Raw genomic sequence first — 72,089 nt, 5'->3', positions numbered from 1 at the left:
TTTAAGGACATTAAAGCCCATATGTATCGATATGATTTCTTGGATAAATTTTACACAGGTGAAGATCTCCACTGCTTGGCTGTTAAGTCAGGTTTCAGTATCTGACTTTATAACAGGATCAAATAATAAAGCGAACGACAATGATTCGTTTAGAGGGCAACTAAAGACGCAGAATCTAAACAAAGAATGCGCTTGTACCCATCTTATGCTTATTATTATTATATCACTCTGCCCCACCATGACAATTGCTTGTGACAACTTTAGTTACGAAGATCCTTGTAGCGGATATGTTAATTGTTGTGATTCGTTTTTATCGTGTCCTTGTTTCTACTATTTATAACGTTTATGTAAATAAGAAGCTTTCCCTGATTAAGTAACACAAGTGATTCAGTTGACAAAATCTTGTGCAATTGAACTATGTGTCAATCATGTTTTCTTCTCCGTTAAGTATTGTGGGTTAATATATGGGACGGAATGTCTTAAATTAACAACGAAATTTCACAGAAAAATATGCCCAAAAACAGAGGACGTCATCAAACTGCTCATGTTCAGTGCGGTAAGACACGTGAGTTTGTGTGCTCTGGGAGTTTATATATTGCAAAAAAGAGAGACGCAATACAGCCTCTTTACTGCCTCTAATGAGGGTAGTGGGAAGAACTACAGTAGTCTTGAAGATACACTAAAACACTGTTGCGTGGAACTGCAAAGAAAATTACTGTGCTATAGCGGCAGTCATGTCTAAACTATGGACACCTGTTCAAAGCTATAAAAGAGGAAAGCAGAATAACGAATAATTTACGTTGTTACGTTTGAGAAACACAAGGATATTACGAAACAAATGAGCATCCGACCTCAAAAAATTGAATGTTAATATTATTCAGAACTAGCAAGACTCCTTTGTTTCAAGTTTTAAACTCCCTCAGTTTCACAGACTGGCCGACATAGTGCAGTGGTTAGGTACTGGATTCGTATTAGAGAGGACGACGGTTGAAATCATGGTCAAGCCATCCAGATTTAGATTTTCGGTGATTTCCCTCAATAATTTCAGATTAATACCGAGTCGGTTCCTTTGAGAAGCCACTACCAGCTCCCTTCCCTTTCTTTCCGCAATCCGAGAATGTGTTCCTTCGCTAGTTATATAGTCGCCGAGTAACATCAAAACTTCCTTTCTTTTTCGGTTTTGGATACAACACAATTAATGGGCAAAGAGTTTTTTTTATTTATAGGCTTTCAGAATGTGCCATTCATCCATCCAAATATAGGAAATGTCATAGTACAATTATTCTGGATAACACATGGTCATGGAGGTACACATTATCACAAACTAACCTTTCGAATTAATTAATGTCAAAAAGGAAATTATCAGTCGTAAGGCTATGATTGCAGCTATGCCAAGACAGGTAGACAATATTTTTGGTTCGCAAGACTGAAATTGCAGAGCGTTCAACTAGTCAACACCATATATTCAGCTCTGAGGACAAATGGATCAAACTCAAAAGCATCGTACTATATGCTTTAGAAAAGCAGGGAAAATGCACCAAGCAAGGTGGCGACGTGTGGGAAAGACCCACCGTGGTTCAATGGACTTCTTAGAAAGTTGTTACAAAAGCAAAGAGAGCATCAGATTAGATTCCACGTGGAAACTGGTGTGCCCAGTGACTCTACTAATATCAAATAATAAAGGGTGCAGCACTCAGAAGCAAATAAAGTTTAGTGCAGATCCAGATTTTAGTCACTGTGTGGCAATTTTCAGCGCAATAAATGTAAGTTAAAACATTAAAACCACTTATATATACACGAAGTCCAACTGGACTAGTCCGCAGCTCGTGGTCTAGTGGCTAGCCATGCCTCTGCTGGATCACGGGGTCCCGGGTTGGCGATTTTCTCTGCCCGGGAACTGGGTGTTTGTGTTGTTCTCATCATCATCGCCATCATCATTCATGTGGACTGTGGAAAAAAATTGGACTGTGTAAAATATGGGACTTTGTAGGGGCGCTGATGACTGCACAGCTGAGCGCCCATAAGCCAAACATCATTACCCTCATCATCACCAACTGAACTATTCATGTCAAAATATGAGTTCCCACTCATAGAGTATAAGAGTGAATTGGTAAATAAATTCAATGCATTGTGGACAAATTAGAGGGAAGCTCTCATCAACATCCGACAAGGTGATGATAAGTGTGTTTTGGGGCTACCAAGGTATGATGTTAACCCGTTGGGAAACAGTAACAGTATTCTACGGAAACCAAGCGAGGTGGTGCCGTGGTTAACACGCTGCACTGGCAATCGTGAGGACGACGATTCAAACCCGCGTCCGGCCAAACAGATTCAGATTTTCCGTTATTTCCCTAAATTACACCACTCAAATGCCGGGACGATTCCTTTGGAAGGGCACGACTGATTTCCTTCCTCATCCTTGACACCGTCCAAGCAAGTGCTACATCTCTGATGTCCTCGATGTCGACGGGACGTGAAACTCCATCTTCCTGCCTTAGTATTCTACCTAAATCTGACACGGACACACAGTGGCTTCTTCCTCTTAAACGGGCCCTAGACTGTCAATAATATTGTACAACATTTGATATGGTGAAATGCTATTGACCGTCTGTAGAGGAGATTGAAGGCTGCGCATTATATTGTGGTGTATCGACGGATTTGCTGTAATTAGATTTTATTGAGCAAAATGCCCAGTCTCGTACGCTAAACAGTTTATTTAGCACGTTTTCTGTGTTACGAAGTAGAGGTAGGTTCGAAGTCAGCGGAATGCACGTTTATTTGAGAACTGTCGAAGTTCAAAGGGGTTTTCTAGCTTTGTGGCACATTAAATTAAATGGGTATAGTAGTTGCCAAAAAAAGCAGAGCAATTTGATGACGTGTTGTCGAAATATAGGGAAATGTACCAGGAAGCTGATAACCTTCAGTTAGTAAAGAAATTAAATTCAATGCAGACAAATTACAGGAATGAACTGAAAATAATTACGAGTACATCGAAAAGCAGAGCTGGTGGTATGCGCTACTGTAGCCGGTGGTTTCACGCTTTGAAGAATTGAACTTTCTGCAAGGGCAAGACATTTTTAGCGCAGTTGAAATAAAATATGTGTACTCACTGTTTTTAAAACGAAGTGTAAATAAATAAATATTACGCAGATGTAATCACAATTAGATGTGTAACATTTCACAAAAATGTCCATCCTCGGAAGGTTCACATAATCACTACCTCGCTAATCCTCTACCTACCTAGTAAATTTTCATGCGTCAATTTTCCTCTCTTCTTATACCACTCCTTCATCCATGTACGCTTATTGTTTTCCGTGCGTGACGCAAAGCCAGCGCAAGAACCATATAACAGCTGACGTCAATATCCATTATGTTTGTACGTCCGAGATTTGGATTTAATTTTGTGCAGTATCGATTCGCTGTCTGTAAAAAAGTTTCAACATTTGGCAGAATAGTATCGCCCAATGTTGTTGATGATCAAGAGGTCACCTTAGCCTGGCGGATATCTCCAGAATGAGGACGTGGTGATTTTTGAGGTGTAATGTTTCCTGATGAGACAAAATGCAGACATCTCCAAACAAGATCTCGGCGACGTCTATAATGGATTAGAAAAATGTGTCATATTAAAGAGTGAAAATTTGAGGACTAATGCCGTCAACAAATTTAATGTACACAACTTGATTTTGGAGGTGAGAAATAAAACTTTAAGACTATCCCTCATTTTAAAAGTATCAATAAATTTTTCACACTGTGATAGGCTAATTCTGGCTATCTGTGTGTCGTGTTTCGCGCCGTTGATAAGGTCTCACTGCACTTTTAGGTAAGAGCATTTGAGCGCATCGTGTTTCACTAGGTAGCGTGCTGACCCTGCGAAATGTCGTATGTGGGCTTGTTTGATCTGCATTAACTTGAATTACTGAGAAGTAGATCACTCCGAAATGCTTAACCCTACCAATACCAAGGCGTTTTCCATAGCCCATATTAAGAAGGGGAAGGTGGTGGCTGTGGTGGTACTTTATGCCTCTACTTAGAAAATTTAAGAAACAGCAAAATTCGTTAACTGTTGTTGAATTATATAACAACATACTTATTAAAAAGGTACTGATCTGTATGTAGTGTCCTGAACGGGAGGATACTTTCTTAGCAGTATCTACGCACTTTCAGTAACGTGTACTACCGATGTTACGAGGATAAAAAAAATTAAATTCAGAATTCGTTCATTGTAGTTGACTTACAGTTTGAAGACACTTTTTCAAGAGATTTCGTTCTGTAAGTGAGGTCTTCAATCTGGAAATATTGGATACACGTTTATTCGGGAAAGTGACTTCTACTGCCAAGTCTTAATTTTTTGGGTTAAGTTTAACTGAAAAATTTGAAACATACGTGGAAGTTGGTAGAAGAATTCATGAAAACGACATTTTCTTCATAATTTTAAAAAGTAAATTAACTGACTAGATTACAATATTTGCAAAAGCTGGGCATAAAGTAACTCATTCCCCTCCGTATTGTGAAGGTTAATGAAAATATGACGCAGTTTTTATAACAAGATCGCACTAGTATTGAATTTCAAGGACGAACATATCCAAAATTATTACATTGATGAATTTCATGAGAGGGATCTACTTAGTAAGAAATTAAATGCATGGTCAAGGTAAATCTCCATTTTATTACACATTATTGTGTGTACATGCACTAATAGGAAACTGCACAACACTTCATTACAAGCACTTAAACAACATTCAACGTATACGTGAATTCGATCTCAAAAGAAAGTACGTTAATGGCCTGGGAAGCCTATCTGATAAGGATGTGTTCAACAATGATAACCCTCTTCTTAACAGGTTAATTGAACGAAGTTATATCGAATGAATACAGTGATTGCATGATCGAAAAAAGAAAGGCAACTACATGTGCATTATTCCTGTGAGTTTAGTCATGGCGAGCCTGCGTGAAGTTAGTAGAGTCTAGCAAAGTCCTAACTTTATTGCTACATAATGCCCCAATGCTGCCGTTTGACTTTAATGTAATTTTGAGCAGACGAGATGACTAGAAACGTCTATGTGAAGGTCACCAGAATTCCGACTGCAACCAACCCAGCAGCAGATATTGAACTCGCTTCTCTCCACCTCTGACAATAAGTCCACAACCGTCCCCGCTACCTGTATGTCAAATCTAAGGTGTAATTTGCAGTAGTCTGGCTAAAAAGTAAAGTCCAGTCGCTACAAGCCAGAAAACATCTGGCCAAGAAGTGAAGTCAAACCGCGTGTTGTCTTAAGAGAAGTTAAATCTGAAGTGAAAACTGCGCTCCCTTCGTTTACTGTGAAAGTGATTTTGGGCTAAAAATCATTGTCCGTCAAAGACATTGTTTCCTAGCTTTCGCCAATAGTATTATAGTTTTACTCCCACCACGGAGTGTAAAAAATATAACTTGAATCTAGCTGCTCTGTGCTGTCAATTCTGGACCTCTGTCATAAAAGCATATATTTTTTTAATCATTCAATGACCGACCATTCCATATGAAAAAATACTTTAACGGCACTGTTTTTTCACCTTTCAAGACGCTTCTTTCTGCTGCGAAAGGCGAACCCGTCCCACTGTCACGGCATCCGCCAGTAGGCTCTTCACCTGGTGGTAAATAACGCTGCTTAGGACGTCTTCGGAATGTTTCATTTGCCTTCATAACAGCAGAAAAAGTAGCCATCTAAGAAAATGGGCCTTCTCATTCCCGTGTTCTGTGAATTCCGCCGGACATTCAGCAGAGTTTATAAACAGGCCGTGTTTTCGTTGGAGAGCCACACTTTAAAAGTAGTCGCTGCTCTGCTGGGAAGATTCGCTACGGTCTTGTCTCAGTGAGGGGCGAGACTGCTAGTATTGTCCCTCAGGTGGCGAAAGCTGACCTTCTTTGCACCGTGACACCACATCTGAATTCATTTTTCGTGCCTCTCCATTGTGTCCTAAAACTGCACGTGCTCCCCACGGCATCTGCACGTCAGGGATCGGCCGTCCCGTTATCGATTTTATGTACACTAACCACTCATCAAAATCTGTGCTTCACAAGCTAAATCCAACAACCTCCACATAAACTGATATCGTTAACTGGAGAAGAACAAGGGATGTGACCTTAGAATTACTGAAACTACTCTAGTATTAAATCGGATATAGATTAGATCGATCTGAACACGATTTGTGGAAGTATTGGGTTGGTGCGTAAGTCCGAAGGGTTTTTCCATAGGCTTAATAAACATAACAGATACGTGTGAACGTATGCTTTCCCGGCGTATGCAGCTGGTGAAGAGTTCTCGGGCTTTCAGCCGAGTGGCTGGATACACACAACAAAGACATTATTCATCAATAATATATTCCCCTTCACTATTTACAACAATCTGCCAACGCTGGACTAACTTTTCGATTCCGCGCCTGTAGAATTCACGTGGCTTTAATGCGAAAAAAAGAACTCGTCGAGCCGTGTTCGGAGCTCATTTTCATCCGGAAACGAAGTTCGTTGAAGACTGTTTGACACAGAGCGGAAAAGGTGAAAATTTGTCCAAGATCAGACGAATGGCTTACCAACCGCACTCCTGTAGAAAGTTGTTATCAGTCTTGCAGAATGCGGGCGGGCGTTATCTGGAGTGGCATCACTTCACGCATTCTTCTTGGTCGTTGTTCCTGGGTTGCGTCTGCAAGACGTCTCAGTTGGTGCCAATAAATGTCAGCAGTGACGGTCACATCTCTGGGAAGCAATTCGTAGTACACTACAGCGTCGCTGTTCCACCAGATGCATAACATTGTCTTGTGTGTATGCGCCCAGGTCTTTGTTCGGGGAGCTGCTGCTTTGGTTAGGCTAAACCACTCCCTTTTTTCCTTATGCTCGGTGTTACTTATGGTCGGTGTTGCTCACGAGCCAATTGATGATGAGCAGACAGAGATGCACATTTAGCAACCCGCTGATTTTTGTGATTTTGGCTGAGAGATTGGTTGGTTGATTCAGAGGAAGGGACCAAACAGCGAGGTCATCGGTCCCAACATTATGTAAGGATGGGGAAGGAAGTCGGCCGTGTCCTTTCAAGGGAACCATCCCGGCATTTGCGTGAAGATATTTAGGGAAATCACGGAAAACCTAAATCAGGATGGCCGGAAGCGGGATTGAACCATCATCCTGCCGAATGTGAGTGCAGTGTGCTAACCACTGCGCCATCTCACTCGGTTGGCTTAGAGCATGCGGTATCCATACATCCGATTTTTGATCCTCCACCACTGCATTCAAATGTCTCACGATTATGGAATGATGACAGTTTTTCACATTTGCCAGCTCTCGAGTATACTGTAGGGGTTCATAGAGGATTAACGCGTTTAAACTATCTTCATCAAACCATGTGCGTCTTGCTCTACATGGAGAGTCACGAACTTCAAAACGATCCTCCTTTAAACGCGAAAACAATTTTCTTGCCGTGCTCTCTCCAGTGTCGTTATCTTCATACGTGGCCCAAATGTTTCTCTCTGCCTCCACTGCTGCCACCCCTCTACTGAACTCAAACAGAAGAATATGTTGGGAATGTTCCGATTTCACCACTTGGTGCGTCCACAGCTCCACCCACTATATGCAAATAACAAATCGAAAATGTTGTTGTTGTTGTTGTTGTCGTCTTCAGTCCACAGACTGGTTTGATGCAGCTCTCCATGCTACTCTATCCTGTGCAAGCCTCTTCATCTCCGAATAAGTACTGCAGCCCACATCGTTGTGAATCTTATTAGTGTATTCATCTCTTGGTCTCCTTCTACGATTTTTACCCTCGAGGCTTCCCTCCTATACTAAACTGGTGATCCTTTGATCCCTCAGAAGGTGTCCTATCAACCGATCCCTTCTTCTATTCAAGTCGTGCCACAAATTCCTCTTTTCCCCAGTTCTACTCAGTACCTCATCAGTAGTTACGTGATCTACCAATCTAATCTTCAGCATTTTTCTGTAGTGCCACATATCGCAAGTTTCTAGCCTCTTCTTGTCTAAACTTTTACCGTCCATGATTCCCTTCCATACATGGCTTCAGTCCATACAAATACTTTCAGAAAAGACTTCCTGAAGCTGAAGTCTATATCCGATGTCATCAAGTTTCTCTTCTTCAGAAACGCTTTCCCTGCCATTTCCATTGCCATTGCCAGTCTCTACTTCGATCACCGTCAGTTATGTTGCTCCCCAAGTAGTAAAACTCATGCACTACTTTAAAAGTCTCATTTCGTAATCTAATTCCCTCATCATCACCTGCTTTAATTTGACTACATTTTATTATCTTCGTTTTTCGTTTTTTGAGGTTCATCTTATATCCTCCCTTCAAAGATTGTCTGTTCCGTTCAACAGCTCTTCCAGGTCCTTTGCTGTCTCTGACAGAATCAGAATGTCATCGGCAAACTTCAAAGTTCTTGTTTTTTCTCCGTGAATTTTAATTTCTATTCCAAATTTTTCTTTTTTTCCTTAAATTGAATATGTCGGAGAGAGGGTACAACTCCTTTCATACCCACTGCTTCCCTTTCGTGCCCCTCGGCTCCAACAGCCATCTGTACCAATTGTAAGTAGCCTATCGGTCTCTGTATTTGACTCAGCGCCACCTTCAGACTTTGAAAGAGAGTATTCCAGTCAACGATCTCAAAAGCTTTCTCTAAGGCTACAAATGCTAGAAACAGAGGTTTGTCTTTCCTTAATGTATCTTCTAAGATAAGTCGTAGGGTCAGTATTGCCTCACGTGTTCCAACATTTCTACGGAATCGAAACTGATCTTCCCCGAGGTCGGCTTCTACCAGTTTTTCAATTCGTCTGCAAAGAATTCGTGTTAGTATTTTGCACCTTGACTTATTAAACTGATAGTTCGGTAATTTTCACATCTGTAAATGCCTGCTTTCTTTGGGATTGGAATTATTATATTCTTATTGAAATCTGAGGTGATTTCGCCATTCTCATACATCTTGATCACCAGATGGTAGAGTTATGTCAGGGCTGGTTCTTCCAAGGCTATCAGTAGTTCTAATGGAATGTTATCTACTCCCGCGGCCTTGTTTCGACTTTGATCTTTCAGTGCTCTATCAAACTATTCACGCTGTATCATATCTACCATTTCTTCTTCATGCACGTCCTCTTCCGTTTCCGTAACATTTCCTTTAAGTATACCGCACTTGTATAGGCCCTCTAAGCACTCCTTCCACGTTTCTGCCTTCCCTTCTTCAAAGATGGGAAAACGAAAATATATAAACTCAAATAATAACAGTGAACTACAAATAAAAAAAATGACAATCGATAAATAAAACTAAAGCAACCGCAATACCAACATGAAAAACAAAACTTACCGAACTTACGCAGCAGCCTAATTTTCACATCTGTAAATGCCTGCTTTCTTTGGGATTGGAATTATTATATTCTTATTGAAATCTGAGGTGATTTCGCCATTCTCATACATCTTGATCACCAGATGGTAGAGTTATGTCAGGGCTGGTTCTTCCAAGGCTATCAGTAGTTCTAATGGAATGTTATCTACTCCCGCGGCCTTGTTTCGACTTTGATCTTTCAGTGCTCTATCAAACTATTCACGCTGTATCATATCTACCATTTCTTCTTCATGCACGTCCTCTTCCGTTTCCGTAACATTTCCTTTAAGTATACCGCCCTTGTATAGGCCCTCTAAGCACTCCTTCCACGTTTCTGCCTTCCCTTCTTCAAAGATGGGAAAACGAAAATATATAAACTCAAATAATAACAGTGAACTACAAATAAAAAAAATGACAATCGATAAATAAAACTAAAGCAACCGCAATACCAACATGAAAAACAAAACTTACCGAACTTACGCAGCAGCCTAATTGTAATTGTATTTGTTTGTCGGAGAGAGGAAAAATAAAGAAAGGCATACCAGGAGAGAAATGACGATTCTCAGCCCATGGCGGAATTCGCCGGTGCTGCCGCTGCCCGGAATAGCTCAGTAGTGGAATTGTTAGAAGGCCGCAGCTCGGGCGGCATCTCGCTGAGCCACTCAGGTGCCGTCGGCAGCAGCAGTAGGCCTCCTGCCCGAATCTCTGAATCAATTAAAGAAAATTGTGACGCATAATTCGGCGCGCAGCGATTTTAATTGAATGGGCGCGCTGCGTGCGCGGTGGCAGTCGCGGTGATTACCGGGGACTGGGCCGGCTGTAATTTGAGCGACCGCGGCGAGACAATGGGGGCCGCGGGTAATTCCAGGAGCGGCGGCGGCGGTGGCTCGCCGGCCTGTGCGCCCGAGTCATTACGCGCCGACTCTGGCTGCCGGCTGCACTGCGCGCGCCGCCTGCGCTAGGTGCACCGGCACGTACTTCGGATGGCCGTTATCCCTGAAACATTAGCTTTACGGCTACACCGTTATTTAACCTGACTTGTCGAAGCCCTTCAAAATAACCAGTTTCTGAAATAACTGATTTTCGGCGCTTCATTGCTGCTACTTCCAGTAACAAACGTAGACTTTGAACGACTGTGGAAATCCCAATGAAGATGAAGGAGTGAATCACAATCGATTAGAGGCTGAGGCAGCGGCAGAAATCGTTCTCGTTGTGTCCAGCGAAGATTGCGAAAGTGAAGGAGATGGACGCGGCGGTAACGAGACCGAAAAGTCACTAGTTGATGACTTCTCTGTGTGCTCGATTTTGGGTGGTATGAATCTTCCGCCATGAAGCAAACACAGAATTAAGGCTTCAGTTACTGTACCAAGTTCATAGCACGTCAATATAATTATAGGTATCTCAAGGAAATCCACCTTTTCTTCCAAGGAGCATAGTGGATTTTTTGTCCATTTATGACGTCGCAAATTCGTTGTGCTTCCTTCCGTTTTCAGTCTTGTAGAGCAAATGTAGCATTGTTCTTCTTTGCTACCCCACTTTGTAAAATGCTTCCACGAACCAGGAATGATACCATTCTGCAATACCACTGATGTCCGGAGACGACAGAGAGGAACAATCATTTACAACAGGTGGGGTCAAGTCTTGCACACTGCAAGTGCATTCGTCTTTCAGGCTGTGTCACTAGGGTTGCCAAGATACTGGCTTTAGCCGGACATGTACCGCTTTTTACAGCAGTGTCCGGTAAGATAGAAACGGCTTTTGTTGGGGTTTTTAGCGATAAAGTAGAGAACGTAAGACCCGTTCCAAGCAAATGAAGTAAGCACGAGTAATCATTATGAGGAGGAAAAGGGAGATATACAGGGTGTAGCAGAACTAATCATTAGATTAGGTCCGTTTGTATTTATAAAACTAATAAAAATATACAATGAATTTTGTTTGTTAATCAACGGAAAAACCAAAAAGTTGTTTTTTCATACTTTTTCATAGGTGTTCAATACGTACCACTTGAGATGCATGGCTTACGTCAATTCGGTCTTCAAATTGTCCCCACACTGCAGCGAGCATGTCTTGAATTACAGCTTACACAGCTACTGTTATGCGATGTCTCAATTCATTTATTGTTGTTGGTAAGGGAGGGACGTCAACATAGTCTTTTATAAACCCCCACAAGACAGATCCGGTGACCTTTTAGGCCCGAAATGTAAGGTTGAACAATTTGGTTCAATGCGACCGATCAATCGTGCAGTGCCGGCCGCGGTGGCCGAGCGGTTCTAGGCACTTCAGTCCGGAACCGCGCGACTGCTACGGTCACAGGTTGAATCCTGCCTCGGGCATGGGTGTGTGTGATGTCCTTAGGGTAGTTAGGTTTAAGTAGTTCTAAGTTCTAGGGGACTGATGATCTCAGATATTAAGTCCCATAGTGCTTGCAGCCATTTGAACCATCTGAATCGTTCAGTACTCCTATGATTTAAAACCTTCCGCGCTTCCAGATACCCCAAGTGTGGCGGTGCCCCATCCTGTTGGTAAATCAGGTCTTTCGAATCAGTCTCCAATTGTGGGAAGAGAAAGTTCTCAGGCATAGCGAGATCTGTGCTTCCTATAACGTTTTCTGCAAAAGAAAAATGGGCCATACACGTTTTCCTGCCAAGCTGCACAAAAGACATTACATTTTGGAGAGTCCCTCTCATATTGTACGTCTTCATGTTGTTGGTCCGTACCCCATATTCTCACATTAGGACGCTTCATCTTTCCGTTTAAATGAAATGTTGCGTCGTAACTAAACACTAAACATGGAAGAAAATTGTCGCCCTTCATCTTGCCAAGAACGAAATTACAGAACACCACACGCTTTAGTTTGTCACCTTCACGAAGAGCTTGCAGTAGCTGAATTTTGCATGGTTTCATGTGTAAACGTCGACGCAACACACGCCAGATGGACATCGGGGGCGTGTTGAGCTGTCGAGCTGCAGGGCGAACCAATTTCTGCAGACTCCTGAAAGTACGGCAGATGCGTTCGACGTCGGTGTCAGACACTCGGCGACGGCCCGGCGATCTGCCTTTACACAAACAAGCATTTTCTCGGAACTGTTCATGCCATCGTCTAATGCTCTATCCTGTAGGAGGATCCAGATCATACCTAGTACGAAAATCACCCTGAACAATTATCACTGACTCGCACTGCGCAAAGCGAAGAACACAAAACGCTTTCTGTTGTCCCGAAACCATTTTTATTAGAACGGAAGTGGGCACTCGCTGTTGCTACCTAGCGCGAACTATGTAAAACGTGAGAGTTTTCTCTGTCCCTCTTACGTTGTTCAAGCACATATCTCAAGAATTAACACAATACTTATGATTTTCTTTAAAATCAGATGATTCTTTTTGATACACCCTAACTATAAGGATATACAGATATACCAAGCAATGCTGTTCTTATGCTTGTGCCCCATATTTTTCTTCGCAGGCCGATCGACCCTAATAGAATGCGGCGACCAGCTGTTACCAAGACTACCCCTTCCTCCCCCCCCCCCCCCCCCCTCCGCCACCGACACATTCACGCGTCTTTCCTACCAGTGTTGAGCCACGCAAGGGCATAGTAAATTTTATTTGGAATTACTGAAATCGGCAGAATATTACTTTGAAATTCCAGACAGTAATGCCATCGTCCAGTGAGCATTCTGTTTCATAAACGCCCAGTTGACAAAGGTACGCAATAAATTGCAAAACGACGCAGTCGCAAAGATGTTGTTGTTGTGTTATTCAAAATTATCCTGTCAAGAGTTCCACATAGTGATTTCTCAGAAAAATGATGTCCTTGATAAAGTAGGTCCCAATGAGTAATGTTAATACATAACTACATATTACAGTTATCTGTTTATAAGTCTTGCTGAAACGAAAGTTTCGAGATATCTTTTTTCACTTTTTGCCCCGGATGAACGTATAATTATTTACTTTGCTTACCGAAGAACTTTATTTTATTTGGCATAATATAGTCTTAGGATGAAGACAGTAGTGAAGAACACTGAACACTTTGTTGCTAACATAATTGGTAAATTATAATAATATTTACTGCTAGTTTTTTAGTTTAAGTACGTTAATGGTTGGTTAAGAATCATGAAAGAAGGTTGTATACGTGGAAGAACCCTGGAGATACTAAAAGGTATCAGATAGATTATATAATGGTAAGACAGAGATTTAGGAACCAGGTTTTAAGTTGTAAGACATTTCCAGGGGCAGATGTGGACTCTGACCACAATCTATTGGTTATGACCTGTAGATTAAAACTGAAGAAACTGCAAAAATGTGGGAAATTAAGGAGATGGGACCTGGATAAACTGAAAGAACCAGAGGTTGTACAGAGTTTCAGAGAGAGCATAAGGGAACAATTGACAGGAATAGGGGAAAGAAATACAGTAGAAGAAGAATGGGTAGCTCTGAGGGATGTAGTAGTGAAGGCAGCAGAGGATAAAGTAGGTACAAAGGCGAGGGCTGCTAGAAATCCTTGGGTAACAGAAGAAATATTGAATTTAATTGATGAAAGGAGAAAATATAAAAATGCAGTAAATGAAGCAGGCAAAAAGGAATACAAACGTCTCAAAAATGAGATCGACAGGAAGTGCAAAATGGCTAAACAGGGATGGCTACAGGACAAATGTAAGGATGTAGAAGCTTATCTCACTAGGGGTAAAATAGATACTGCCTACAGGAAAATTAAAGAGACCTTTGGAGAGAAGAGAACCACGTGTATGAATATCAAGAGCTCAGATGGCAGCCCAGTTCTAAGCAAAGAAGGGAAGGCAGAAAGGTGGAAGGAGTATATAGAAGGTTTATACAAGGGCGATGTACTTGAGGACAATATTATGGAAATAGAAGAGGATGTAGATGAAGATGAAATGGGAGATACGATACTGCGTGAAGAGTTTGACAGAGCACTGAAAGACCTGAGTCGAAACAAGGCCCCCGGAGTAGACAACATTCCATTAGAACTACTGACGGCCTTGGGAGAGCCAGTCATGACAAAACTCTACCAGCTGGTGAGCAAGATGTATGAGACAGGCGAAATACCCTCAGACTTCAAGAAGAATATAATAATTCCAATCCCAAAGAAAGCAGGTGCTGACAGATGTGAAAATTACCGTACTATCAGTTTAATAAGCCACGGCTGCAAAATACTAACGCGAATTCTTTACAGACGAATGGAAAAACTGGTAGATGCAGACCTCCGGGAGGATCAGTTTGGATTCCGTCGAAATGTTGGAACACGTGAGGCAATACTGACCTTACGACTTATCTTAGAAGAAAGATTAAGAAAAGGCAAACCTACGTTTCTAGCATTTGTAGACTTAGAGAAAGCTTTTGACAATGTTGACTGGAATACTCTCTTTCAAATTCTAAAGGTGGCAGGGGTAAAATACAGGGAGCGAAAGGCTATTTATAATTTGTACAGAAACCAGATGGCAGTAATAAGAGTCGAGGGGCATGAAAGGGAAGCAGTGGTTGGGAAAGGAGTGAGACAGGGTTGTAGCCTCTCCCCGATGTTATTCAATCTGTATATTGAGCAAGCAGTAAAGGAAACAAAAGAAAAATTCGGAGTAGGTATTAAAATTCATGGAGAAGATGTAAAAACTTTGAGGTTCGCCGATGACATTGTAATTCTGTCAGAGACAGCAAAGGACCTGGAAGAGCAGTTGAACAGAATGGACAGTGTCTTGAAAGAAGGATATAAGATGAACATTAACAAAAGCAAAACGAGGATAATGGAATGTAGTCAAATTAAATCGGGTGATGCTGAGGGAATTAGATTAGGAAATGAGACACTTAAAGTAGTAAAGGAGTTTTGCTATTTAGGAAGTAAAATAACTGATGATGGTCGAAGTAGAGAGGATATAAAATGTAGACTGGCAATGGCAAGGAAAGCGTTTCTGAAGAAGAGAAATTTGTTAACATCGAATATAGATTTATGTATCAGGAAGTCGTTTCTGAAAGTATTTGTTTGGAGTGTAGCCATGTATGGAAGTGAAACATGGACGATAACTAGTTTGGACAAGAAGAGAATAGAAGCTTTCGAAATGTGGTGCTACAGAAGAATACTGAAGATAAGGTGGATAGATCACGTAACTAATGAGGAGGTATTGAATAGGATTGGGGAGAAGAGAAGTTTGTGGCACAACTTGACTAGAAGAAGGGATCGGTTGGTAGGACATGTTTTGAGGCATCAAGGGATCACAAATTTAGCAACGGAGGGCAGCGTGGAGGGTAGGAATCGTAGAGGGAGACCGAGAGATGAGTACACTAAGCAGATTCAGAAGGATGTAGGTTGCAGTAGGTACTGGGAGATGAAGCAGCTTGCACAGGATAGAGTAGCATGGAGAGCTGCATCAAACCAGTCTCAGGACTGAAGACAACAACAACACAATGGTTGGTCACGCAAAAAACTGTAATTGATTACTAATAAACGACTGAAACTACCCAACTAACTTTTAATCTACTAATAAACGACTGAAACTACCCAACTAACTTCTATTCAAAATTTGTGGTCCGGGTTTTACGGTAAAAAGTCCAGCTGAATACATGGTTACCCGACACGTTACACAGCTACAGATACATTATTGTCTCCAAAACGCTGTACCTATGTGTATAGCTTGCGTTTGTTGCTAGTTCCTAACTATAGGCGTTGTTATTACCATATCGCTAGTCGGTATTTCCCAGTCTCAGTAAAATCCAGTATTTCAAACCAATGGAAGTTTTACGAATAAGCATTACCCATTAAAAACCAAATATTTTAACACTGCTACTGTGGAAAATTGATGTGCCACATTTTTAACTCGGTTACTAGTAAAGAATGGGAAAAACCTCTGATGTTGGAGACCAAACAAATACTGAAAAATACCGATTATTCAGAACTAAAATGGCTGTATCGCTTTTAGCCTGTAGGTTTTTCCCACCGCTAGCGCTTACTCTGAAACCAGCTCCGCTCTCTGGCCGCACTGTTTTAGCGAGTTACGTTAGCCCAATTGTAACAAGCAAGTATTCTGACTGGAATCGATAACACTTCACTATGAAGTACCAGTCCACTACTTATCAAACTTTGTGCAGATGCCATCGTACATCGGGTATTAAATGACTAAATTTTCATGTCATTCGGAACAAAAACTCCCTGACTTCAAAATTAAATAACATAAAAATAAACATCGATCCATAAGTTTAGTTGCCAAACTGTGGGATTTAGATCGTAATTGACTATATCATTGCGAATAAAAAATTGTCATCACAAGTAAAAGACGTAAAAGTATATCGGGAAAGCGATATCTCATTGGATCACTATTTGCCGATACCAGAAATAATCTCTTGACAAGATGGAAGGAAATGAAAATCCATGAAAAAGCGAATAAAGAAGTACTTATTACAAGAAGAGGATGTAAAAACTTTGTATCAAAAAAGGTTATCTGCTTACCTACAACAATAAGAGATTAACCAAGGCATAAATGAGGAATTGGATAACATTATAGGGGCTGTAAAGACTGTAGTTAAGGAAACGTTACGTAGAAAATGGAAGTACCGGAAGTAACAAGGATTTAACATATGGAATGAAGAACTAGCAAATTCAGTAAGAGACTGGAAATTAGTTCATCTACAAGCATTCCACAAACAAAAGGACAAGGCAAGAGAGACATTTAAAGAAAAAAAATGAAGCAAAAAGTATTTTAAGGACAGTTCACCAACGAACTTGGGACAAATATATAAACACCATTGAAGATGATGTACATGGAAGGCAAATGATGGCCTAGAAAGTGCTTAAGCATCTAGATACTGAAGAAAGAGATGCAGCAAATGAAAATACAATTAAGGAAGAACGATGAATACTACATTATATAAATTTGAAATCTAACAACTCCCTGGAAAAGGAAGAAAACGATGAGCCTATGTGTGTAAATATAGATCCCATTACCTTAGAGGAGTTAGATACAGTATTAAAACAAATAACGAACAGGAAAGCCATGGGAAAAATGGAATAAGTGCGTAAGTATGGAGATATGGGGTTAAATACTAAATCAGAGATTTCTGAATTTAATTAATAGATTCTATGAAATTACAAAACCGCCAAAGTTGCACATAAATTTGTTTCTGTTTAAACGGCAATCAGTTTTGGACTTAAGTCCATTATAAAGCCATCCACATTAGTCTTTTGATAATGTGTGTACGTCGGCCACTTTGCCTGTGTGAGTGGATAAGTGCACGCTACTATTTGTATATAACAGTCCAGTCCTGGTGCAGCTGCAGATTTTATAATAAGACTTATGTGTATGGCTTGATAATGGACTAAAGTCCAAAATGTAATTAAAAATAAAGTTCTGTGTAACTTTGACGGTTTTGTAACTTCGTTGATTCATAGTAAGTTGCTGTTTATTGCCATCCAGAATGCTGTAAGTGAGTAATCAATAAATTTTGGAATGGATTTCATATTACAAGATCCTGATCACATTCCCAAGTTATGCCCTTATTTTAAAAAGGGTGCTAGATGCAGGAGTGAAAAATATAGGGGAAGAACTGCCTTCAATACAGAATATGAAACATATGCCAGAATATTAAGTAAACGACTTAGAGCTATCGCAGACGTTTTATTAACTTTCAAGTTAAGCAAGTAATAGAAACAGAAGGAAATATAGCCTTGCTTTTACTGGTTATTAAACAGCATTCGAGATATCCAAGTCACCTAATTAATTTATTAAAATCTATATAGGAAGACACAACCATCAGCGTACATGTCGGAAATGGAAGGAATAGTAAGAAGACACAGATAAATCAAGATGTAAGGAAGCTTTGTAGCTAGTCTCCTATTTTATTTACAACTAACTGACAAATTCGTCACTGCCTGCTATCTATTAGAAACGAAACAAGAAATAAACTGGAGTGTAATATGGTAAAACTTTGATTTTAATGTGTTTACGAAAACACCTTTGAAATAATGAGACAGTTATACAAAGAAACGTGCATAATATACAGATGTATAAGTACAGGATCCAAATTAAGAAACATACCATGCAAAATACAAATTCTCTGTAATGTTTATTTAGCTGAGAGATTGATTACATACAGTATTTCTAAATAAATGTCCAAGCAGCTGGGCGCAGCAGCCTCGCGAGTGTACAACGCGATTCTGTAAATGTCTTTATGAAGTGGCAACACTTCTTCAGAGCTGTACAGAGTGCTATTGTTTTCGCTACAGCCGTTTGCACTTTTGACCTGAAAGCTGCCAGAGTGTGCCTTAAGTTGATTTGACTGTAGCAGTGTCTTAGTAGCAAAGAATAAATGCATTAAGATTTTATGCACGATTCGGTGTTTTTTCACGAATCTCAGTGCTCATGACGTCATATCTTTTGAATTACGTGCCGCACAGTGATATATTTTTTGTAGGTACATTCAGCGGCTTGTGTGAATACTGCAAGCAAAATATTTTGCGAATAGAGTTAGTAGCAAGGATGTAATAAGTTTAAACGTCATACATGACGCACCAGTTTTCCACTCATCTCATTGTGTTTGACATATCTACTGAACTGTGACAGGTAGATGATTCTTACCCTAACAGCGATTGTTGCCTGACAGTAAGGGATATGAGTACCAAGTCTGGTTAAAACTGGTCCAGTGATTTAGGAGGAAATGTAGAACTAACTCACACATACATACATTTCATAATGTGCTTGGCTTTCTATACACTATTTGATTGGAAAATTGATGCTTAAAATTAACGGAGGGATTATTATTGCACCAAATTTCACGCTTAAGATGATGCTGTTTGCTGACGATCTGATTATTACAAGTAAAACTGAAGACGAGATGCAAAGAGCAATAAATGTGTTACAGAAGGTATGTGATAATTGTAATTTAGAAATTAAATTGCCTGATCCATGAAATACAGAAGAAAAATAACAAGAAGAAGAAAAGACGAATACAAAGAGCGATAGAAGAGTACAACAAAGATGTGAAAGATGTAAGAATTTTACGTAGATAACGAAAGAGTGGTTACAAAAGCTCATAAAAGATGGTATTGTACGTTGTACAGGTTATATCAGCATGTATAAATTAACTCGTTCTCAGCAAGTAGTCTTTTCAATCACATTGAAATATTTTCAAGATATTTTCAGTTTGCAATAGAGAAGTTCCGCAAAGGAACAATGAAATTTGCCCTCACATCTTGTAGGGTCTCAACGGAAGTTCTGTTGCCCGACAGATCAAAGTTCAATCTCATGCAGATTGATGGAACACTTCCGGTAGACAGTTTCTTTCAATGTTCCACATCAAACGCAGTCACAGGTATTCATATCGGATGAATATGGGGGCCAATCCATACCTGCGCCAGTAAACTTGGGATAATGCAAAGCGTTCACGAAGTATTAATCAACAAAGCGAAAACCTGTTCGGTGTGATGTGCTTGGGACCCATCTAGCGTGAAGCACTTTGTATGTGGTTCATCCTCCAACACTTGCTGTGTGCTGACAGGTAGTTCCAAAATTGCAAAGTGACATTCACTAGTTATAGAATTTGTATTTTAAAAAATGCACATAATGCGTCTGCTGCGTAGCGCAACTGAAAGATTAAGTTTGAGGCAATGCAGTGGTTTCGAGTCACAAAAATTCTCTGAATCGCAAAGTAACCAGTTGTTTTTTTTATTCGCGAATCCATTTAGGTGAAGGAGTACTTCTCCTGAAAATGAGATGCAGCTGATGTTAAATATTTCATTATAAATCATTGCGAAAATCAGGTTTGCAAAGTCAACCCATTGTCGCACAGTGATTCCTGTTATGACCTGGTGACTGGAAACATGTGTGAGCTGTTTCTCAGTACTGTATGCGTGCTGGTGGTAAGCTTCAGACCAGTCTCTCCTGCTTCCATCAGACAGATTTTCTGTGGTGCTGCTGAATAGGTCCAGAAACTATAGGGACATTTTCAGGAGTAGCTACAGTTAGACTAGGGCCAAAATTGCCCACAAAATCATTAACTACTCTGTATATCCATTGGAATTTTGTGAAGGCTACAGAAAAGTAGTCAGATGAGGTCTCTTTAGAACATTAAATCTTGGTTTAAAACTTTGCCTTTTTTACGTAATTCTGTGTTCTAACCTGCTATATTCCAGTACCGACAAACATTGTTCGATGGAATACGTGGCTTTAAGCTTTTCCTTCGGTACGCTAACCTCCTTCTTCATTTCAGTGATGGAAGTGATCGCCCCGGGCTTCGAAGTACTGTTAATATACAATGTGTATTGCGGTTACCGCCCCATCTATTTGCTAATTCGAAACTTCTGTATAAGCTTCTGATAACGTTCAAAATAAGATAATACACTCCTGTAAATTGAAATAAGAACACCGTGAATTCATTGTCCCAGGAAGGGGAAACTTTATTGACACATTCCTGGGGTCAGATACATCACATGATCACACTGACAGAACCACAGGCACATAGACACAGGCAACAGAGCATGCACAATGTCGGCACTAGTACAGTGTATATCCACCTTTCGCAGCAATGCAGGCTGCTATTCTCCCATGGAGACGATCGAAGAGATGCTGGATGTAGTCCTGTGGAACGGCTTGCCATACCATTTCCACCTGGCGCCTCAGTTGGACCAGCGTTGGTGCTGGACGTGCAGACCGCGTAAGACGACGCTTCATCCAGTCCCAAACATGCTCAATGGGGGACAGATCCGGAGATCTTGCTGGCCAGGGTAGTTGACTTACACCTTCTAGAGCACGTTGGGTGGCACGGGATACATGCGGACGTGCATTGTCCTGTTGGAACAGCAAGTTCCCTTGCCGGTCTAGGAATGGTAGAACGATGGGTTCGATGACGGTTTGGATGTACCGTGCACTATTCAGTGTCCCCTCGACGATCACCAGAGGTATACGGCCAGTGTAGGAGATCGCTCCCCACACCATGATGCCGGGTGTTGGCCCTATGTGCCTCGGTCGTATGCAGTCCTGATTGTGGCGCTCACCTGCACGGCGCCAAACACGCATACGACCATCATTGGCACCAAGGCAGAAGCGACTCTCATCGCTGAAGACGACACGTCTCCATTCGTCCCTCCATTCACGCCTGTCGCGACACCACTAGAGGCGGGCTGCACGATGTTGGGGCGTGAGCGGAAGACGGCCTAACGGTGTGCGGGACCGTAGCCCAGCTTCATGGAGATGGTTGCGAATGGTCCTCGCCGATACCCCAGGAGCAACAGTGTCCCTAATTTGCTGGGAAGTGGCGGTGCGGTCCCCTACGGCACTGCGTAGGATCCTACGGTCTTGGCGTGCATCCGTGCGTCGGTGCGGTCCGGTCCCAGGTCGACGGGCACGTGCACCTTCCGCCGACCACTGGCGACAACATCGATGTACTGTGGAGACCTCACGCCCCACGTGTTGAGCAATTCGGCGGTACGTCCACCCGGCCTCCCGCATGCCTACTATACGCCCCCGCTCAAAGTCCGTCAACTGCACATACGGTTCACGTCCACGCTGTCGCGGCATGCTACCAGTGTTAAAGACTGCGATGGAGCTCCGTATGCCACGGCAAACTGGCTGACACTGACGGCGGCGGTGCACAAATGCTGCGCAGCTAGCGCCATTCGACGGCCAACACCGCGGTTCCTGGTGTGTCCGCTGTGCCGTGCGTGTGATCATTGCTTGTACATCCCTCTCGCAGTGTCCGGAGCAAGTATGGTGGGTCTGACACACCGGTGTCAATGTGTTCTTTTTTCCATTTCCAGGAGTGTATTTGTCACTTTCCACTACAGATCTATGTCTCTATAATATTTAATTTCAAGATTAGGCATTCCTTTGATGGACTCCTGTATTTTCATCATGAACATTAGTATGATGTTTGACCACCAAGGTTATGGCATTGAAGCAACCGGCTTCCACACGTCGCCGTGATGTATATGTCTCCATGTTTGATACACGTACTGCTCACATGCACGAAGATTGCTGGCTAGAGTAAGGTATGAGAGAATACGTCTTCCCATCACAGCCCAGACATGCTCTATGAACGACATATCAGAGCACTGGTCAGTCCAGTATAGGATCCTCAAATCGGTTTTGATGTGAGGTCTAGCATTAACTTCTTCTTCTTTTTCTATTAGCGTTTAGGCTGTCTAGAATTTACAGGCCCCGCTGTACTCAAGTTTTGGCAAATTTATTGTATTTGAATGTGAAGGCGCATGCCTTTCGTACGTCACAGTCATTAGTTACCGAAAGGGGAGGGGAGGGGGAGCAGGACATTGTACGCACCACCTACCCGTGAATCGTATAAGCTTTGTTCTGTGTGTCAGCGTATTTTAAACGTTTGACTAATACAGTTTCTGAGGAGGAAAGTGGAGCCGAGTCCAGCATTTTCCTAAACGAATATAGGTAACCGCCTAAAAATTCACTCACGCTGGCCACTGCTCCAGCCATGTCTGTTAATCTGTAGCGTGGATTCCATCTTCATCCGGCTCATGCTGTCTCGCAAGCTAGCACAACGCGCGTTACGCTACACAATCAGGTGAGGTCTTGCATTATCCTCCGTTAATATGCTATTTGGTATCCTGGCCATGAAGAGACTCACAACAGACATTATACAAGCAGGATCTCATGAAAGGACTCCCAACGGGTGTTATCCTATACGTGCAGGTGAGGTTTACCATTATCCTGCCAGAATATGCCGTTTGGTATCCTGATCATGAAATGCTTATCACAGGTTTCATCCAATACGAGCATAAGAGGTCTTGCGTTATTCTACGAGAATATCCCTTCTCCTATGCTGTATGCTTGGAGGGTTGCCGTGAGTAACATGGCAATGGGTCCCCTGAAACGTGTCAGATCCTACCGATATTGCGAGTAGTTAAGACTATTTGCCTGTCACTGATCTACAGCTCCCCGTGTACAAATACAGGAGGTGTGCACATCGAGTTCCGAGCCTTTTTCGGACGTGCGGGGAGCCAAACCGCAATCTTCATCTGGCAGTGAAGAAGCAAGGTAGCGACTACCAATGACAGCGCCCTCTCCATTTCTTGCGGACAAACTAAGTAGTCAACATCAGAGATTGGCGTGGCTTCGTCCATGAGGTCGACACTTGCAGCTGCGAGAGCGTGCTCGTAGGGGCGTAAAAGTCGCCGGGTCCCGGGAGACGACCACAGGAAGAGTGGTTTACCAGTTTACAGCTGGGACAGTCCCTGTTCAATCGAAAGAACATAACACGGCGAGCAAGTTCCAGAACTTTGACTGTCGTTGTGAGCTCGTGCCGCGAAGCTGAGTTTAGCCCTTCGACTACCAACGGGACTTAAGTGTCCCACAATAGGTTATCTTGTTATTGCAATCATCGGTGCCCCACTAACATACTAACTGTTAGCAGAATTCTTATAATTACAGATTGCACCTCTAGGTTGTGATGTCCTCTAGCTTCATTACTAACCCTCGCCGCCGTACTGTCACAACGAATTAGTTCGTACCAGCAGATAGGCAACTCAGTTACCAGTGGCTGCCTTCACGCCTTCCCGCACACATCGTGTAAACGACTTGCACCCGCGAAGTGACCCTTGTCACGTCACAAACGAAACCACTATTGAGTACGCGTAGCGTGAGTTACAAACTTGGAGAGACGCTCTATCCACTGATGTGTGTCTGCTTTCAATATGTCTTGTAGTTCATGTGCTGTCGTCTTCTGAAATTCTGGAGGTATTTATGAATAATCCTGTATGTGTTACCCCACCCTCTGAACACCTTGGAAAAAGAAACGGTGGAAATTACTCTTCTCATATTGCTACTTCTGAATGAGACGTTAATTAAAATAACCATACATTAACATTTGTGAAATAAAATTGGGAGTCAAATGGTTCAAATACAGTGCAGTCTGTTCAGCGCCTTTTACTTAGTAGTTAAATACTTATAGACAGACTTGAAGCATTAACTATTTTTCATTTTAAATAGTTTGCGCCCATTTTTTGTTATAATGGGTTGGATTTAATGTTTTGCTATAGAGCTCAGATTGGTCATTTATCAATTTGTGTCCAGAGAATAGATTGCGATACAGCTGATCTGATACTGCTTAGTGAGTGCGTTTGATATTAAGTTTAAGTGAAGTAATTTCTTGTAGCTTGTTTTAATTTACGCTCTGCACTGCTTAATTTTATTGGATTGCGCTCCGCTCATTACCCCTGACCTTACAAGTTTCAAACTAGTTGTAAGTTATTTAAGAATCACTTGTTGTGAACTGCCTTCAGATAAAAGCATTGTTGTAATTTGTTCTTTTAACATGGGGCATTTAAATTATTCAAGCATCTGTTGTTGCTCAGCTGCTAGAGCGTTAACAACAGACACTGTTATTTCAGCTTGGTTGTTTTATTCACGGGGAATGAAATTACTTAATAGTGCCTTGATTGATCGTTCTAAGATGTCTCTGGCTATAGGTAATGTAATGTGTAATATCTGAGAATTTTAAAGAGGCTTTCTGAGCTTGTTAAAGTGTGTTTGTTAACTGTATTTCTGTTTTTGTATTAGAAATACCAGTCACTACGCTGTTTGGCCAAATCCTGTAGAATGGTGCTCTCAGTACTGTGAACTGGTGCCAGATTTGAGTCCCGCATACAGCACCACTATTGTAAGTTTATTTGAGGATCTGCTCCTACTACTCACTACTACTCACCAAGTCCCAGTTAATCGCTACACCCTCCCCCCCCCCCCCCCTCAGTGTGGCAACACCTTCAGTGTTAGAAACGCTCCTTTGTTGGGCACTTCGTAAATGTCTCTCCACAGAGACGCCCATCCCTTGATCACAACAAGCTGAGAGAACAGGCAACAGTCTCGAAAGTAGAGCTTACTGCCTCCATGCAGAAGCCGGGGGCGGGGGGGGGGGGGGGGGCTTATGAATGGGTTGCTGTTCCGTGCATGGATCCCTACCTACTCAGACGATAGGCAACACTTTCAGCATTCCTCAGATTTCACTCGCAGCCAGCAGCCACTAGTTTCAAGAGGTTTGCTTGTCCCGCAGGTGAATTGGGCTCACTGGATGCATGTCAGTGCGCAGAAACATTTTTAAAATGATAAGATAATTTTCATTCATTGTTCCATGTCACTTGCATATTTTTAATTAGGTTACATGTTTCGATCAATTTCGATAATCTTCAGATCTAAGTAGTTGTGTCAGCAACCTGTCTTATGTACTCAGAACCACATATCAATAAAGGAGTGCGGATGTCAATGATGGTGTTGTCGAGCTAGGAACACTGGAGATGCTCTCTGGCGTGCTGTTTTATTCATTTCCGTGTCAGTGTTGCCACCTCCTCCCTTGCACAGACCGCAAGGGGACACTAGAAAGGAGCGATGGAAAGTATAAACAGCTTTGGGATCACGTTCAGACTTCGTCGAATGGTTTTGAACGATCCCAAGTGATTCAAATTTGTATACCAGAGCAAAAATTGTGGACCAAAAGGGCGAGACGACCTTCAACGGGATGCAGCCTCGCGATGCCCTTACGGATGGGGTGAGTCGTCCGAGGGGCGTCATCAGAGTGAAATGTTGTCAATAATGCGGCACATCGCACCACAAACCGTCTTTTTCATCCACGAAATATGTGACAATGAGCGCCCAAAGCAAAGGGGTGTTTTCATTCACGCCCTTTATGAGTCGAACAGAGCTAGTGTCGATAATGAGCAGCTGTGTGTACTAAACATTTTCCTTGGTCGCTCATAAGAAAACGGCGTGATTATAGCACTGGGAATCACGGTTCTGACCTCAGTTGCAGACGCGTGAAGAGATGGAATAAGATGTGAGTAAGGGGAGGTGTGACAAGTTTCCTATGGGATGACACGGCCATGCTGGCGCTGGACGGAATGGCAGTGAAATACGGTGCCAATGTGACATCATTAATCCACCTTAAAGATGGTTCAAATGTCTCTAGGCACTATGGGACTTAACATCTGAGGTCATCAGTCCCCTAGACTTAGAACTACTTAAACCTAACTAACCTAAGGACATCACACACTTCCATGTCTGAGGCAGGATTCCAACCTGCCACCGCAGCAGCAACGTGGTTCCGGACTGAAGCGCCTAGAACCGCTCGGCCACAGCGACCAGCAACCCACTCTACGCCTCGGAAATAACGCCGAGCCTGAGGATTATATCGGAGGGCGCTACATATTAACACCTTACAGAGGTAGTTTGTAGGCACCTTTGAGCCAAATTTCAAATTACGCGTCGCAGTGGCAAAATAATTAGAGTGATTCAAAAAAGCTACCCTTTAACCTTTATGCATAGTTTATTAACACGTAACTTAACAGTTGTGTAGTTATTCCCTACGGAGGTATCGTACAGAATTAACGACTAGTTTACTGAGGTATGTAAATATGCACACACTGGCATCCTGACTTGTCCTCTGAAATAGGCTGATGAAGAGGTGTTTGTGGTCCGATATTGTCTGCAGCAGTGCAGGTTGTTTTTTGGTCATTCCTCATTTATCTTAGTAAGCTTCACAAAACCGTTGCTTGTCCTAGAGTGTCTAACAATGGCAGACATACAAGCAAAGTTGCAAAATACTAAATGAACGAAGCGTATCCTTAAACTGCTATCGGTTACCTGTTATTCTGCTGCATGTTCGTTGCATAAATTCGAGGTTCACAAACTAAATGAAATGATCTCTTTAACAAAAAGATGTACTGTATTTTTGTGCTGAAAAGCTAAAGACACTGTCACTAAGTCTGTACTAAACCACAATTACCCTTTCCTGTGCACTGTTCTTCATGCCATTGTTAAAGTTTATGAATTCTTTTTTACTATTCAGTTGAGCTACACACTCTCACTAACAGTCAGCATATATATAAAGAACTAGCGACCTTTAGATTGGACAATGCTAGAAAACATAGTCTACTAATAGTCAAGTGCTCACATGGTAATCAATGACTACATTTGCTCCCCAAAATACAGAAAAATTCCTTATTTTTCAGCAGTAAGGCACTACTAAGCAAAGGCTGTTTAATAAGGATTTGTAGAAAGAAAGACATTCTTCTACACTACTGGCCATTAAAATTGCTACACCAAGAAGAAATGGAGATGATAAACGGGTATTCATTGGAAAAATCTATTATACTAGAACTGACATGTGATTACATTTTCGCGCAATTTGGATCCATAGATCCTGAGAAATCAGTAAATAGAACAATCACCTCTACCCGTAATAACGGCCTTGATACGCCTGGGCATTGAGTCAAACAGAGCTTGGATGGCGTGTACAGGTACAGCTGCCCATGCAGCTTCAACACCATACCACAGTTCATCAAGAATAGTGACTGGCATATTGTGACGAGCCAGTTGCTGGGCCGCCATTGACCAGACGTTTTCAGTTAGTGAGAGATCTGGAGAATGTGCTGGTCAGGGCAGCAGTTGAACATTTTCTGTATCCAGAAAGGCCCGGAGAGGACCTACTACATGTGGCCGTGCATTATCCTGCTGAAATGTAGGGTTTCGCGGGGTATAGCCACAGGTCGTACCACATCTGAAATGTAACGTCCACTGTTCAAAAAGCCGTCAATGCGAACAAGAGATGGCCGAGACGTGTAACCAAAGGCAACCCATATCATCACGCCGGGTGATACGCCAGTATGGCGATGACGAATACACGGTTCCAATGTGCGTTCACCGCGATGCCGCCAAACACGGATGCAACCATCATGATGCTGTAAACAGAACCTGGATTCATCCGAAAAAATGACGTTTTGCCATTCGTGCACCCAGGTTCGTCGTTGAGTGCACCACCTAGGCGCTCCTGTCTCTGATGCAAAGGTCAAAGGTAACCGCAGCAATGGTGTCCGAGCTGATAGTTCATGCTGTTGCAAACGTCGTCGTCGAACTGTTCGTGCAGATGGTTGTTTTCATGCAAACGTCCCCAATTGTTGACTCAGGGATAGAGACGTGGCTGCACGATCCGTTACAGCCATGCGGATAAGATGCCTGTCATACGAGGCCGTCGGGATCCAGCACGGCGTTCCGTATTACCCTCCTGAACCCTCCGATTCCATATTCTGCTAACAGTCATTGGATCTCGATTAACGCGAGCAGTAATGTCGCGATACGATAAACCGCAATCGCGATAGGCTACAATCCGACCTTAATCAAAGTCGGAAACGCGATGGTACGCATTTCTCCTCCATACACGAGGCACCACAACAACGTTTCACCGGGCAACGACGGTCTACTGCTGTTTGTGTATGAGAAATCCTTTGGAAACTTTCGTCGTGTTAGAACGTTGTAGGTGTCGCCACCGGCGCCAACCTTGTGTGAACGCTCTGAAAAGCTAATCATTTGCGTACCACAGCATCTTCTTCCTGTCGTTTGAATTTCGCGTCTGTAGCACGTCATCTTCGTGGTGTTGCAATTTTAATGGCCAGTCGTGTATTTGTCTAACTGAACCTTTAGAAAGTCATGGGGTGTATGTCATCTTTTCCTCTTTACACCATCCTCTAACACACTGCTCTGCTACAATATACATGTCTGAAGACTTCAACAAGCCTTCAAAGCAAATTGGAGACACTTCCTTCACCTATGACGCAGATTGCAAAAGTATTAACCTACTGACTCAGTACGAAAAGTTCACTGCGCAATAGAATGAAAGGGTGATTTCTTTGAAACACCGTCATTTATCCCCATTGGGACGCAGAGGAATGTAATGTGTTTGGTAGTGGACTACAAACTTCCTCAGTAATGGTGAAAATGCATGGCGACATGCCGACGTCACCCTCGAACAACGCTATGCGACGCTTCAAACTGCAATGTGTCGCTACATGCGACCAAAAGGACAGAGCTCAGCAGTTGGGGTGATGTGTAAGGTGGGTTCACGAGGCCAGATTGACACAAAATACCACCACAGTTCCTGTAAGGCTGGTCCAGGCGGAGGTTCAAGTCTTCCTTCGGGCATGGGTGTCTGTGTTTGCTCTTGGATAATTTAGGTTATGTTGTGTGTAAGCTTAGGGACTGATGACCTTAGCAGTTAAGTCCCATAAGATTTCACACACATCTGAACATTTGAACATCACCACAGTTCCACCTAACGTCAGGGTGGACGTGTCACACGGTGGGAAGCTCCGCACCCTATCTCCTCTCTTCCCTTCAGATGTTGGCGCCTGTATGATGGAGACCACAGCCGCGATACACAACGTTAAAATACTCGATTTTCTTATGTGCGGTCGTAGAAAACATTTCAGACACGCTGCCACTTTGAATCGGCACGGCAAGGCATCAGAAAGTTTCACGTAAAACTTAAGTCTAATTTCAAACACTTACCCGACTCATACCATTATAGTTGGCGGTGAACTTAATTTACCCTCGACATGTAAGCGAAAATACGTGTTTAAACTCGGAGGTACGCACAAAACATCATGCGATTTTGATGCTAAACGCGTTCCCGGAATTATTTCGAGCAGTTACTTCGTAAGCCCACTCGAATAGCAAATGGTTGCCAAAACACAATTGACCTCTTAGTAACAAAAATCGCCCTGAACTAATAAGGAGCATGCATCAAAACAGATACAGGGATTAGTGAATACAGGTTTGTCATAGCGACGCTGAATACCGTAAATCGCAAATCCACCAAAAATAAACGGAAAATGTATCTATTTAAAAAAGCAGATAATTATTCGCTTACCGCCTTCCCGAGAGACAATCTCCACTCCTTCGAAATTAACAATGTAAATGTAAACCACATAGTGCTTGAATTCAAAGAAATAGTATCTACAACAACTGGAAGCTTTATGCTAAACAAATTAACAAACGACGGAGATTATCCTCCATGGTACACAATAAGGGTCAGACACTTGCAGAAACAACGAAAAAAGCATGCCCTATTTAAAAGAACGCAAAATCCTCAAGTTTGGCGATCTTTTATAGAAGCTCGAAATTTAGCGCAGACTTCAATGCGAGACGCCTGTAACAATTTCCACAACAAAACCTTATCTCGAAACGTGGCAGAAAATCCAAAGAGATTCTGTTCGTATGTAACGTATGTTAGCGGCAAGACACAATCAATGCCTTATCTGCGCGATATCAACAGAAATACTATCGATGACGGTGCTCCTTATGCAGAGTTACTACAAACAGATTTTCGAAATTCCTGCACTAAAGAAGACGGAGTAACTATTCCAGAATTCGGATCAAGAACAGCAGGCAACATGAGTAACTTGGTAGTAGAATACTCGGAGTATTGAAGTAACTTAAATCACTGAAGAAAAACAAGTCTTCCGGGCCAGACTGTATACTCGTCAGGTTCCTTTCAGAGTATGCTGATGCATTATCTCCATACTTAACAATCATATATAACCGTTCGCTTCTCGACCAAAGATCCGTACCCAAAGACTGAAAAGCTACACAGGCCACACCAATTTCAATAAAGGCAGTAGGAGTAATCAAAAAAATTACAGACCCATGTGATTGACGTCTACATGCAGCAGGATTTTAGAACATTTGTTGTGTTCTAACATTATAAATTACCTCGAAGAAAACGGTCTATTGTCATGCTGATTTAGAAAACGCTGTTCTCATGAAACTCAACTAGCTCTTTACTCACACGAAGTGTTGAGTGCTCTGGATTTCAAATTGGTTCCATATTTCTAGATTTCCAGAGCCTTTCCACACCGTACCCCACGAGCCGCTTGTAATCAGATTGCGTGCTTATGGAGTATTGTCTTTGTTATGCGACTGGATTCGTGATGGAAAATCATCGAGTAAGACAGAAGCGATTTCTGGTGTTCCCCAGGATAGTGCTATAGGCACTTTGTTGTTCCACATCTACAGGGTGTTACAAAAAGGTACGGCCAAACTGTCAGGAAACATGCCTCACACACAAAGAAAGAAAATTTGTTATGTGGACATGTGTCCGGAAACGCTTACTTTCCATGTTAGAGCTCATTTTATTACTTCTATTCAAATCACATTAATCGTGGAATGGAAACACACAGCAACAGAACGTACCAGCGTGACTTCAAATACTTTGTTACAGGAAATGTTCAAAATGTCCTCCGTTAGCGAGGATACATGCATCCAACCTCCGTCGCATGGAGTCCCTGATGCGCTGATGTAGCCCTGGAGAATGGCGTATTGTATCACAGCCGTTCACAATACGAGCATGAAAAGTCTCTACATTTGGTACCGGGGTTGCGTAGACAAGAGCTTTCAAATGCCCCCATAAATGAAAGTCAAGAGGGTTGAGGTCAGGAGAGCGTGGAGGGCATGGAATTGGTCCGCCTCTACCAATCCATCGGTCACCGAATCTGTTGTTGAGGAGCGTACGAACACTTCGACTGAAATGTGCAGGAGCTCCATCGTGCATGAACCACATGTTGCGTCGTACTTGTAAAGGCACATGTTCTAGCAGCACAGGTAGAGTATCCCGTATAAAATCATGATAGCGTGCTCCATTGAGCGTAGGTGGAAGAACATGGGGACCAATCAAGACATCACCAACAATGCCTGCCCAAACGTTCACAGAAAATCTGTGTTGATGACGTGATTGCACAACTGCGTGCGGATTCTCATCAGCCCATACATGTTGACTCCGAAAATTTACAATTTGATCACGTTGGAATGAAGCCTCATCCGTAAAGAGAACATTGGCACTGAAATGAGGATTGACACATTGTTGGATGAACCATTCGCAGAAGTGTACCCGTGGAGGCCAATCAGCTGCTGATAGTGCATGCACACGCTGTACATGGTACGGAAACATCTGGTTCTCCCGTAGCACTCTCCAGACAGTGACATGGTCAACGTTACCTTGTACAGCAGCAACTTCTCTGACGCTGACATTAGGGTTATCGTCAACAGCACGAAGAATTGCCTCGTACATTGCAGGCGTCCTCGTCGGTCTAGGTCTCCACCAGTCCCGAGTCACAGACTGGAATGTTCCGTGCTCCCTAAGACGCCGATCAATTGCTTCGAAGGTCTTCCTGTCGGGACACCTTCGTTCTGGAAATCTGCCTCGATACAAACATACCGCGCCACGGCTGTTGCCTCGGCTAATCCATACATCAAATCGGCATCTGCCAACCTCGCATTTGTAAACATTGCACTGACTGCAAAACCACGTTCGTGATGAACACTAACCTGTTGATGCTACTTACTGATGGGCTTGATGCTAGTACTGTAAAGCAATGAGTCGCATGTCAACACAAGTACCGAAGTCAACATTACCTTCCTTCAATTGGGCTAACTGGCGGTGAATCGAGGAAGTACAGTACATAGTGACGAAACTACAATGAGCTCTAACATGGAAATTAAGCGTTTCTGGACACATGTCCACATAACATCTTTCCTTTATTTGTGTGTGAGGAATGTTTCCTGAAACTTTGGCCTTACCTTTTAGTAACACCCTGTATATAAGCGATTTAGGATACAATCTGAGCAGCTGTCATAGGTTGTTTGCAGGTAATGCTGTCATTATCGCCTAGTAAAGTCAGCAGAAGACAAAAAAAATTGCAAAACGATTTAGATAAGATAGCTGAATGGTACGAAAATTGGCCATTGACACTAATTAATGAAATGTGTGAGATCATCCACTTGAGTCAATCTCTTAAACTTCGGTTACAAGATAAATCAATCAAATCTAAAGGCTGTAGGTGAAACCAAATAAATAGGAATTACAATTTCGAACAACTTAAATTGGAGAGAACACACAGAAAATGTTGTGGGCAAAGCGAACCAAAGACTGCTTTTTATTGGCATAACACGTCATCTGCATCAGATATACTAGAGACTCCCTAAACTAAGCTTGTCCGTTCTGTTTTGGAGTACTGCTGTGCAAAGTGGAATCCTTAGCAAAGTGGGTTAACGGAGTTCACCGAGAAAGTTCAAAGAAGGGCAGCATGTTTTCAGTTATTCAGAAATAGGGAGAGAGTGTCACGGACATCGTATAGGATTTGGGGTGAACATCGTCAAAACAAAGGCGTTTCTCGTAGCGGCACGATCTCCTCACAAAATTTCAATCACAAACCTTCTTCTTCGAAGGCGAAAATATTTTCTGACGCCGAAAATAATGAAATCAGAGCTTGTACGCAAAGATATAGGTGTCTTTTTTTCCACGCACTGTTAGAGGGTGGACTAACAGAGAATTATTGTGAAGGTTGTTCGATGAATCCCCTGGCAGGCACTTAAGAGTGATTTGCAGAGTAGTTACGCAGATGCAGAGGTAGAGAGCACCACAGTTCACGTTGAATAGCTTTGTCTTTGAATCGTTAATTTTTAATTTAACAATACATTATGGTTAAAAAGTATACTCATTTCACTCCCTAACCAAGGAAAACATAATTAGTATAATACTGCTTACTTTGTAGGTCCATGGCATGCTTCTTTTCATAGTTCTTTACCAGACGTCGTTTCAGAGTTCTGTATCAGGTGCCATATTATTAGGAAGCTCTCAAACAATTCAATCCACCAGACCTTAAATGCTGCGTAGCCATTTGTCAGATTTCTTCAGACGACTGACCCCTGTTTGAATTTCTTACATACTTTCAAGGCATTTCCTATGAAAGTAACGTCTGTATAAGTGGAGAATAAAATTCTTCACATTGTCACTAGAGAACTGTGGGCCGGCCGGTGTGGTCGAGCGGTTCTAGGCGCTTCAGTCTGGAACCGCGCGACCGCTACGGTCGCAGGTTCGAATCCTGCCTCGGGGATGTATGTATGTTATGTGCTTAGGTTAGTTAGGTTTAAGTAGTTTTAAGTTCTAGGGGACTGATGACCTTAGATGTTAAGTCCCATTGTGCTCAGAGCCATTTGAACCAAAACTGTGGCATTTATCCCGAGGATCTAGATAAGATGCTACTTTCCGTGACTGGCAAAATACGTCCACCGCGTGGAATCTGCGAATAGCAACATACAATAATACAATGTAGCCACTATGCTCAACATGACTAACATTCCTTCCTTACTTTATTTATACACTCGTAAGCACTTGAGAACATCTGTGTGCAGTTAAAGTCGTCTGTTTTAGCCTTTACCTTGTATTTGTTCGTTTAAAAAAAGGAGGAACAATAAACAAAGCCATATGGGCAGCTGCTTTCCCCTCTCGCTACAGATAGCATGTGCCCTATATGATAGTGTTGGCATCTATCACCACCTGTCAAAAATGGCGGCTTCATGCTTCTGGCCCTGATAGGCATCACTCCCGATACACTCTACAAGGTTTATCGATTTGGCTGTGATCTAAACACCTTTCCAGAACTAAATGTGAAAATAATATAGTTCCTCAAGGAAGACCGCTTACAGATGCTGAATACTTTGTTGCCTTTTAAGACTGTAATAAATATAAAGTCATTTATTACACTGTACTATTTCTGACTCAGCGCAAAAAAATTGGATAGCAATTAAATTAAGGTTATATTATTCATATTGTATACTGTTTGTCAATTAGGTAGACTGATAAGGTAAGGAATGAGAAGATTCTCCACGGAATCGGCAAGGAAACGAATATATGAAATACACTGACAAGAAGAAGGGACACGGCTATAGGTCTAAGATATCTGTTAAGACATCAGGGAATAACTTTCTAGGTGCCAGAGGGATCTGTAGAGTGTAAAAAATGGAATGGAAGACAGAAGAGATTGTGTAAGGTGGCAGAGTGAATGAATGTAAATTTAACACCTTACATGAGAGATTTTATATTCCGTAACAAGCAGATGAGTATGTCACCTGATATGCTTCAGCATAATGAGCAGATTTGCCTGTTAAACTGTACATATGTAATGCAAAGGGATTACACTCGATTTGATAGTATTAACGCACCTGCATGTCGTTGAGCAAAAGGTCAAAAAGCAGCAGGACAAAACATTTTGTTTTGGGGCAGACCAAGTTGTGCTCTCATGGCCCGAGTACAATGGAATGCTTTTAAAAAGGGGTTGGTGACCCATGGTGCGAGGGACAGCGAACGCGGCAGGCGATACTTCGAGGGTAGCAGGTAGTGGGCGAGCGCTGCTTGCTATGGAGAAATTCTATAGTAAACTGCATTGGGGAATTTCGGATGGATACAAACAGACCAGCGACGCAGTTAATCATATGAAATGCCTGTGGTGCGCTCGTGATGTACGCGTGTAACGTTTAGATGTCAAGAGCGGGCACAAAATGTCAAATTAGCTAGAATAAACTGGAAAGGAGCAGAAAGGGGCGACATTTTAGCACAGTTTGAAGGTAGGCCCTTTGTGATTGGCAGGAATGCTCCCATTGGTCTGAAAAAGCCGTGACAACACGAAAGGACACAGGTGGGAGACAGTTTGCTACAAAAGGCACAAACCAGAAAACGTCGGCGACTCTCCTCTGAACCAGCAGGAAATGTAGAACAGGGTGCATCGTGCTGTGTACGACGCCAAAAGAGGAATTTTGTGTGAACACTGCATTCACTTCGGCTGACATTCAGCTATAAATTAGCTGAAGAACCGTCGAGTTCCAATAGCAGAGAAACGAAATCGCCACGTAGTTAATTGTTCTTGCAAGAACTGAGAGGGAACTCAGTATACATGCTGCTCCATCTATGCAAGTGTATATCTCCGTATTTCCAGACTAGGGATGAGTGCATGTATTCTTGCCTAACAAGAAACATATTACAGTCTCTGCTGATAAAATCAGTAAAGATTTTGATTAGCTTTTTTATAAGATTTTCAGAGGGCGAGAGCAGCCCAGCAACCGGCAGCTCATCGCAGCTAACGTAAATGCCGCTAGCAGAGACGTAAACTTGTTGTTGTTTCACCACCTTGAATCCACTGTGAACTCGAGCAACCTTGAGTAATCTTTTACTCATCTTGTCACAAGAACTAACCATCCTCTGTAGACTTCATTGACATGCTAAATAGAACCGAACTTACAGCCGGATTCGGATGATTTGTGGTAACATTGGCCAACTTCAACTTGTAGACAACCTTTTATTTATATTTCATATTGTTGTGTTCATTGTAATTTCGGCTAAACAGGATGTAGTGCGTTATCTTGACAACTGCCCTTCCATTGTCATGTCACAAGCTATGTAATTTCGTGTACTTCTTTGTCAATAATTCTGAAATTAAACAAATTATGTACAGCTAAACACCAATGTGCTCTGTCTTAGAATTAGGCTCCGTTCCTAACTCCAGTCACTGATTCTGGAGACGCTAATGCACTCAGAGAATGTTTTTGCTGATGTCTGACGAATGTGAAAAGGAATAGAATGTCAGAATCGAATACATCCAGAAAATAATTGAGGTTGCTAATGCTACTCTGAGATGAAAAGGTTGATACATGTGAGGAATTCGTGGTGGACCACATCGGACCAGTCAGAAAGCTGATGCCAAAAAGAAAAGTCAAGGTCAACAAAACGCAGATCAGTGCCAGTTCGAGTTTATCAAGGAAGATACAGCTGTTGAGTTAAAACGTGCTGAGCTACTGTAAATGTTTATTAATTTATTTGAATTTTAATGGTCTGCTAGTATTCTAAAAAGTAATGAAGGTGAATAAATATGTTTTAATGTCTGATATACAAAGAAAGAAGTTGAATGTTTCATAATAACGTTATGTCTAGAGGTTTTCTTATTTGAGTAGTTTGGTTTTTCCCTGCTTCTCTGTAATATACAGGGTGATTCAAAAAGAATAACACAACTTTGAAAACCGAAAACTCTGCTCTTTCTTTCACCGACTGAGGGAAGCTCTGAAGTTTCATTTGGTTGCTCATTTGGTCTCTAGGAGCACTGTTGGCCACGTAACATTAATGGAGAAATGAGGGCAACTCAACAAAAGGTTTGTGTTATCAAGTACGGCAAACGTGAATCGACAACAATTGTTCAGCGTGCATTTCGCACCGAGCACGGTGTTCAACCGACCTGATAGATGGTGTATCAAACGTTAGTGTGTTTGTGCGAAGGGGAATGTTCCGGCCCCTCACGAGTGAAGGCCGCATTCAGGAAGGCCGTATTCAGGAAGTGTTTGCTTGCAGTCGCTGAAAATCGATCCGCAGAGCTATCAGAGGGCTGAAAATTTCACAACCGATCATTTGGAGTGTCCGTATCATCTACGATTAGTTAAAGCCCTGTCCGACGCTGATAAAGTGAGGGGGATAGAGTTGTGTGAATTGTCCTAGAGCAAAAGGAAATGTATGACAGGTTCATATTATGTTTACCGATGAAGCAACATTTTACACGACAGGGGAATCAATCGGCACAATGTCCGTGTATGGGGCACTGACAATCCGTGGGGAAGCAATTCAGCGTGAACGTGATTTACCTATGGTGAAAGTTTTGTGAGCTGGCCATTTCAGTCAATAAAATTTGTTTTTCTATTTCCATCGAAGATTCAACTGTTACTGGGAAAACCTATTTGGAAATGTTGCAGAACTGGTTGTTCCCTCAAGTCGAGGAAGAAGCACGTCAATTCGTATTCCAGCAGGATAGGGCACCACCCCGCTGCTATTTACGTGCCGGTGCCTATTTGAACGAAAAGTACCCACAGCAATGGATCAGCCGCCAGCCAGCTCGTCACAGAGCACTTCATTACTGGCCTCCAAGAAGCCCTGGCCTCAGCCTCTGTGATTTTTTTCCACAAGGATACGTTAAAAATAAGGTGTTTCGACCACCTCTACCAGCTAACACTGGGGAACTACAGGAAGTAATAACTGCAGCTTTCCAAACCGTTACGCCGGAGATGCTACAGAGAGTATGGGTCGAGTTCGAGTGCTAGGGTGATGTCGCTTGAGTGCCTGGATGGGGTCACATTGAACTTTTATGGACTTTTTTCCTTCTGAAAAAAGGTTTGTTAAGTACTCTTCATATTGATTACTTATCCAATGTTCTGTCATGTTACTTTGAATAAATACACATTTGCAAATCTGTGGTATTCTTTTTGAAGCACCCCGTATTTCTGGTGATGACTTCTAGTTCCAACGAGATGTTGCTTTTGTTCTTATGAACATGAGAGCTGAATTAGCTGAAGAAGTGAAAAGGAATTTATGTGTACTCGAAATATGCATGAGTTGCCATTCTAAAAAGACTGCAACTCATATTGAGTTTGCAGATACACTTAGAAATATAGAAGAAGTAGTAGTAGTAGGAGTGTAAAAACTTACAAACACCCTTAGGTAAGGATTATTTCAAGAAACTAATGGGAAATCACTGTTAGTCGATTTTTACTTTGAGAGCCTCAGTTGTGGAGTGACTGAATAGAGCCCTTAAGCGTAACGATGTTTAAACGTTTCTTTGCACAAGGTTCATTCGAATAGACTGCCATGGTATAAGATCTACGAAGTCAGTACAAGCAAAGAAGACATAGAATAATTATTATGGGACTTGCTAATGTTAAAGATAATTAGGTTAGAGGCAGTCATCATCAGCTGTACAGTACCAGACACGTCAAAGTGACATGTAGTGACTGTCCAATCGTAAAGTTGAGATTATCAGTAGAAGATAATAAACGTTCTGAACTGCAATATGAAGTTTATTTTGCGCATCATGGACTCATTACAATGTTCGTTTGACTTTGGAAAGTAGCTGCAAGTAACTAGTGGAAAATTTATCAGCCATACAAGTACATAATGTCGATATAATATTAATAGCTTCAAACGTCTGAAATTCCAATAATTTGCTAATGACTCCGAAAACTACTGCTTGTAAGAACATAAGACTGGTGTTATTTATGCATCCTGTACATAAATGTGTAATCAAAAACGGCAGAATGGAATATTAACAGTAACCAATACCCGAAAAGCGAAATAGGAATAGTCCTCTGAATTACAGACCTGTATCACTAACCACTATTTGCAGTAAGGTTTTGGAACGTAAACTGTGTTCGAACATTATTAATTACTTAGAAGAAAACGGTTTATTGACACATAGTCAGAACGGATTCAGAAAACATGGTTCTTGTCAAACACAACTAGCTGTTTATATTCATGAAGTAATGAGTACTATCGACAGGGTATGTCAAATTGATTCCATATTTTTAGATTTCCAGCAGGCTTTCGACACCGTTCCTCACAGGCGTCTTCTAACCAAACTTCGTGCCTATGGAATATCGAATCAGTTGTGTGACTGGATTCGTGATTTCCTGTCATAAAGGTATCAGTTCGTAATAACAGACGGAAAGTCATCGAGTAAAACAGCAGTAATATCCGGCGTTCCCCAGGGATGTGTTGTAGGCCCTCTATTGTTCTTGAACTATATTAACGACATAGGAGACAATCTGAGAAGCCCTATTAGATTGTTTGCAGATGATGCTATCACTTACCTTCATGTAAAATCATCAAATGACCAAAACGAATTGCAAAATGATTTAGATAAGATATCTGTATGGTTCGAAAAGTGGCAATTGATCCTGAATAAAGAAAACTGTGAATTTATTCACATGAATACGAAACGAAGTCCGCTAAATATAGATTACGCGATAAGTCACACAAATCTTCAGACAGTAAATTCAACTAAATACCTAAAGATTACTATTATAATTAATCTAAACTGGAACCATCACATAGATAATGTTGTGGGTAGATCAAACTAAAGACTGCGATTCATTGGCAGAACACGAAAGAGACTGCTTACACCACACTTGTCCGCCATATTCTGGAGTATTGCTGTGCGGTGTGGGATCCGCATCACGTTGAACTGATGGGTGACATCTAAAAAGTTCAAAGAAGTACGGCTCGTTTTGTACTACCGCGAAATAGGGGAGATAGTGCCATAGACATGCTACATGAATTGGAGTGGCAATCATTAAAACAAAGGCGTTTTCCGTTGCGACGAGATGTTCTCATGAAATTTCAATCATCATTTTTTTTCCTCCGATTGCGAAAACACTCTGTTGGCACCAACCTACGTAGGTAGAGATGACCATCATGTTAAAGTAAGAGAAATCAGGACTCGCACAGAAAAATTTAACTGCTCGTTTTTCCCGTGCGGCGTTTGAGAGTGGAAAGGTAGAGAGACAGCTTGAACACTCTACCAGGCTCTTTATTGTGAATAGCAGAGTAATCACGTAGATGTAGATGTAGGAAATGGTAACTTGTTGTTACACTTTCAGTGACATACTTTGTGAGTATTACCTCGTGTCACCTCATTCCAGCTGCTAGTGCTACTGACTTCATAGACATATGAGATAACCAGTGCGGAGATAGCTAACCCCTTGTCTCTCCCATTCATCCACCCCACTGTTGCACTCAAGTCTGGAGGTGTCTACGTAATATCTTTCTCTGTCTTGTGTGCGTGTGTGTGTGTGTGTGTGTGTGCGTGTGTGTGTGTGTGTGTCTGTGTGTGTGTGTCCTTACGTATTTTTAGATAAAATAACGCCATTCAAATACTTTTGGACATAGAACAAAGTTAAGTATGCCTGGATACATTTTTAACATGCTAATTTATGCAATTCAGGTGAAGTTGATTTTTGATATGGAAAACCTGTGGTATTGTGAATATTTGGACATATTTTGATAAGTAATTCAGGTCATTTGGATAATTTTGAACATGGCGCAATACTGCTGTTTGGCTATTTCATTTTACTCACTGAGCTTCATTTTAACGCCCGGTAAAATAATGGGCTATGATTGATTGTTTCATTGGATTTTTTCTTAAGTTCCACACGAACTCCATCTATCATTGTTTTAAATTTCTACCATTGCGATTTTGGTTTGTGAGAGCTGTCATTATTTCCCTTCCCCTGACTCTGTACAACCAGAAAATATTTGCAAAACTGCCTTGTGACTCGGGTCTCTACATCCAAACACAGGGCACAGGGATGCGCTGGAACCGCCATAGCAGTACTACTTTCGACCTTTCTTCCAGCTCCATGTTGACTATCTCAACAAGCCTTAGCATACTAGCATGCCTTAGCATACTAGCAAGTGTCTCACTAAGCAGCTCCCAACTTACCTCGAAATAGTTATAGGTTCTTCCCCTCCAACCTTTAATTACCTCGCAACACCCATTAACACAAACCCAGTCAAAGAAACTTGATCTTCAGTTCTAGGCTAAGGCTTGACATCAGTAGATTTGTGTCCTGGATGCCAATTTCTTTCTCCGTCATGAGTACAAGTGGAACACGTTACCAGACCACATCTTTTCGAAAACACTCTTCCTCTAACAATCCTCTTCACCTACTGTTTCTATACAGTCCATTAAGTGAAGTTTCTCATTTTTTGTTAGTACTGTTGTCTTGTAAGTGCGTATAAAAAACTGACAACAACATTTCACTTGAAATCTTAAATATGGAACCGCTTGTTTTCCCAGCCTAAAAACAACATAATCAGTGATCTGTTTTGTCTCCTTTTTTAAGGGCCGCAATAACCAATGTTTTCTTAAAATACTTGTATTATTGACAGGGTACTTGAAAATGGCCTAACGTCGAAATTACGCAATGGTGCATACATGAACTGAAGTTCAACCGTTGGAAGCGATATGGAGTCGTAACTGTTCATGGTAACTGTGAATCTCACTTCAAAGAAAAACATCTTGAGAAAAAGTCAATTCATGTTTTAGTTATGACACAGCGTTCAGATCAATGAATAAATTGAGTAAAATATATTATTTGCTGGAGCAGATGTTCTTTATGTGTGCCTATTGTCGAGAGGAATCATCTCCGTCCAGCCAATCAGATATAGGTGTTCTGTGATTTCCCTACATCTCTCCAGGCTTGGATGTTTCCTTTGAAGAGAACATGTCCGATTTCTTTCCCTATACTCTCATAAGCCGACGTCGTGCCCCATCTCTAATGATCGCCCTTTAGACGGGACGTTAAACACTAATCTTCGTTCCTTGAGAGTAATCTAGGATCTCTGCATGTCATTTACTTGTTTGGTTGAGTAAATAACTATTGGATGAAAAGAAGTTGGATAGGGAATCAGATGTGATTCTTACTAGAGGAAAGTAATGTAGGAGTACGCTGCTTTATTTCGTTCAGTTTCAACGGCTAGTGATAAATAAATGTGATGCATATTGACCCTATGTTAATGAAATGAATTACATCTGCATACTTTGTGAGAGTTGACCTGTGTATTAATAATTAAAGAGACTTTCCAAACGCAGCCATAAATGGTTTATATGGCAGGAGTCTTGAAGCAGAATAAGTTTCTAAGGAAGACCACGAAACGTACATTCTCCCTCCATACACGAATATATCTAGAACATTTTTGCTCAGCTTTACGTCATGTGTTTCATTATAGAACCGATAAACTACGAAATAGCCTCGCTATAATGTAATTAAGTAAGTGAAGTGGTACTTCGAGAAAGTGGGTAATAAAAGAACAAATATTTCAGGATGAAGTCTGTGTACACTAAATGGTGCGTTACTTGTTTTATCTGACTGTAATAAAGCATATACTGCAGGATGATTATATATGAGTTCACGGAAGTGTATAATAAACCTCGATGTTGATAAATAGACTCCCTGACTACAAAAATAGTTTTTATAGTGCTCAAAAGGCGGTGAACGAGTAGCAATTGCAGCTAGAATTATGGGCGACTTACCTGCTGAAATGGCGTGAGGATATTATTCATCATGGTTAATTATTAAGAACAGAATCTGCGATAAAAGTAAATGTGATGAATCGTAAGCTGATTTTTTACAGAGAGTCGAAATAAACTTGCTAATGTCAGCAGCATCCCTCACACAATTATTCCTTTTGTAAGGAGTAATGTTGTTAGTTCGTGTAGGTGATCAGAAAATTAACATTAATAATATTCTTTGTACATGACTTATTACTTACTATAGAAAGTGAGGAGGACCATCCAATCGAATGGACAAGCTAATTAGCATAGAAGTAACACTACAAACAAACAACGGAAGTACCAAAGTGATCAAGGTTAATAAACTCGGCAATGACTGTCTACCGATAGAAACTGAAGACCTAATATCATGCGAAGCGTATTATCAACTAACAAATGGAATTACACAGTAGTCAGAACAAGAAATTTACATGTCGTTTACTTATTTGATCCACAAATGTTCATCCACTTTGAAGTTGCTGCCTCCAGCTCTCCTCTCCCTTCCCTCGTTTCACAGCTGTTGTAGCCCATTTGGATGAAGTATAAATGGCATGGTAAGCTGAATTACTATGATTTATGGCACCAGACACTTCGACATTTAGTACACATGTGAAGATTTATGACTCATTATCCTGTAATGTTTGCTCCAGCATATTATTCCACTATTTTAATTAATATCACTTATGACCCACTATCAAAATATGGCTGCCTCTACATTTACTTCACATCATCCTTAATCAGTTTGATTTACGGCCCAAAACTGGCGTTATTACTGTTCAGTGATATTTTCTGCAATGTATGGCTGCCTTCCGTTTCTATATTTACTGTTTTGGGGCAATTAGTTACAGTTTTGGGCCAATTTCTTGCAATTTTAACGATTATGTCTGATACTGCAACATATTTCCTTTCTAAATTTACATTTTTGAAACAATTATTTTCAGTTATATTGCAGTTTGTTTCAGTTTGGTGGAATCCCACCATCCAACTAATTCAAATATCAACTTTTGAAGGTCGTCATCCAAAGACACATGTAAATACGAGACTTCAAATGTTTTAACGACTGTATAAACTTTATCACCTACACCCTTGCTGTGTAGCCAATCCAAGTTTCCCTCTAAGGAACTTCTCCCTGTATCATTAGTGTGCTAAGAAAATTATGGCCTGCACACAATGATATCCCTATCCGGCTGTCTTAGAGATGTCTGATACTAGGTGATTATGGTAGAGTTATATATTACAGCAAGAAATAAAATAAAAATTTAGTTAAATATTTCTACAACAAATATGTACACACCCACATCATCATAAAATTATACAGTCTCACACTTGTGCTGCCATAACTACCACCACTGGGATAGGAAGTGGAGAGGTACACACTTTGTTTAAAACAAGAAAACATATGGGAGGTTATGTTTGTCCACACTGTGCCAGTGCCTGCCAATCTTTACAGTGCTCTTACTGCCGCCTCCTGTCAGATACCACTGTGGCGTACAGAGGAATGAAGCAATGCGACTGCTTGTTCGTGCATGCAGTGTAATAACTCCCACCCCTCCACCACCAATTACCACGCAGAGAACAGGTATCGTTTATTCGATTCACCGCTCGCCAGAATCATCATCTGCTGCAGACACCACGTAAAGGGGGAGTGAGCAGCCGCAAGGACACTCTTATAATTTTGCATTTCAGAAATGGGATGTTATTAACATTCCACCATCCCAATATACTATTCCTTCCTGTATCCTCCTACAAAAACACTTCAGAACAAAGTGTACGAAACTGCTGTACCACAACGGCATAGGTACTGCAGCGCCTATGCGAAGGTAATGGGCCTCCTATGGGGATGCTAGATGGGGTTTCCCTGGCAAATGAAACATATCTTTTATTACTGACAGCCGGCCGGGATGGCCGAGCGGTTCTAGGCACTACAGTCTCGAACCGCCCGACCGCTACGGTCGCAGGTTCGAATCCTGCCTCGGGCATGGATGTGTGTGGTGTCCTTAGGTTAGTTTGGTTTCAGTAGTTCTAAGTTTCAGGGTACTGGTGACCTCAGATCTTAAGTCCCATAGTGCTCAGAGCCATTTGAACCATTTTTTTCTACTGACAAGCACTGAAGTTATTTTATAAACAACTCTATTAGTCACATTTCATATCAAAGACTCTGGGTTTATGGGCAGAATGTAATCTGTTACCTAGCGCCGCAAAAAGGAATTTTATATTTTTCTTCGCAGAGTAGAATCCTTCGATACCTAGAATAGCCAATATTCAAGCAGCAACGAACTAACTCCACTATTAGCTACCTCTAGTGCACTGTGCGGGCTACACTTTGCATGCACAATAGCATGAAATGTTTCTGGACAACTGCCAGTGCATATTAACATAGCTGTGTCTACCAACCGAAAAATATTACGTTTAGGGCTGCTGGGCAAAAATACTTACACTCCTCTAAATTAAGAGTTTCTATGATATCTAGTATGGAGGATACAGATGTCACTGTTCTGCTGACTGAGTAGTGATAATTACACCAAATTGTACTATTTCTCATTCCGTCTGATGACTTTTCTGGTGTGACGACGACAGCAGCTCTCTAGACTTCGAACTGTGATTTTTAAGCTACTCCCTGGGTGGATGAATTATGATTCCTTAAAATTTGTCGCAGCCAAGCATATGGCGTTGCTTTATGTAGCCACTCCACTTTAGGTCACACCAGATGATTTTCCCAGGTATTTTACAGTTTCCATTAACGTCTTTTTTCTCCTGTGTCCTTTTAATATGTTACTACCTGCAGAATAACAGTATTTGTTCAGAACAGTAACAATTTAGGGTGTATTTTTTATAAAGTTTGTAAGATAACGAGACGTATAAAGCTCAGTCCTCTAAGTATTTTTGACACATTTAGACTCTAATAGCCCTCCCTTTATTGTTGTTTAAACAACTAACATGATAAGCTAAATTCTGAAAGACCGTACTTGTAATCGAACATATACTAATGGCGAGCAAATAGGGAAAGGCGGATTAATAGTCCTCCAGGTCTAGATATAGGTCTTCTGTATCTAATCCAACTATTTGGAAACGGTTCGTGAAGACATGCTGTAATACTTGGTGCAGTATGGGCTGGACAGCCATCGCATTACTACCATGGGTTACCCGTAGCCAACGGAGGAACGTCTTCTAACATCCGTGGGAAATGATCTGTCAGGAGGCTACAATACTTGTGCGTGTTCAGTGTTCCGTCAATGGAAAACAAGCTTCTGAACTGATGCTTCACTATCCCACATTAGACACTCCATGGACGATGATGTTACACCTGATGGAGCCAACTGGGGTGGTCAACACACCAATAGTGCATGCTTCAGCGGTTTACCTGGCCATGATTGGTAAATATGGCTTCATCAGTAAACAAGATACATGATATATCTAGAGTATCCTGTCTTCATGCCCATATACAGAAGATAACACAGTCACATAATCGTTTCCATACAGCTCCCGATGGAGACAGATGGAGAGCGTTCTTGATAGCGATGCAACCTATGTCAATGGAGAACGCATAGGGCACTTTCCTGACGCATGCCACATCCTCTTGTTATTCTGCAGGAACTAACGTGCGGATCAGCTGCAACAGCAGTAAGAACAATAATTCCCCCCTCTTCTACAACCACTTGTTTCCTGCTGTTGTCTAAGTGCTACCCTACCACTTTCACGTAGCTGGCTGAAGAAGTTGATAAATAATTGCAGTGATCTTTGATGTCAGTTGGGATAACCTGCTACGCACACTATACAAGAATGAACTGCATTCTTCCTACTCTCTCGATATATCATGAGCGTGTCGGACTTTTCTGAATTAGTGAATCCCATAGGCCACTCACGACCAGATGTTGGACTGTAATACACTACCTAGCTAGGAAGTCACAGTGCGCTCAAGGAACACACAAAACCACAGTCAGCAAACATAAGGACATCCTATCTAGCAGTTACGCAGGGTGAAGATTAAAAAAAAGTGTCAGTGTTCAACTTTTCAAAATACGATACCTCGTAAACGGTTAGCATTGAATCCTACAACAGACGTCAATGACATTCTTATTCACCCTACTTGTAGATTGTCAATGTCATTACTCACTGAGCCATTTAAAATGGTGTATGTTTGCGCAAAGAATAAACTTTCTTAGTACTATTACTATCTGTTGATTAGCTAACAATACGAGCCCCTGGCTATCAATCCATACTGTGAATGCTACACATCAATTTTTTTTTTTTTTTGGTCATGAGTCTACTGACTGGTTTGATGCGGCCCGCCACGAATTCCTTTCCGGTGCTAACCTCTTCATCTCAGAGTAGCACTTGCAACCTGCGTCCTCAATTATTTGATTGACGTATTCCAATCTCTGTCTTCCTCTACAGTTTTTGCCCTCTGCAGCTCCCTCTAGTACAGATTGAAGAGTCGGGGCGAAAGGCTACAGCCTTGTCTTATTCCCTTCTTAATACGAGCACTTCGTTCTTGATCGTCCACTCTTATTATTTCCTCTTGGTTGTTGTACATACTGTATATGACCCGTCTCTCCTTACAGCATGTCTTAGCAGATGTCCTATCATCCTGTCCCTTCTCCTTATCAGTGTTTTCCACATATTCCTTTCCTCTCCGATTCTGCGTAGAACCTCCTCATTCCTTACCTTATCAGTCCACGTATTTTTCAACATTCGTCTATAGCACCACATCTCAAATGCTTCGATTCTCTTCTGTTCCGGTTTTCCCACAGTCCATGTTTCACTACCATACAATCCTGTACTCCAGACGTACATCCTCAGAAATTTCTTCCTCAAATTAAGGCCGGTATTTGATATTAGTGGACTTCTCTTGGCCAGAAATGCCTTTTTTGCCATAGCGAGTCTGCTTTTGATGTCCTCCATGCTCCGTCCGTCATTGGTTATTTTACTGCCTAGGTAGCAGAATTCCTTAACTTCATTGACTTCGTGACCATCAATCCTGATGTTAAGTTTCTCTCTGTTCTCATTTCTACTACTCTCATTACCTTCGTATTTCTCCGATTTACTTTCAAACCATACTGTGTACTCATTAGACTGTTCATTCCGTTCAGTAGATCATTTAATTCCTCTTCACTTTCACTCAGGATAGCAATGTCATCAGCGAATCGTATCATTGATATCCTTTCACCTTGTATTTTAATTCCACTCCTGAACCTTTCTTTTATTTCCATCATTGCTTCCTCGATGTACAGGTTGAAGAGTCGGGGCGAAAGGCTACAGCCTTGTCTTACTCCCTTCATAATACGAGCACTTCGTTCTTGATCGTCCACTCTTATTATTTCCTCTTGGTTGTTGCACATATTGTATATGACCCGTCTCTCCCTACAGCTTACCCCAACTTTTTTCAGAATCTTGAACAGCTTGCACCATTTTATGTTGTCGAACGCTTTTTCCAGGTCGACAAATCCTATGAACGTATCTTCATTTTTCTTTAGCCTTGCCTCCAATATTAGTCGTAACGTCAGAACTGCCACTCTCGTGCCTTTACTTTTCCTAAAGCCAAACTGATCGTCACCTAGCGCATTCTCAATTTTCTTTTCCATTCTTCTGTATATTATTCTTGTAAGCAGCTTCGATGCATGAGCTGTTAAGCTGATTGTGCGATAATTCTCGCACTTGTCAGCTCTTGCCGTCTTCGGAATTGTGTGGATGATGCTTTTCAGAAAGTCAGATGGTATGTCGCCAAACTCATATATCCTATACACCAACGTCAATAGTCGTATTGTTGCCACTTCCCCTAATGATTTTAGAAATTCTGATGGAATGTTATCTATCCCTTCTGCCTTATTTGACCGTAAGTCCTCCAAAGCTCTTTTAAATTCCGATTCTAATACTGGATCCCCTATCTCTTCTAAATCGACTCCTGTTTCTTCTTCTATCACATCAGACAAATCTTCGCCCTCATAGAGGCTTTCAATGTATTCTTTACACCTATCTGCTCTCTCCTCTGCATTTAACAGTGGAATTCCCGTTGCACTCTTAATGTTACCAACGTTGCTTTTAATGTCACCAAAGGTTGTTTTGACTTACCTGTATGCTGAGTCTGTCCGTCCGACAATCATATCTTTTTCGATGTCTTCACATTTTTCCTGCAGCCATTCCGTCTTAGCTTCCCTGCACTTCCTATTTATTTCATTCCTCATCGACTTGTATTTCTGTATTCCTGATTTTCCCGGAACACGTTTGTACTTCCTCCTTTCATCAATCAACTGAAGTATTTCTTCTGTTACCCATAGTTTCTTCGCAGCTATCTTCTTTGTACCTATATTTTCCTTCCCAACTTCTGTGATGGCCCTTTTCTTCTACTCCTTCCCCTACAACTGCATTCCAGTCGCCCATGACTATTAGATTTTCGTCCGCCTTTACATACTGCATTAACCTTTCAATATCCTCATACACTTTCTCTATCTGTTCATCTTCAGCTTGCGACGTCGGCATGTGTACCTGAATTATCGTTGTCGGTGTTGGTCTGCTGTCGATTCTGATTAGAACAACCCGGTCACTGAACTGTTCACAGTAACAGCCCCTTGCCCTACCTTCCTATTCATAACGAATCCTACACCTGTTATACCATTTTCTGCTGCTGTTGATATTACCTGATTCTCATCTTTCCAGAAATCCTTGTCTTCCTTCCACTTCACTTCACTGACCCCTACTATATCTAGATTGAGCCTTTGAATTTCCCTTTTCAGATTTTCTAGTTGCCCTACCATGTTCAAGCTTCTGACATTCCACGCCCCGACTCGTAGAACATTATCCTTTCGTTGATTATTCAATCTTTTTCTCATGGTAACCTCCCCCTTGGCAGTCCACTCCCGGAGATCCGAATGGGGGACTATTCCGGAATCTTTTGCCAATGGAGAGACCATCATGACACTTCTTCAACTACAGGCCACATGTCCTGTGGATACACGTTACGTGTCTTTAATGCAGTGGTTTACATTGCCTTCTGCATCCTCATGTCGTTGATCATTGCTGATTCTTCCGCCTTTAGGAGCAATTTCCCACCCCTAGGACAAGAGAGTGCCCTGAACCTCTATCCGCTCCTCCGCCCTCTTTGACAAGGCCGTTGGCAGAATGAGGCTGACTTCTTATGCCCGAAGTCTTCGGCCGCCAATGCTGATTATTTATCAAAATTTAGTCAGTGGCTGGTATCGAACCCAGGACCGAAGACATTTTGATTATGAATTAAAGACGCTACCCCTTTTTTTTTAATCTCATTTTGTTCGCTTGTGTTCGTTTCATCTGCTCGGGGCGCACGTCGTAAAACGTCCGGTTAAGTTCGTTGTTGTTCGATTAACTCAGTTTTTTTCATTACAGAGGGCAGCTAACCCTCTGGCCGAACACGCTGAGCTACCGTGCCGGCAAACCTAAACCCTCTCTCCCGACTGCCCTGGACCACGGGTACACATCAATAGCACTTTCAATTTCAGCAATATCTGCGGTGCCACATTTCGGTGATTCAGCTGTATATAATTTTTCCATTAAAACTCGGATTGCTCCCTAAGTATCCCAATTTTCATAATATATGTACATAAGCCATATAACATTATTAATATAATACATCGTACAGGTGCAGGCAACAAATTGTACAAGTAAGTACTACGCTGTGAGTGGTAAGGGAATCGAATGTATTGATATACTTAAAAAAAAAAAAAAAAAACATTATGTAGTGGAAGTAACTGGAATGTGAGGTAGAAGTTGGGAGCAATAAATATTGGGGAGGGATGAGACACATGTCTGTACTATAACAAGTTGCCTCAGAACTGTAATTAATTGCCCCAAAGTTGTAAATAAACAAATGGAAAGCGGCTGTATGTTGGAACGCCAGAAAAAATTGGGTAAATTGCAACAAATTGCCGAAAAACTGTAACTAATTGTCCCAAAACTCTAAATACAGAAATACACCAGAGAAGTAGTTCTGACGTTGTGGTCGATAAAGAAAGGAAGAGTAAAGCAAAATCGAGACACGGTCGTAGTATTTGTCGACCTGGAAAAAGCGTTCGATAGTGTCAAATGGTGCAAGGTATTCGGAAGTCTGAGAAAAATAGGGGTAAGCTGTAGGGAAAGACGGATAATACACAGTGCGTGCAAGAACCAAGAGTAACATTAACAGTGGAAGACCAAGGCAAAACGCATGGATTAAAACGGGTGCAAGGCAGGAATGCAGTCTTTGGCCCCTGCTGTTCAATCTAAACGTCGAAGAAATAATGACGGAAATAAAATAAAGAGGCAAGAGTGGGATTAAAATTCAAGGTGCAAGTACAGGGTGTTTCAAAAATGACCGGTATATTTGAAACGGCAATAAAAACTAAACGAGCAGCGATAGAAATACACCGTTTGTTGCAATATGCTTGGGACAACAGTACATTTTCAGGCGGACAAACTTTCGAAATTACAGTAGTTACAATTTTCAACAACAGATGGCGCTGCAAGTGATGTGAAAGATATAGAAGACAACGCAGTCTGTGGGTGCGCCATTCTGTACGTCGTCTTTCTGCTGTAAGCGTGTGCTGTTCACAATGTGCAAGTGTGCTGTGGACAACATGGTATATTCCTTAGAACAGAGGATTTTTCCGGTGTTGGAATTCCATCGCCTAGAACACAGTGTTGTTGCAACAAGACGAAGTTTCAACGGAGGTTTAATGTAACCAAAGGACCGAAAAGCAATACAATAAAGGATCTGTTTGAAAAATTTCAACGGACTGGGAACGAGACGGATGAACGTGGTGGAAAGGTAGGGCGACTGCGTACGGCAACCCCAGAGGGCAACGCGCAGCTAGTGCAGCAGGTGATCCAACAGCGGCCTCGGGTTTCCGTTCGCCGTGTTGCAGCTGCGGTCCAAATGACGCCAACGTCCACGTATCGTCTCATGCGCCAGAGTTTACACCTCTATCCATACAAAATTCAAACGTGGCAACCCCTCAGCGCCGCTACCATTGCTGTACGAGAGACATTCACTAACGATATAGTGCACAGGATTGATGACGGCGATATGCATGTGGGCAGCATTTGGTTTACTGACGAAGCTTATTTTTACCTGGACGGCTTCGTCAATAAACAGAACTGGCGCATATGGGGAACCGAAAAGGCCCATGTTGCAGTCCCATCGTCCCTGCATCCTCAAAAAGTACTGGCCTGGGCCGCCATTTCTTCCAAAGGAATCATTGGCCCATTTTTCAGATCCGAAACGATTACTGCATCACGCTATCTGGACATTCTTCGTGAATTTGTGGCGGTACAAACTGCCTTAGAAGACACTGCGAACACCTCGTGGTTTATGCAAGATGGTGCCCGGCCACATCGCACGGCCGACGTCTTTAATTTCCTGAATGAATATTTCGATGATCGTGTGATTGCTTTGGGCTATCCGAAACATACAGGAGGCGGCGTGGATTGGCCTCCTTATTCGCCAGACATGAACCCCTGTGACTTCTTTCTGTGGGGACACTTGAAAGACCAGGTGTACCGCCAGAATCCAGAAACAATTGAACAGCTGAAGCAGTACATCTCATCTGCATGTGAAGCCATTCCGCCAGACACGTTGTCAAACGTTTCGGGTAATTTCATTCAGAGACTACGCCATATTATTGCTACGCATGGTTGATATGTGGAAAATATCGTACTATAGAGTTTCCCAGACCGCACCGCCATCTGTTGTTGACAATTGTAACTACTGTAATTTCGAAAGTTTGTCTGCCTGAAAATGTACTGTTGTCCCAAGCATATTGCAACAAACGGTGTATTTCTATCGGTGCTCGTTTAGTTTGTATTGCCGTTTCAAATATACCGGTCATTTTTGAAACACCCTGTATATTAGCGTTAAGGTTCGCTGATGACATTGCTATCCTTAGTGAAAGTGAAGAGCAATTACAGGATCTGTTGAATTGAATTAACAGTCTAATGAGTAGAGAATATCGAAGAAAGACGAAACTCATGAGAAGTAGCAGAAATGAGAACAGTGAGGAAGTTAACATCATAATGATGATCACGAAGTAGACGTAGTTAAGCAATTCTGCTAACTAGACGGGAAAATAGCCAATGAAGGACGAAGCACGGAGGGTATAAAAAGCGGACTAGTTCTGGCAAACTGGGCGTTTCTGGTCAAGAGAAGTCTACCAGTGTCTAATACAGGCCTTAATTTCAGGATTATATTTGTGAGAATTTACGTTTAGAGTACTTAATTGTATGGCAATGAGACCTGGAGTGTGGGAAAACTGGAATAGAAGAGAATCGAAGCAGTTAAGGTATGGTGCTACAGAAGAATATTTAAAATTAAATAAACGTAAGATAAGATTTGAAGAGGTTCTCCGCAGATACGGCGAGGAAAAAAAAATTGAAAACGCTCACAAGAAGGAGAAACAGGATGATGAGACATCTGTTAACACATCGGGGAATAACTTCCATGGTACTAGAAGGAGCTGTAGAGGGTGAGATCTGTAGAGAAGGCAGAGATTGGGGTACATCCATTATATAAGTGAGGAGGTAGGTTACAATTGCTACCCTGGTATGGAGGGGTTCAATGGAAACGAGCGTTTGCCGTCATTGGCCGGGAGGCCCCTTGCTGGGCAGGTCCGGCCGCCTTGGTGTAGATCTTATTACATTCGACACCACATTGGGCGGCCTGCGCGCCAGATGGGGATGGAATGATGATGAATACAGCAGAACACCCAGTCCCTGAGTGGATAAAATCCCTGACCTAGCCGGGAATCGAATTCGAGCCTGTAGGACGGTAATCCGTCACACCGACCACTTTTTTTATTTTTTATTTTTTGTTCGTTTAGTTTGGTCTGGGTGGATGTCACATGACATTCGTTGAAGCTGAGCGTCGATTCCTTTACTCATTTTTTTTATTACAGAGGACAATCGAGCTTCTGACCGAACACGCTGAGCTACCGTGCTGGCAACCACTCAGCTATCGGGGCGGAGAATGGAGGGGTTGGCACAAGAGATGAATTCGTGGCGGGCCGCATCAGACCAGGCAGAGGGCTGATGACTTAAAAAGCAAGCTAGAGCGGATACGTGATGTAGATCAGGAAAGAGGATAGACAACGGCATCGATTCAGTCGAAAAATTAAAAAGAAAAGAAAAGTGGTTAGGAGTCTAAAACTCGTTATTGCAATCATCTCTTCAGGATTACAAGAGCACAACATTTTCTTTTGGATTAAGGAGATGATGTATTTACAGAAATAAACCTCTGCAAAAAAACATGAATGTACTGTTTTATTTCACTGAGCTTTATCCGCTTAACAGGAATGGTATTATAACCTTGACGAGAATGGAAAATGCGTGAGGTATTCATTGAGCTGAATATGACTCTTCCGTTCAGCTCCATACTGCCGAAGACAAATCATTAAATCAGTACACTGTTTCTCAAACAGCTGGGTGATACAGAGTAATAAAACTGATTTTATGACATTACGTCACATCACATATTTACAAATACATCACCAGTTATTTACATATGAATCTTCGGTTCCTCCCGCCGGAGGTTCGATTCCTCTCTCGGTTATGGGTGTGTGTGTTGTTCTTAGCAAAATTAGTTTTACTTAGTTTGAGTACTATGTAAGTCTAGGGACCGGTGACCTCCGCTGTTTGGTCCTTTAGGAATTCACAAACGTTTGAACATTTTGAATCTCCGGTTAGATTGTACCATGCGCGACTGAAGTTTACTTCGCTGTACAGCACAGTTCCAGACACAGGCAGAGAAACACTTACGAATCCCTCTGCTATTGACCTTCTGGTCGCTGTAAGTGCATCCATTATAACTGTAGTTGGTAGTGTATTCCATTTTTCAAGGCAAACGCCGAGGTAGCAGCGCATGTCGGCTTTACCTTTTCTGTAGACGTTTAACGACGATTTACTTCGCCTTATATCATCTTTAAACACCGCAGTATACGGTCCAAGTACCATCATGACTACTTTCTTTCCTTAGCTTATGTGTGGATAATTTAAATTCATGGCAATTTAAGTTGCTTGTAATAAACGCGTTGCGCATGGGACTTTATATTCTAAGCAAACAATCAAAGGCAAATTTATCACACGACTGCTGTGGACACCTGTGTTGCTGCTGCGTTTAATGGCGTACGTCATGTCAAATTTACCAGCCATGTGGCATATATGATCGAGAAAATTTAAGTGGAGCAATTCTTATATGTATTCTGGTCGCGGAGTAACACCCAAAAAACTTGTAAACAAACTGCAGAGCACAATTCCCGGAGTTCGCCTTTTCATCAGTTTTTTAATGGTGCGTTGACTAATACTATATATTCACTAGATTCGACATATTCGCAATAAGGTTTTATAGCGATTAAGGAAATATTTGTTTTGTTATAAATTTAATGATGCATTACAAAAATTTATTAACCAGGTAATAAATTTCGATCACCTGTGAGCATTCAGACCTGAGTGAACCTGGTATATTACATAATTCGTATTACTGCATATACAGATGATAAAGTCACGTTAGTTAGACATCCAAGCCTCGTTACAAAACCTAAATATTTTTCTGAGTACCATGGACACTATTACGTCACACATACTTTTCCTTCTTTTGACAGTCTGTATTAATAATATGACCATTCCAATTGGTCATAATTGGTTGTTTTACTGCTCAAATAGTAAAACTCGTTTATTGCTTTTAGTTGGTTGGTTGGTTGGTTTGTGGGATTGCTTTTAGTGTCTCACTTACTAAACTTGTCCCCTCAGTGTCGGCTTCTTAATTCGATCACATTGCACTACAAACGTTTTGCTGTTGTTCATGTCCATTTCTTATGTCTTCTCAAGACATATTAATTTCATTCAGTTGCCCATCTAAGTCGTTTACCACTTCTGTTAGAATTACAATGTGTTCCAAAACACTCAAAGTTTTTATCTCTTCTCCCGGAACTCTTAATTCCCTCACCATATATCCACGTCATTTCCTTTACTGTTAATGCAGTGTAGAGACAGAATGCTATTACTTCCTATTCATGGCATTGTAATAAACACAGTCTCGTTTCCGTACAGGTTTGAAATAAACTTTCGCACCATGTGTTTTATCCCTGTTCAAAGATTGTGTATTGTCAAAATGGTCAAAAGTGTAAATGTAGAAATGCTATAAATGTTTGCCATTTCCTAAATTTCTCCGAAAACTACAGCGATCGTCCCCGAAGTCGGCTTCTACCAGTTTTTCCATTTTCATGTCAATAATTCGTGTCACTGTTTCGCGTAAACGTATATTTCATTAATATTCATATCGTCAACACTTGCCTTCTTTAAAACTGGAGCTATTACGTTCTTAGAATTGAGGGGATTTCGCCTGGCTCCAATTTTGCTAGAGCCGTCAAATACGAAAGCACTTTGTTTATTCAGGTCCGACTGGTGAAAATGAAAAGAGTCTTTTCAACGGTGAGCTACACATACCACATTCTCTTCATAGTCGCCGCTCGGACTTTGACGTTTTTCGTAGCGTGGTACCAAATTTTCAGTAATCTCGTCATAGAAGACAGACACCTGTGCTTTCCGTCAGTAGTCTACGCCAGTCAGCAGCTCCTTGTCTCTGCCAAAATGTTGTCTTCATAGCCAGCGATTCATGTGAGCAGAGCTGAAACTCAGAAGGAGCCAAGCCCGGGCTACATGGTGGGTGATTAAACACTTCACATCGAAAATGCTGCAGAAATATCTTCATTGGCCCTTCAGTATGCGGCCGAGAACTGAGGCGTCTAGCACCAAAACCAACAAGTCACTGGAGGCATATTTTTCAAGATGTGTGAAAAGTCTCTAGAGACAAAGGAATGATGGCCACAAACATATTTGCTTCGTATTTACATTCTTAACGGTCTGATTTTTAAGTTCTATTGTTTTCTGAAATCTCATTAATAATGAACCCATATTTTGTTAAATTAAGTCTTAATTTGTCGTTTTTGTTACAATTTTACATAATTTTACTCTTTTTATAATAAAACTGTACTCTTGACCGATTCTAAAATTTTGTTAAAATGAATTAAATGAAAATAAAATGACGTTGTAACTGCTATTCTTTGTCGCAATAAAAAGATTTCAACATAACACATCAAACAGAACATCAAAAAACTGAGGGAATATAAAATGGAATTTCTCTCGCTAAGAGGTTGTAGTTCACTTAAATCTCGAACACAGTAACAACAAAATTATCTGCACATAACCAAGGTGTTAATAGAAACATTATTATGTTAGGCACTTTACAAGTGCCGACTAACACTCTTGTTTTAAGTCTTCAGTGAGCTGACATTTAGATCAAAATATCATGCGTTTCACACATGCCATTCACGCAGTCCTTGGAGACTGTGTTGGAATTCTCATTACCAGTACAAGCCGTTTCACTTCCTAATGTTATCGTTGGCTTCTCATGTTGAGCAAAACTGTTTCTGCGGGATACTTTTTGTGTCTTTTGTTTTACAGAGAGAAAGAGTATTGACTTTGGTCGCTGTGTGACTTGTTGTTTGAGCCAGGAATGTCATCTTTGGTACTTCCCAGTGTCAGTAATTATTTTACCTGCAGACATGGTCGCGTTGTGGCATAATCAAACAAGATTCCAGACGAAAATGCTGGTGACGTGAAGATTTTTGCTCGTTCCTTGACACAGTGGTTTATGAATTAACTGCCTGCAAGACTTGGCCCATTCTGTTACACGATTAAAATTACGTTGCTTTGTAACACGAAAACATGGACAATTTTGAACTATTTTCTTGTTTTACCTATTAGTGATGTACTTTTACTTTAAATTGGTAGCTCGAACTCATTTTCGAAAATTTTGTGACTTAGTCGAAGTTGTAAGGAAGAAGGAAATAATTGACATATACGTAATGTAGGCTTCATGAAATGCGGTGAAATCTCTCACTATTTGTCTAGGAATCTTTATGTGCGTGCTTTGTGCTCAGAAATGAAAACAGCGACTTGACACGGTGGATTGGAATACTGTAGACGCTACCGAACACATCTGTGTAAAGCTTCATTGGATTTTCACTGTGGTTTCAATTTCGCACTCTGTTGGACGTTAATACACTAATAGCCTCTGTATCACATTCCATGTGCTCAGTTGGCTCTGAGCACTATGCGACTTAACTTCTGAGGTCATCAGTCGCCTAGAACTTAGAACTAATTAAACCTAACTAGCCTAAGGACATCACACACATCCATGCCCGAGGCAGGATTCGAACCTGCGACCGTAGCGGTCGATCGGCTCCAGACTGTAGCGCCTAGAACCGCACGGCCACTCCAGCGGGCATTCCATGTGCTGACAACTAATTTTAGAAAACGTAATTCCATCTTGCAAGTATGGAGTGTAGTACTGCTGCCGATCGATGAATTGTATACACAATATTCATGTGGTTCAAATGGCTCTGAGCGCTATGGGACATAACATCTGAGGTCATTAGTCCCCTAGAACTTAGAACTACTTAAGCCTAACTAACCTAAGGACATCGCATACATCCACGCCCGAGGCAGGATTCGATCCTGCGACCGTAGCGGTCTGGCGGTTCCAGACTAAAGCGCCTAGAACCACTCGATCACACCGGCTGGCAAACACAATATTCCAACAGCCGTTATTTTTACATAATGTTATTTAGGTTTTCAGTTTCGACTCCTCAGTAGTGTCATCTTCAGGCCCTGTAGCATAAAGGACAAAAAGCATCCGGTCCTACATGTATACAACAGGGAAGTCTGCTACGGAACCCAGGCGTAGATTTTAATTACCTGTTACATACATTTCTGACTGGAAGCATTTTGTCGTTCATTCTATAGGACCAGAAGATGACTACTAGGGAGTCGAAACTGGTACCTAAATAAAAAGCTATAAGAACTGCTGTTGGAATATGATTTTTAGAATTTTGCCGTTGTAGCACACATTTTTTTTGAAAATGACGCTTAGTTGAACAGGGCGCTTGCGGAATTCTGCGCAGTTGCACGGGCTGTTGCAGTGTCCGGCGCGCTTCCTCGCACTCTGCGGTTGCGCAACTGGCCGCCGTCGCGTGCGGCCGCTCGCGGATGGCTGCGTTTCTGGGCTACACTTGGCACTGGCCGGCCGCAGTCCGCCCCAGCGGCCTTGACTCGCGTGCCTGGCCCACTCCCGTCCCTCGCTCGCTGCTCTTCTTCGTTGCCCGGGAAATGGTCGTTGCCCGGCAACGAGACTGCCGGCCGACGTTGAGCAAGCGCTCCGCGGAACTGTGGCCAAGGATCGCGCTGACCGACTTTCGAGAATATTTACACAGTCTTTCCATGTACACTGCAGCTCTTAAAATTGCAACACTGGGAAGGAAAGCAAACACACAGTTTAACTTCTTTTGGATATATAATACCGGAGGAAGAACATACGATTAAATTTGTAGGTGATTTGGGAATACACAGAGTGCCAAATTTTGAACACAGATTTGACACCTCCTACAGCAACAACGGTTCGAACCCGCTGGGTATCGAGTCAAACTGAGCTTGGATGACAGATACGGGTACGTCAGTTCATGCTGATTCAGATCAGAGTTCGTCAATTGTACTAGCTAGCAAGGGGTAGCGTGGCAGTCCTGAAAGGTGGCTACACTGAGTCACAGCGCCAGAGTTTGCGCCAAAGAGCATTATTCCGCCGCCTCCACTGGGGCAGTTGTAGTTCGGAGGTTGTCGTGGGAAGTGGTTGTTGAGAGGATGTCGAGAGCAAGTCAATTGTGTTAACGGAAATTTCCCTTCATTCTTTATTGTTATTTTATCCAATCAGATTGCGTACTAGTACTAGTCAGGGCCAACCTGTTACGACTCTTCGTAATCGGATATACAGCTACTAAAATTATTTTCATTTAATAATTAAGCCCCCATGCAGTCTCTGTTAGCAACTCTTGAAAAAATTATTTCAGGGAGTAAGAGATCCATAGACCGTGATGGACAGGGTAACATTCGAACACCCTCTTCATCAAAGTAGTTCATGACAGCAACGCCAAATGCACTCTTGCATTATCTTGTTGAAAGTTAAATTAAGGTTGACCTTGAAGATAAGGTATGGTCACTATTCTTGATACGTAAAAAAAGCACTCCGTCTTCAGGCCACGAGTGGCCTACCGGGACCATCCGACTGCCGTGTCATCCTCAGTGGAGGAGGCAGATAGGAGGGGCGTGGAGTCAGCACACCGCTCTCCCAGCCGCTATGATGGTATTCTTGACCGAAGCCATTACTATTCGGTCGAGTAGCTCCTCAATTGGCATCACGAGACTGAGTGCACCTCGAAAAATGGCAACAGCGCATGGTGACCTGGATGGTCACCCATCCAAGTGCCGACCACGCCCGACAGCGCTTAACCGGTGTATCCACTGTGGCAAGGCCGTTGCGTAATCTTGATACATAAGAAATGTAATTTCTGCTCATCAGATTACAGGCTAAAAGAACCACAGAAGATCGTTTTGCGTATACAGAAGCTCCCGACACAGTCACATCCTATGCTGGGCCCATATGGAAGTGATGAATCCAGTCTCCTCGAATATGTTCATCGCGATGCTGTATGTAGAACTGGGACTTTTCTGAAAAGACTGCAAGTCCAGTGTTAGCTGCTACTGTGCCATGGAGACCGCTACAATGGTAAGCGTGCTGACCATCCGAGCTCCAGGCGTTGTCCCACTGTCCGTGAGGAGACTTGTTATATTTGGACAAACCGATTTTCAGACTCAAAGCAAGTGAAGTTTCTATATAATTACTAACATCCGAGCGAACATTATGTCTGCCCTCTCGGGCTCTAAACGCTTGGCGCCGTTAAGATTCAACATAGCATTGAGTGTGGAACTTCAGAACCCATCGATTATATATTCATAAGGCCCTAGTGGTATCTGGACCACCAGAAGCAACAAAATCACGGAACGATAAACTGCAGTTTCGATAGGCTACGATGTGACGATTTCGAATGCAGACACACGCTGGTAGAGGCTTCTCCTTGTTACCTTCTGAAGGTGATAGGGGTAAATATCAGGGAATGAAAGGCTATTTACAAAATATACAGAAACCAGAAATCAGTAACGAGATTCGGAGGTTATGAAAGCGAAGCAGTGGTTGAGAACAGAGTGAGACAGAATTGTAGCCTATCCATAATCTTATTCCATCTGTTAATTGAACAAGCAATGATAGAAACCAAGGAAAATTCTAGAGCAGAAATGAATGTTCAGGGAGAAGAAATAAAAAGTTTGAGATTCGCTGACGACATTGTAATTCTATCACAGAAAGGAAAGGACTAGGTGAGGTAGTAGAACGTGATTGGGTGTTGAAAGTAGGATACAAGATGAACGTCAGCAAAAGAAAAACAAAGATAATGAAATGCAATCCAATTAATCAGGTGATGCTGAGGGAATTAGATAAGGAAATGAGTCACTAAAAGGCGGTGTTGAGTTTTGCTATTTGGGCAAAAGAATAATTTATGATGGCTGAAGTAGAGACGATATACACTAAAGTGACAAGGAAACTGCTATAGGCGTGCGTATTCCAATACAGAAATATGTTAATAGGCAGAATGCCGCGCTGAGGTCGGCAACGCCTATAAAAGACAACAAATGTTTATCGCAGTCGTTAGAGCGGTTACTGTGGCTACAACGGAAGGTTGTCAGGATTTAAGTGAGCTTGAAGGTGGTGTTATGGTTAGCACACGCGCGATTTGACACAGCATCTATGAGGTAGCAATGAAGTGGGGGTTTCTCCATACGAACATTTTACGAGCTTAAAGTGAATAAAGGAATCCGGTAAAACATTAAATTTCTGACACCGCTGCGGCCGGAGAAAGATCCTACAAGAACGGGACCAACGACGACTTATGAGAATCGTTTAATGTGATAGATGTGCAATCCTTCCGCAAATTGCTGCAGATTTCAATGTGGGGCCATCGACAAATGTCAGCGTGTGAACCATTCAACGAAACATCATCGATATGGGCTTTCGGAGCGGTAGGACCTCTCGTGTACCCATCATGATCGCTCGACATGAAGCTCTACCCCTCGCCTCGGCCCATCACACCGACATTGGACTGTTGATGACTGGAAACACGTTGCCTGGGTGGACAAGTCTCGTTTCAAATTTTATATAACGGATGGACGTACGGGTATGGAGACAACCTCATGAATCATTGGACACTGCATGTCAGCAGGGGACTATCAAGTTGGTGGAGGCTCTGTAATGGTGTGGGGCGTGTGCAGTCGGAGTGATATGGGACCCCTGATACTCTGACAGGTGACACGTCAGAAAAGGTCCTGTCTGATCTCCTGCATCCATTCTTGTTCATTATGCATCCCGACGGCCTTGCTCGCGGAGGCTCTACACGATATTAGGGTGGTGTACCAGTTTCTTTGGCTCTTCAATGTAAAATGTAAACAGCCAACGGAAAGAAAGGCTTTTTCTGTAGAAGAGAAATTTGTTGCCACCGAACCCAGTTTTAAGTGCTACAAAGTCTTTTCTAAAGGTATTTGTTTGAAGTGCAGCTATGTATGGAAGTGAAACATGGAGAGTAAACAGTTTAGACAAGAAGAGAATAAAAGAATTTGAAATGTGGTACTACTGAAGAATGTTGAAGTTGGCATTGGTAGATCACGTAACTAAACGCGCACTTGCACCGTGAAAGTTATCCCACCTAAATGTGCTCCATTTCGCCAACCCTGTGATGTTTATTTTTATGACAAGTTAAAATTTTCACGAAAATAATTCAAAATGCTCCCGTCTTGTTAAAGACTAATAGAGATACCGCTTCGAGGGAAGATTCCATAAAAACACGTTGTTTAACGTGTCTCTCAGTTAAGTAAACCTGATTTCCTAAGGAATGATCAGATACGCGTGCTTCGCACCTAAGTTGATCGAAGAAAGAACAATTTCTTTTTTTTTTCATTTAAACGAACTGTCTTTTTCCGGTATCGTTTCTAGGAGAATCGCTCTCTCTCTCTCTCTCTCTCTCTCTCTCTCTCTCTCTCTCTCTCTCACTCACTCACTCCCCCCCCCCCCCTCTCTCTCTCTCTCTCTGTGTGTGTGTGTGTGTGTGTGTGTGTGTGTGTGTGTGTGTGTTTCACAAGGCAATAGGTCTCATTAAATGTGCGAGGTGTTCTACGAATTGTTGCATCTATATCTAAAACCATCCGAAATTCTGTTCTAGCACAACAAGCAAGGCACGTTAAGACGAGTCATTAACAAACGGAATACATATTTGAAGAATGTTTGCTGTAATGACAGATTTATTAATGAAATTGTTACTCCAAAAACGACTATTTCTGACTAATTTTGCTTGAAATATACTGTTTAATGATACGCTCTGCGAAGAAATCGAAAAAAGTATGCAGCAGGATTAGAACCCGTAATGACTGAGTGGTAGCCATTAACCTTAGCCACGGTGCTACGCTGTTGCTAACATTACAGTTATAAGCGGTAAGCGTAACACCTCAATACAGATTTTCTTAGAAAAGAGGAACGGTCGCATGACAAGACGCTGGTCAGGTACTCAGGACAGCTCCTTCTAAAGCATGTGTAAGAGTCACCAAAATCCATCATTAACAGGTCTGATGGTCCCCTAATGAGCTGATTATATACAGCGGATGGGCACATACTTCACCGCTTTGACTAAGAGGTGGACTTGGGAGCTTATGATTTTAGTTGTTTTTACTAACTACAAACAAAACAAACTATCTATAGTACTCCACATCTCGTACACCCAAAAGGGTCGTAAATCGACTCCCAGATTCCGCGAGCTACCAAACTGCCAAAAATGTTTAAACATTCAGGCCATTCAACCAGTCTGATACGGGACCAGATTGCAAGCATTCTAATGGGTCATTCCTCTGCCTCCACAAATAGCACTTCCTTGGCAAGAGCTGCTTCCTGCAATAAGTTTCATAAGCTTATTGAAAAATTAAATGATGCCGAAAACACCTGACGTTGTGGGAAAATCAGTAGCTCTTAAGCCAGACCATTTATTTGTGCCCACAATATCGTGTTCAGTCAAACCCTTCAACTCTTTTTACTCAAACTAAATGAAAAGTGACTCATCAGCTCAAGACCGGATGGAAACTTACACTTGATGCCGGATGCCGGCTCTTATGTTCCTCACAACCAAGGGAATGTCCCACGGCACGGCTGTGTGTCAGGTGAAACTCAAAAGGAAAATAGCCCCTGCCTCAAATAACATCCTCCAAACTCTCAACATGACTGGGAATGATACGTCGGAACAAAACAGGCATACAGTATACTCATGCCTCTAAATCACAAAAACAGACTGAATCTACATTACTTTCACCTTATCGAGATGACTATCTCTGTTTCTACATTGTCCTCCTTTTGTGCAGTAATGGCACTACACATAATTGGAATCATTACCATGTCTTCATTACTACAACACGAACAGTTAGCTGTTATCTGTTGTAAGGATGTTGATATCGTCGTGCTACAAAATAAATTATCAAAAGGGCACTATCGATACTTATAATCAGTCAATTTACAGGATGAGTCTTATCACACAGTATTAAAATCATTTTTTTCTTCGACGCTGTCAGCTATAAAACTGTGGTTGTAGGCAAATATAGGTAAGTAGCGTGATCCATGTCTGATGAAGGCAATGGCAAACCACCTCCGCTAGGACCTTGCCTAGTCGGCGGTGCGGGTCTCCCGCATCGTCTCCTAAGCTCCTCGGAGTATGGGACTTCATCATCATCAGAGCGATCAATAATCCTGCCATATGATTAAAGCTGTTAACGTCCTTTCTACCGAAACAGTTAAGGTTAAAACGGGAATGATATATTTTTAAAGCATTTGAAAGCTCCTGAAGACAACAGTACAGTGATAAAACGGATGTTAATACTGACTCTGAAATAAAGTATCTTGAAAATATACTATATTAAGCGCCTGGAATTTCGTCTTGGAGTGTAAACACCGCCGAACGCTACACTCATGTCAGGGTACGTCGTCACAGACCTACACACAGTAATTTCATGGAATCTCTTTTAGCGGGCGAGAGGCTGTGCTACGAAATTCTTTTCTAGTTGAAGAGAGCCTCTTCTACAGAATTATTTTTTGTGACCCGGTCATTTCCCACCACAAGTGCGTCCACCTGCCCTCGTAGGCACCGCTCAGTAGGAAGTTGTACTGTCATCTATTACAGCAATCAGGTCCCAACCAACCATAAAGAAACGCTGCCACTTAGGAATACACAAACGAGTGTTCTGAAGGAGAAAACTGACTTTTTACAACAAGTCGCTAATGTATAAATATTGTGAAATCCAGGTCACATTAGAAAGGTCATCGAATATCACAAACCCACATCCCAAAACTTTTTGGGGTTATTAGGCTATAGGGGTTGGTACTTTAGACCTGAATACCTGGATTTGTCTTAGGAGCCTTCAGTCTTTAGTTATGAAAGTGGAAGTCTTGTTGTGGGCCAAACTTGTAGTTCGACTCCTCTCACATCTCCAAGGTGGGGCGAGGTGGGCCTAAGAGTATTCACTTAATCAAATATTGACATGGTATAAGTTTTGATTTGTGCATAATATGCTCCACTGTGTGCGTAATATGTCCTTGGTGGAGGTGAGCAGTTCTTGCCCATTGTGGAGCTTTTTACACAAGTCTCTGAAGAAGTTTGTGTTCGTTTTACAAGTCGTTCCCCAATCTGAACAACCGTATAAAAACAGTGGCTGAATGATGGATAGGTACGGTCGTAGTGTCGTTCTTGAGTTTAAATCTTTGCTGGCCAGAAACGGGTAGAGTATGTGTATAGTGTTCATTTTTATTTGTTGTTTTTTTTCTCTAGTACGTGATATTTATAAAATGGTTCAAATGGCTCTGAGCACTATGGGAGTTAACAACTGAGGTGATCAGTCCCCTAGAACTTAGAACTACATAAACCTAACTAAACTAAGGACATCACACACATCCATGCCCGAGGCACGATTCGAACCTGCGACCGTAGAGGTCGCGCGACTCTAGACTGAAGCGTTTAGAACCGCACGGCCACCCTGGCCGGCTGATTTTTATAAAGAAGCTTTTTGTCCACCTCGGTACCGATGCCACCTCTTTCTTGCCCAGTTTTTCAGTTATTTGATGTCTTGTAGTAGCAGTGACATAGTTTCAAAGGCGTTGTACTGGAACATCAACTGCGTCGACGCGTTTTTGTGTGCCCTCAGGATTACTTCTGTTAGCTGTTACAATACGTCATCGATTCTCACCGCTTGCTGACATCGAATGTGTCAAGTGATTAATCAAAGTTGCGAATCGGTACTAGTTTTGGATGTTGACATTGCTGGCATAAAATCAAAGTGAACAATAATAATTTACAACTCAGAACGACTAAATATTGACTTATCTTTAATCATTTTCCCGTAGAGCTTCATCGTGAAAGGAGTGACGCACTCAAACAGGGCTCATGACTAGATTGCAGGAAAAGACAGAGCACATTATAAATACGCTTCGGAAACCATCTCCTCGAGCGAATAAAACGGGTAGTCACACATTTTTAATGCAGAACCTATAGGGGTCACTGCTCAAGAGCAAATGTGGATGCCACAGATTCTCAGACTAATATGTAGTGGCGTTGCAATGCCTTACTCAAGTTCCAAGATTGCGAATGTTTCGTCTTATGACGATCTACAGTTTTACCCGACGTCCGATCGGATAAATAGATACTGTACTTCGGTTACCTGACAGAGTTCCGCGGTCAGGAATTCTCGCGGTAGGTGTGACGCAAATTTGAGATGTGGATTTTGCACCGGTTGTAGATGATGCGTGTATCGGCAGCGATTCTCCTAAGAATCACCACTTACCTCATACCAAGACACAGCAGCGTTTTGTCTATAAGCGTAAGCCCCGTGGGCGTGCGCCAAGGTAGCGAGTAGTATTAGTGCACACTTCTCGCTTTGGTTCTCTCTATATCTTGACTGCAAGTCAGGCGACTGTCGAAAGTGTCGTTTCAGAGGAGACAACGTACGAAACAGCACCACTAACTCACTTTTTGTTGCATGTAAGAAAACATAGAGAGGCTTTCAATATAGTGATCAACTTATACAGTGCAGTTTCCTCACAGGTGTCATTAAAGGACATGAACCATTTAGCTGGAGTTGAGGAAAGAAACAGCGTTCACTGAAACAAACACTTACATTGTTTATATTATCTAATCACCTTCCATTAGGTCGTCTTCTTCGTCTATTTTGGAATCAAGTAAAGCAGCGCTCCCCCTCCATCTCCTCTTACTTGATACGATTATTCTTCTATTAACAGTCACTTGAGACGCAGTGCTGAGCAGTAGTTGCATTCCAAGTGCGTTACACAAAATGAAGCTCGATAACTAAAAGAACGTCTAACGAAAGCTTTATAAACGGTAGTTCCCTAGGCCACATAAATTAAGTTCAAAACTTAGAAACTTATTATTCACACACTACACTTAAGGCACCAGATTTCTGGAAACGTTAACCACTGCTAAATATCTTCGACTAACTATCCAGAGTATCTTAAGTGGAATGACCACATAAAACATGTAGCAAAAGCAGATGACAGACTGAGATTCGTAGGAAGAATCAAGGAACTGTAACTCAGCCACGAAAGAAGTGGCTTACAAGGAGTCTGATCGACCGATTTTTGAGTATTTCTTTCAGTCTGAAAGCCTTAACATGTGGTACTGATATAAGAGACAGAGATTGTTGTGGTTGGCAGGAGAGCCAACACCGTGTTACTAGAGGAGGCCGAAAGGCACGCGATTTAGCTCACGCAGGCTGGCGTGAGGTCTGGAACAGGGCTAGGAAATTAGAATTTAGAAACAACGGACGTAGCTGGTGGAATACTTAACTTTAATCCATTAATGACGAACGTCGCTCTTGACATTACATGTTTCACAGTATCAATAGTAACTGATAATGGCGCCTTGCTAGGTCGTAGCAAATAACGTAGCTGAAGGATATTCTAACTATCGTCTCGGCAAATGAGAGCGTATTTATTCAGTGAACCATCGCTAGCAAAGTCGGCTGTTCAACTGGGCGAGTGCTAGGAAGTCTCTCTAGACCTGCCGTGTGGCGGCGCTCGGTCTGCAATCACTGATAGTGGCGACACGCGAGTCCGAAGTATACTACCGGACCGCGGCCGATTTAAAGGCTGCCACCTAGCAAATGTGGTGTCTGGCGGTGACACCACAGAGATGATCCAACCAAGAAAGGAGCTTTTCATCAGGGGGATCGTTTGGTCGGCGCGAGAGCGTCACAGAGAGCTCAGTAAACTACCGTGGCAAACGCTGCAAGAGAGGCATCGTGCTTCAAGGAGATGTTTACTACTGAAGGTTCTGGAGAGCACTTTCCGTGAAGAGTAGGACAACATATTACTTACTACCACATACGTCTAGAAAAATGACCACAACGAGTAAATTGGAGAACTTACAGCTTATGATATGCTGCAAGTGTTTTGCATGTCGGTTTTATTAATAATTGGAATATGTTTATCATTCTGAAGCAGACAACGTCGAAATTCGTTATGCGTTTTTCTTGAGTCATCAGTCTTCTGACTGGTTTGTTGTAGCTCGCCTAAATTCCTCTCCTGTGCCAAACTTTTCATCTCAGAGTAGCAATTGCAACCTATATCCTGAGTTATTTGTTGGATGTATTCCAGTCTCTGTCTTCCTCTATAGTTTTTACCCTCTATACCTCCTTGTAGCACTGTAAAGTTAAGCCCTGATTCCTTAATAGGTGTCCTCCCATTCTGTCCCTCGTCCTCGTTAGTGTTTTCCAAATACTTCCATCCTTGTCGATTCTACGTGGACCTCCTCATCCGTTACCTAATCAGTCCAATGTTACTGATATCATAAAACATGGTGACTGGCAGTAGGATGCGCAAAAGACTTTTCATGCTTCTCCGTACAAAGTCGGTGGTGGTTTTTAGTGGATTATGATTGTCTGGATCGCGTGCGGATGTGTAGAGGACTCGAGAGAGAGAGAGAGAGAGAGAGGTAGTGAACGCTTCGGCTGAACAGGTCGGTGAACGGTGTACGGGGCTACCGCCTGTGTGACGTAACGTTCTAGGAAGTTAGGTCGGCCCGAGCCCACACTGGGCGGCAAGCGCTGTCCTCCCACAATGACTGCGGGCTTTGGTGGTATGGAGCCGCATGCACTAGTAGGCGGAGACTTCTCCATGTTTCCGCACTTCTTCTCGAGATTAGCATCTGATGCTAGTAGAAAGTGCAGGTCACCGGAAACAAGTGCTAGCCACGCAGCGGGACTCCCTGAATTTCATGAACCCGACTTTGAAGCCATGGCATAATGAGGTATGACGTCAGACCGCAGCGTTGAAATGAATATTTTTTGTTATTAGTGTGGGAGAGTTTCACGTAGTCACTGGAGGGTGGAGAAGACGTGCTATTTTTGGCGGTATTCTCTGCTGGAGGGAATCCTCAAGGATAGACCGCAGTGTTTCGTAATTTTGCAACTGGCAACTGGCAACATTTTGGCGGCAAGGAATACGCAGGGCGTAAGTAAGCATTGCATGAGAGGCACTTACAGGCAAGACGCGAAGCTGATTGCATCGGAGGGTACTTGTCGGTAGGACGCGAACGTGTCTACATTGGTACATTGGAGAAGTACTGGCGGGAAGGACGCGAAGGTACCCGCCTCACAGAAGTCTTTGCAGGTAGGGCGCGGAAGTGTCTCGATCGAGTTGGCGTAGCAGTGTGGTGGAGGGCGCTGTCATCTTGGAGTTCTGCTGCGATACTGATGATTCCGTCTTGGTGAAGGGGCCTGCACGTCTGCACTATTCATCTCGCCGTATCCTGGTCTTACTCACTATGAGCACAAATGGCTCCAGTGGTAGAGTAGTTAAACTGATTTCACACTTGTGGAATCCAGGTCGATCACCTGTTTCATCTCCTTTTCACTGGTAATGAATGTGTGGTTTTCTGTATTTTAAATCCCCAATTCCACTGTTACGATTAACCATTATGGTATTTAATAGATGTTAGTTATCGCTGAATGTCGGAAGAGAGTAAATACTTAGGAGGACAAGAAGTAATAACAGCTGGGGGAGCTACATTTCTCTGCAGTTAATATTTATTTAAATTTGGATAGAGGCGATTATCGCAGGTTATGATTATTCAATGATATGCTAATTTTGACTTGTGTTTATGAATAAATGTGACTACTGATTTTAATCATTGTTTGTAATTGACCCATTCTGATATATTAACCGGCCGCGGTGGCCGAGCGGTTCTAGGCGCTTCAGTCCGGAACCGCGCGACTGCTACGGTCGCAGGTTCAAATCCTGCCACGGGCATGGATGTGTGTGATGTCCTTAGGTTAGTTAGGTTTAAGTAGTTCTAAGATCTAGGGGACTGATGACATCCGGTGTTAAGTCCCATAGTGCTCAGAGCCATTTGAACCATTTTTGAACGTTCACTTATATTAAGTTGTAGGCTTCAAATTTATAGCCTGGAAGACAGCAGCAATCGTCCGCCTCAGTAGCGTAGCGGTAGCGTTGCCGCCTACCACGAAGGGGGCCCGGGTTCGATTCTCGGCAGGGGACTGGGTGTTGTGTGTCTTTCATCATCATTGACTCGCAAGTCACCGATGTGGCGTCACCTAAAAAGGACTTGAAATACGGCGGCCCTATCTCCCCCGAAAGAGGCTTACCAGTCAACAATGCCATACGATCATTTCATTTCAGTGCTAATCAGCTCAAAATCATCAACAACACATTACTGCCGTCAGTCATCGTACGTCAGAGATATTTGGTATGTAAATTTCCCGCTTCAAGAGCTACGCCTGGGGACGTAATTTTCGCATTATCCATTAAATACCGCGCACAAGCATTTAGAGGTTAGTTCTGAAAGTGGTGTCCCGCCCACAGTTACGTTTGGAGAGTTCGTGGAAATTCATTACCGCGGGGTTTTGCACTATTACAGAGGCTTACCGACCGACAATCACTCTTCCTCACGCGCTATTCGCGAGTGGAACAGGGAAGGGGGGGGGATCAGCTATTGGCGTCATAAGTATCCTCCTCCACACACCGTCGGGTAACTTGTGGAACGTTGAAGTAGATATTGGTTTAGGAGTGCAGTCGTAGTTGGTGACCAGTGCTTGCACCTTCGGATACATTTCGTGGCCTAATACGCGAAGTTCCATTTGAGTGTCAACAATTGTTTTTTCGCACCTGGAAGTCCCCTTTTGCTATTGGTCTTGGGTGCCTGCTACTCGTCTTGCGTGTTCCATATCCGGTAGTAGAGGAGCCTAGCTGAGAGTGGCGGTGCGGCACGTCCCGCGGGAGTAGCCGCAGCGGCATCCGCAGCCACCCACGGAGGTCCCTCATCTGGAGGCTCCAGCCGCCAGCTCCAGCCCTGCGGGCCAATTAGGCCGGCTGCCACCGCCAGTGCCACCGCCGCAGCCGCCGCTACCGTGCGCCAGTAATGATGATTGGCTTGAGGTTTCGTCCTCGGCCGCTCCGCAACCTTGCACAAGTTTATTATCGTGACTTACCAACCCTGTGATTTTCCCGGAGCAGCGCAAATAACAAAAGATGAAGAGGAAAAAAGGGGGGTCCCGGAGAGAATGAGAGCTAGAGAGAGAGAGGTGAGAGGCCCAGTCTCTGTGGGGAGCGCCTCGCGGCCTAATGATAGCTCAGCCGGCCGGCACACACTCTCCGCCGCTGCATTACGATCCGCTGTGCCGGAGCGGCGCCGTGAAATGATTCTCCGCGAACGGCCGGGCCTCGTCGATGAACAGATCAAATTAGTGCTGCCCACCTCCATTACGCCGTGTAACTGAATTCCGGCGGCTGTCTGCGTTATACGCCGGCTGTTCCCACTCCCTCTTAAGATCAGACCTTCCTCTTATCAGCTACAGAAGCATGTTAATCGTCTTAGCGAATGTTTTAGCTCTTATTCTATCAGTATCTGAGAAATAACTTTTTTTTAGGAATGTGTCTTCTCAAAACAACCAAATATTTTCACTCTTGCAGTCATCCTATAACTGAACATCTCATTCTTACTTACGTCCTTCACATCGGTGGTAAAATGGAATTCACAAACTTGTCCAAATACACAAATAACGGAATGTATTCGAATTAAATGATAAAATTATAAACAACCGTCCAGTTGCAATGGATAAAGAATTCTTTACCTAGGTTTCGACAAACATAAATTTGTCTTCTTCAGAAGGTGGCAATTTTACATTAGGAAGGACTAATGTACCATCGCCGTTTTTACAAATGTCGGCATAGATCCATTTGTCAAAAATGAAATATAGCCCTAGA

The sequence above is a fragment of the Schistocerca gregaria genome, chromosome 3 (assembly GCF_023897955.1).
Source record: "Schistocerca gregaria isolate iqSchGreg1 chromosome 3, iqSchGreg1.2, whole genome shotgun sequence".
Lineage (NCBI taxonomy): Eukaryota > Metazoa > Arthropoda > Insecta > Orthoptera > Acrididae > Schistocerca > Schistocerca gregaria.
This window is presented reverse-complemented; position numbering follows the sequence as displayed.